General features: G+C 44.8%; 4 protein-coding genes across 4 annotated transcripts; all 4 read left to right on the forward strand.

The window, feature by feature from the left end:
• The first annotated feature begins 32,004 nt into the window (after nucleotides 1-32,004).
• On the forward strand, nucleotides 32,005-33,745 carry LOC147099782 (ferritin heavy chain A-like). The gene is made up of 2 exons (XM_085969238.1): nucleotides 32,005-32,203; nucleotides 33,551-33,745. The coding sequence occupies exons 1-2, from the start codon at nucleotides 32,102-32,104 to the stop codon at nucleotides 33,743-33,745; spliced, it is 297 nt and encodes a 98-aa protein (XP_085825364.1). The 5' UTR covers nucleotides 32,005-32,101.
• Nucleotides 33,746-43,447: 9,702 nt separating this feature from the next.
• On the forward strand, nucleotides 43,448-46,661 carry LOC147099783 (ferritin heavy chain-like). Its single transcript, XM_085969239.1, has 4 exons — nucleotides 43,448-43,566; nucleotides 45,406-45,574; nucleotides 45,819-45,944; nucleotides 46,327-46,661. Exons 1-4 carry the CDS (start codon nucleotides 43,448-43,450, stop codon nucleotides 46,480-46,482), a joined length of 570 nt encoding a protein of 189 aa, XP_085825365.1. The 3' UTR covers nucleotides 46,483-46,661.
• A 5,469-nt stretch (nucleotides 46,662-52,130) lies between these two features.
• LOC147099784 (ferritin heavy chain-like) lies at nucleotides 52,131-55,694 on the forward strand. The gene is made up of 4 exons (XM_085969240.1): nucleotides 52,131-52,313; nucleotides 53,464-53,610; nucleotides 54,885-55,010; nucleotides 55,407-55,694. Exons 1-4 carry the CDS (start codon nucleotides 52,131-52,133, stop codon nucleotides 55,551-55,553), a joined length of 603 nt encoding a protein of 200 aa, XP_085825366.1. The 3' UTR covers nucleotides 55,554-55,694.
• Nucleotides 55,695-60,190: 4,496 nt separating this feature from the next.
• LOC147099785 (ferritin, heavy subunit-like) lies at nucleotides 60,191-61,422 on the forward strand. Its single transcript, XM_085969374.1, has 2 exons — nucleotides 60,191-60,320; nucleotides 61,134-61,422. The coding sequence occupies exons 1-2, from the start codon at nucleotides 60,234-60,236 to the stop codon at nucleotides 61,278-61,280; spliced, it is 234 nt and encodes a 77-aa protein (XP_085825500.1). The 5' UTR covers nucleotides 60,191-60,233; the 3' UTR covers nucleotides 61,281-61,422.
• Nucleotides 61,423-71,267: the final 9,845 nt, after the last annotated feature.

The following is a 71,267-nucleotide window of genomic DNA, read 5'->3' on the forward strand; positions in this document are numbered from 1 at the left end:
GTAGACATTCTACTATGGATGAGTGGAACATCTCTACCGGGTCCATTGTAGCCGCCTCTTCTACTACCGGCAACGGTAGGCGCGATAACCCATCAGCATTTCCATGCTGTTTGGAGCTTTTGTATTCAATGTCATATTGGTGTGCCCCAAGTAACACGGACCACCTCTGTAACCTTTGCGCTGTCATAGTGGAAACGGCCTTGTTAGGGTTGAATATGGACACCAACGGCTGGTGGTCTGTCAGTAATGTGAACTTCTTGCCCTGCAGGTAATGATTGAATTTCTTTACTCCCCACACAAGGCTGAGGGCCTCCCTGTCTATCTGAGCGTAATTTCGCTCCGCGGAGGTCAACGATCGGGACGCAAATGCGACTGGCCTTTCCGAGCCATTTGGTAACTTGTGTGAAAGTACTGCTCCAATTCCATAAGGAGAAGCATCACAAGCTAGACGAAGAGGTAACGTTGGGTTGAAATGAGCCAACACTTCCTCAGAGGTAATCAACGCCTTGCGAAAGGCCTTTTTACAGTCCTCGCTCCACTTCCATGGCACTTCTTTCCGTAACAGAGCATTCAGCGGATGTAGCACAGTGGATAAATTTGGCAGAAACTTGTGATAATAATTAATCAACCCCAGAAACGATCTCAACTGTGAAACGTTTTCCGGAGCGGGGGCCTTCACGACAGCTTCTATCTTGTCAGGCGACTTGTGCAGCCCCTCTTGGTCAATGACATGACCGCAGTACGAGATCCGTTTCTGGAAGAACTCACATTTCTGGCGATTAACTCGAAGGCCATATTCCTTCAACCTGGTGAGCACCAGTTTCAAATTTGTGAGGTGTTCCTCCTCGTCTTCTCCCGTAATCAGGATATCGTCCAAGTAACACTGTGTGCTTGGAACACCTTGTAAGACCTGCTCCATTGCCCTCTGCCAAATTGCTGGAGCCGAAGCTACTCCAAAAACCAGTCTATTATAACGATTAAAGCCTCTGTGCGTGTTGATTGTGAGATACTGGCGCGACTCTTCCTCGACTTCCATTTGTAAGTATGCCTGTGCCAGGTCTATCTTGGTGAAGTGTTGCCCGCCAGACAATGAAGCAAAGATATCCTCAATCCGCGGAAGCGGGTATTGTACCGTGTGAAGCACCGGATTAACTGTGATCTTGAAATTCCGCAGATGCGGACCTTCCCCAGTCCCCCTGGCTTGTTACTTGATGAAGACTTCATGACGGGAACAATGGGCGTGGCCCACTCACTCCAGTCCACCTTAGACAGTACCCCTGAATGTTCAAGCTCTTCCAGTTCTGCCTCCACAGCAGGTCGTATCGCGTAAGGTACCGATCTGGCTTTGAAAAATTTTGGGCTTGCATGTTCTGCAATCTTGATTTTTGCTTTAATTCCTCTCAGTGTTCCCAGTCCTTGCTGGAATACCTCTTTAGCTTCGTCCAATATTCTGGACAACCGTTCAGGTTTGACCTCTTCCTTCCCAGAATCTACCGTCATTGTGTTTAGTGAATGCCAGTCTATCTTTATTTTCCTGATCCACTCCCGTCCCAGAAGTGGTGGACTTCCCTCGGGCAGCACATACAAGTCCATCCTTCGGTGATCTTTGTCTTTGTATCTCACCTTGACTTCTATCTTCCCGATGGGGTATACTTTGTGCCCCGTGTATGTCTGCAATACTATCTCCGTATCCCGTAGGGGAATATGTTTGAATAACTTTTTGTAATCATGCTTATTCATGACCGTCAATGCCGATCCGGTGTCCACTTCCATCTTCACTTGGACTTTTGCAATCTGTAGTGTGATCCAGATAGTTTGTCGGTCAGCTTCTTTACTCACATTATGAATCCTCAGACTACCCAGTGCCTTGCTGTTGGAGTCTGAGTCCGAATTCTGTTCCTCTGGACTCTTCCCAGTCACCTCATGTACCTTTCTGTACTTCTTGTGCGGTGACTTATTATTGTTGTTCCTCTTTCCTGACCGGCATACCTTAGCGATGTGGCCAAGCTTGCCACATTTCCTACAGTCCTGGTTTTTAACCCAGCATTGGTTCTGGTCGTGTGTTGTCTTCCCACAAAGAGAACATTTCGTTGTACCCGAAGTCATTTGATCCACACTGAGTACCGCTGTCTTCCGCTGCATTTCCGCCGTGCCTCTCGCTGCGGCTTCGTGCGATGCTGCAATACGGACAGCCTTATCAAGTGTAAGATCGTTCTCTTCGAGTAGTCGGTTTTGTGTTCCTTCCTTCGACAATCCACACACGAACTTGTCTCGCAATGCCTCTGTCAGATTTCCTCTAAACTGGCAGTATTTCGCTAGTCTACGCAGCTCGACCAAGTACTCCGCGTTGCTTTCCTCTTTTCGTTGTGTTCTCCCGTAAAATTTAGATCGTTCCGCTAACATCAGCGGTGCGGGGTTAAAATGATCCTTCAGGACAGCAACAATATTCTCGAAAGACTGATCCGCCGGTTTAGCTGGTGATAGAAGATGCTTCAGTAACCCGTATGTCCTCGCACCCATTGAATTTAATAAGGTTAGAGCTTTTTCATAATTTGCTATCTTATTAGCCGTACAATATATCTCGATGCGTTCTACATACGTGGGCCAGTCGTCCACCTCGGCATTGAAACCATTGCTGTTACTATGTTTAGGCATCTTCACACTCTTCCTGAGAAACAACAACAATATTCTTTAACTTTTTTTTTTCAGATGGCGGTTTCCCGCGCTTATCTTCTTTCCCCGCCCACTTTAAAATGGCGGTTCCCACTTCTGCCTTCTTCCCCGCCTACTGGCGGCTTCCCGCGTTTCTTCCCCTGGCCGGAGGGGTAAGCTTCCCTCGGGCGACGGCCGCTGGCTTTCGGGTTTGCAGCCTGCGCGTCGGCTTCAGCGCGTTCCCTTCTCTCGGCAGGGCAGCCGGTGCTGGGTACAACCCATTGGCGGCGAACAGTTTCAGCCGCTGGGCTGGCTCTCGCTCAGCCTTCCTCGCTCGGGCTCTGTCTCTCCCGCTCGCTCGGCTCCCAGTCGCGCCTCCAGCCCTCTCGCAGTCCGGTGCTTCCCTCCCCGGCTGCGGCTACGTTCTCCGCAGGTTATTTATTTTATATCATCCCGCGCCTTACGATCCGGTCGCAGCGCTTCGTGTCCTCAATCACTATCTGGCCTTTTTCACCCCAATCGCGCCTCCCAGCTTCTCGCAGTCCGGTGCTTTCCTCCCCGGCTGCGGCTGAGTTCTCCGTGGCTTATTTATTTTTATATCTTCCCGCGCCTTACGATCCCGGTCGCAGCGCCTCGTGGTCGCGGTAGTTGTCCGGCCTTTTTCGCCGTCGCGGTCTAGCCGTCTCACGACGCGCCCTCGCCCGCTTGTACCGCGGCTTCTGCTCCACGCTGCCCCAGTCTCAGCGCCTCTGGGCCCGACTTCTGTCCGGCTCCTTTCCCCCTCGACCGTGGTCAAGTGCACTGCCCTTATCCTCCGTTTATTTGTTTCTATTTTCCCTTTACTCACAGTCACCGTGGCCGACTTGCTTCTCGTGTTGATCGGCTCACTCACCACCGTGGCAGAAGGGACAATCCGTGCCTGTTGCTGATGGAAGACTTCGTGTTTGAAATCTTCCTCCTTTCTTGGTCTGCAGACTCGAGTTTTCTCTCAGCAAAACGACGAGGGCGGGTGCCTCTTCTCGACACTCGTTTATTTCTTCAGAAGTATTGACGCCGCAGGGTAAGATCGAACTCGTCGCCACTGTAAAGTCTGTGGGTTGTATAGCGAAGTAATACACAGACTACAAGAGTAACTTAAACAGGACTTTACTATTCGAAGGTCAGGGCGAATCTGCCCAATAAGTTCTGCCACAGCACTTATATACCGGTGTGGTCACTGTCGGTATTACAGTATACAGCAGCCAAGATAAAGTAGTGCCACACCTAAAATAGTTCTCTTAAAGGTAAACGGTTACATACAATAGTTCTCTTAAAGGTAGAACAGTTACATACACTACAACAGACATGTAATTTCTCTGAGCTGAAAGCATCCATGATTCGTGACCAGATTGTGTTTGGTATTCATGATAAAAAAAAGTCAGGGAACGTCTGTTGAGAGAAACCGAACTGACATTGGAAATTGCTGTGAAAATATGCCAAGCTAGCGAGCTAGCTCAAAAGCATGCCAAGACTTTCAGTGAAATCAATGATGATGCGATTGCAGTAAGTGCTGCTGTCGGTGCTGTGTCCTACAAGGGGAAGAAACATGGGCAGAACAGAAGTGAAAAGCAATCGGAGGAAGGAATTTTTAATTGTAAACGCTGTGGTTACAAACACCAGTTAAAACAATGTGCAGCGTTTGGGAAAATGTGCACAAAATGTCATGGAAAGAATCACTTTGCCAAACAATGCTTTTCAAAAGTAAAAACAAAGAAAGGGCAACAAGTCCGAGTTAATGTGATTGAGGACACTGATTTAAGTGAGACATTTTTTGTAGGAATGGTGTCATGTGACAATATAGAAAAGGATACAGAAAATGTGCAGCCCTCAGGAATAAACAATGCTGAACATAACGTCAATGCAGTAAAAGAGGACAAATGGATGATCCCACTGCAGGTAAATGGAGCATTAGTTACATTGAAACTAGACACTGGGGCAAAAGCAAACTTAATCAGTATGAGTGACATTAACAATATGAAAGAAAAGCCCAAAATACAGAAAAAGTCAGTACTACTGAAGGACTATAATGGACAGAAAATAGATAGCTTAGGTGTATGCAGACTTAAAGTGACAGTCAAAGACAAAGTGCATCATCTCATGTTTTCTGTTGTGGCTGAAGGACTTGATTCACTACTGGGTGACAAAGCTTGTGAGGACTTAGAACTGGTCAAGAGAGTCTACCGTATAAACTGTGCCATAAGCAGACCAGATGACTCGGTGGATTCTGTAGTGAATAATTTCCAGGATGTGTTTAAAGGATTCGGAGTTCTACCATTCACTTACAAGATCCAGCTAAAGGAGGATGCTCAGCCAGTGGTACATGCTCCATGAAGAGTTCCAGCACCCCTGCATGACAGGCTCAAGAATGAACTGGACAGGATGACCACACTAGGAGTCATCAGGAAAGTCGAAGAGCCAACAGATTGGGTTAACTCCATGGTATGTGTCAAGAAAAAGAACAATGATCTAAGAATATGCATGGATCCAAAGGACTTAAATGCAAACATAAAACGTGAACACTACCAGATTCCCAAGCGAGAAGAAATCACCAGTGAAATGTCAGGTGCCAGATACTTTACAAAGCTCGATGCCTCACAAGGATTTTGGCAACTAAAACTGGATGAAGAGAGCACCAAATACTGTACCTTCAACGCACCATTTGGCAGGTATTGTTTCCTCAGAATGCCTTTCGGGATAATATCTGCATCTGAAATCTTTCATAGAGCGATGGAACACATAATTGAAGGTCTGGAAGGATTTCGGGTCTATGTTGATGACATCATCATCTGGGGCTCCACACTGAAAGAACACAATGAGAGACTGACTAAAGTGCTACAGAGCATATGCCGGAATGGACTGAAGCTCAACAAAGCCAAGTGTCAGTTTGGCGCCCAGGAAGTCACTTTCCTAGGAGATAATCTATCTGGTAAAGGAATAGAGCCAGATATGGAAAAATTAAACGCCGTACTCAAAATGCACTGACCCACTGACAAAAAAGGAGTGCTACGCATCATGGGGATGATTAACTTCATTGGAAAGTTCATTCCTAACTTGTCAGCCAAGACAGCCTGTCTGCCAGACCTGCTACGTAAAACAAATGAGTTCGCATGGACAGAAAGACATGAACAAGAGTGGATCAACCTCAGAACAGTGCTGACAACCACACCTGTACTCACCTTCTTTGACCCAACAAAAAGAATCAAAGTGTCAACAGATGCATCAAAAGATGGCCTAGGTGCGGTCTTGCTACAAGCAGAGGGTGAAGATTGGAAGCCTGTTGCCTATGCCTCCAGGTCTATGACTGATACTGAGTGTCGATACGCCCAGATTGAAAAGGAATGTCTAGGCTTGGTAGTTGGACTAGAAAAGTTTCATGGCTACATATATGGACTTCCCACCTTCACAGTTGAGACAGACCACAGCCCACTGGTTGCCGTCATGAAAAAGAACCTGAATGAGATGTCTCCAAGGATTCAATGGCTCATGATGAAGCTGCAAAGATATGACTTTGAACTGATCTGCACACCAGGCAAATACATAGTGTTAGCAGATGCACTATCCCGAGCACCCACAATGAGTCATGTGAGCTCTACTGAAGAAGACGTGGATGTTCATGTGAGTATGGTCACTGCTGCGCTGCCCGTGTCAGACACAAAATCAAAGCAAATAGCAGAAGAAACAGTAAAAGGTACAATATTACAAACAGTAATAGGGAACATTCATCATGGTTGGCCAAAAGGTTCCTGTCCAAAATATTTTCACATAAGGTCAGAATTGAGTGTCGCAAGTTGAAATAAGGAATAGATTGGCCTTCCGAAGCTAGGCTTTATTAACTTTAAAATCAGCAGCATATCTTTCCACATCCAGTCCCAACTAAAGCTAGAAAAGGACTGAATTTAAGGTAGCCACAACACATCATGTGATCATCAACTACCAATGAGATTACAACACATATCCCAAGGCAGTTAACAAACAACGAATCACAATACTTTTACTAATCAAGGAATAATCACCACATTCACCCCTCCTTTTAAAATATACTCCAACCTAATAACTTTTACAATTTACAATTAATTATTTACAACTAAACTATGCACGAGAATAAAACTATTTACATAACACAATACTAAATGAACAACAACAAATAATAACATTACGCATAAGTATTAAGTATCTCTCAACTAAAACAATATACTATAATATTTCAACAATTTTTAAAACATTACTATCAATTTAAAAGTCCATTTTCAATCGGTCGACCGGATATCTTGTTCGTGTCGACCTTCTTAACCTTGGTGAAATTCCTTGCCCTCCCACGCCAGAAGGCACAGAAGTATCTTCAACAGGAAGGCTATCCATATCCCGATTCTCAACGGTTTCCGGATTAGAAATCCCATCAGAAGATGAACTGGGACGGTCATAAACATCTATCAAAGGCTGACTAATAGAAGTATGATTATCTGCAATCGGATTGGAAATATTCGTAGTATCTGTAACAGCATCCACATTATCTGAATCATGACCATTACTAATATCCTCAGAGGAGGGCTGGCCCCCACAAGGAGCCAAGTCTTTAATTGAAACAGTACTTTCTTTCCCATCTTGGAATCGAATATGAGCATATTGGGAATTTGCCTCCAACAGCTCCACCTCCTCCACCAAGGGGTCATATTTTGTCAATCTAACATGGCGTCGAAGCAACACAGGTCCCTGCATAGTAAGCCATGAAGGTACCGAATATCCCGCAGTAGATCTCCGCGGATAGTTAAAGAGCCTTTCATGGGGGGGTCACATTAGTAGCCGTTGAAAGCAATGATCTAATGGAATGCAGGGCATCAGGCAGCACCATTTCCCACTGTGTATTCTTAAGGTTCCGGGATGTCAACGCCAACATAACTGCCTTCCAGATCACCCCATTGTATCGTTCACACTGTCCATTACCCTGGGGATTATATGGGGTAGTTCTACTAATAGAAATTCCCCGACTCTGAAGGTATTCCTTCAACTGGGAAGACATAAAAGAACTTCCCTGATCTGAATGGATATACGCAGGCATCCCAAAGATGACAAAAAGTTGAGTCAGACATTTAATAACTGTAGCAGCTGATACATCTGCACAAGGAAAAGCAAAAGGGAACCTTGAAAACTCGTCCACAACAGTAAATATATATCGGTTTTGAGTAGTTGAAGGAAGAGGTCCCTTAAAATCGACACTCAAACGTTCAAAAGGAGAAGTAGCCTTTATAAGATGAGCTCGTTGAGGCTTAAAGAAATTCGGTTTACACCGAGCACAGATAGAACATGATGAAGTCATCCGCTTGACGTCTTCAACTGAAAAAGGCAAGTTCTTACTGCGTACAAAGTGTATCATCCTCGTAACCCCAGGATGACATAAGGCATTGTGAAGATTAATAAGCGTATCTCCGTGAATCACAGAACAATAAGCCCTCGACAGTGCATCAGCAGCAACATTATCCTTCCCCGGACGATAAACTATGTCAAAATGGTAACATGCTAACTCAATCCTCCATCTCATTATTTTATCATTTTTAATCTTTCCAAAATGTTTAACATCAAACATAAAGGACACAGATTTTTGATCAGTTACCAACGTGAAATGTCGCCCCGATAAATAATGTCTCCATTTACGCAATGCTTCTACTATTGCGTATGCCTCTTTTTCTATTGAGGAATGTCTTTTTTCACTATTATTCAAAGTACGTGAGAAAAAGGCCACAGGTCTTCCATTTTGGTTCAAAGTAGCCCCAATTGCAAAATCCGAAGCATCCGTCTCAATCACAAAGGGAACCTGCTCATCAATGGAATGCACAACTGCTCCTAAAATATCCTTTTTAAAATTCTCAAAACATGTCCTGGCCTCCCATGATAGAGGATATGTCGTAACCCGAATAAGAGGCTGGATCTTCCGTGAAAAATTTGCAATCCAATTAGAATAATAAGAAAACAGTCCAACAACTCGTTGCAAAGCCTTAGAATTAGTAGGACAAGGTAAATCGATCAATGGTCGCAAACGTTCTGGATCTGGTTTAATCTTATTTCCCGAAATAATATACCCCAATAGATTTACCTCAGTAGTCGAAAAGATACATTTCTCTTTGTTAAAAGTTAAACCAACCTTTTCCGCAGCTTGAAGGAATCTTTTTAAATTAGAATCATGCTCCACCCTTGATTTGCCACACACTGTGATGTCATCTAAGTATGAAAAGGTGTCAGAGAGGGAGTTATCACTTATAAAAGCATCCATTGCCCGTTGAAAACAAGCAACACCATTAGTAACACCAAATGGTATTCGGCAAAACTGATACAGCTTTCCACCAGCCTCAAAGGCCGTATATGGTTGATCCTTCTTAACAATAGGAATCTGATGATAAGCACTCTTTAAATCAATAGTGCTAAAAACTTTATACTGAGATACTTTATTGATAAGCTCATCAATCTTAGGCAAAGAGTACGCGTCTAATTGAGTATACCTATTAATAGTTTGGGAATAGTCTATCACCATTCGTTTCTTGTGTCTCTCATTAGTCGTAACAACTACCTGTGCTCGCCAAGGCGAACAACTAGGTTCAATGATTCCTTCCAATAAGAGACGTTGAAATTCAGAATTAATAAATTCTCTATCCTGACTGCTATATCTTCTTGACTTGGTAGCAATTGGCTTACAATCCGACATCAAATTGGAAAAAAGTGATAATGGAGGAATAGATAAAGAGGTTAATCCACAAATAGATAAAGGTGGCTTAGTCCCTCCAAATGAAAGACTAAGAGACTCGTGTAACTGAAGCACATCATGTCCAATCAAAATATCCGCACAGAGATTAGGCAAAACAGATAGGCGTATATCAGTATACGTATTACCTAGAAGAACCATTTTCACAAAGCAACAACCAGCTATTTGTGAAGTAAGGGTCGTCTGAGCCATACACACCTCATACGTAACAGGCAAAATTTTCAAATACTTCTCCTTTGCAAACTGAAGACTTATAAAACTCTCAGTACTGCCCGTATCTATAAGGGCCTTCACTTCCAACCCATCAACTTGAGCCGTAACTATAGCTTTGTTTAGGCCATGAGCAAATGCAGCAGAAATTGATGCAATAAACGCCCTATCTAAAGGCTGAATAGTCACAGAAGAGGTAGTGGAGGAAGACCCTCCCACACCAGGAGAAGGGAAGGTAATTGAACCTGATGATTTGCACACACGTGCATAATGACCTCTCTTGCCGCATTTACTACACACAGCCTCCCGAGCAGGACACTTCAGACGAGGGTGCCGGATATTCCCACAAAAATAACACTTCTGAATCCTAGAGGCAACGGCCGCCGAAGTAGAAACTGTTTCAAAATCTAGTAAACCACTCCCATTAAGTCCACATAATTCCTTTTCATCCGAAACTGCCGAAACCATTGTCGCAGGCCGATTAAAAAGAGCATAAGAATCCGAACTTCTCTGAGCCACATCCAATGTAGAAGCTTGCTCAAAAGCACTTTTAAGATCCAGAGTCTTATTTTCTAACAACCGCTGACGAATTCATCTAGACAGTAATCCATTAATAAAAGCATCCCGTACCGATTCGTCCTTATATTCTTCAGCCGTCACAGCCTTATAATTACAGTCAACACTAAGGCACCGAAGTGCTTGTAAATAAGTATCCAAAGGTTCTCCCACCTGCTGCCTACGGGCAGATAGAAGATGACGTGCAAATACCTCATTCTTTGGTTTAACAAAAATCTTTTCCAATGTAGAAATAGCCTCTTCATAAGTTTTACAGTGCAAAATATATTTATATACATCCGGGTCAATGTAGTTGATCAGCATATTCAGCTTATTTAGAGCCTCTTGATCCAACACGCCCAAAAAGTTTTTAAATGTACAATACCAATGTTTCCATTTATCATCCACTCCAGCAGAATTGGGGTCAGCCTTGAATCGTTCTGGTTGAAGATATCGCTCCATTCTAACATAAAGTTAATAAATTGAAATAAAGAATAGAATTGAAATAAAGAATAGATTGGCCTTCCGAAGCTAGGCTTTATTAACTTTAAAATCAGCAGCATATTTTTCCACATCCAGTCCCAACTAAAGCTAGAAAAGGACTGAATTTAAGGCAGCCACAACACATCATGTGATCATCAACTACCAATGAGATTACAACACATATCCCAAGGCAGTTAACAAACAGCGAATCACAATACTTTTACTAATCAAGGAATAATCACCACACAAGTGGGCTATTACTAAAACAGAACAGAATAGTCAATCCACAGGCTCTACGTCAAGACGTGCTCAAAAGGATTCATGAGGGACACCTCGGAATTGAAAAATGCAAAAGGAGAGCAAGAGACACTGTTTATTGGCCTGGTATAAATAAGGACATTGAGAACATGATAGGCAAATGTGAGACATGTCAGAAACACCAAAACAAACAAGCAAAGGAACCAATGATAGTAGCTGACATACCAACAGCACCATGGCAAAAGGTTGGTATGGACCTTTTTCATTTAAATGGTAAAGACTATCTAATAGTGATTGACTGCTATTCTAACTATCCTGAGATGGCGCTGCTCTCAAGCACCACAGCAAGCAGTGTCATAATGCATGTGAAATCCATCTTCGCCAGACATGGAATTCCCAGGATTGCCGTTAGCGACAATGGTCCGTGCTTCAACTGTAAGGAGTGGCAACAGTTTGCAGCACATTATGACTTTCAACACATCACATCCAGTCCTTTGTACGCTCAGTCGAATGGTAAGGCAGAGAAAGGTGTTCAAGTTCTCGAGCAGCTACTGAAGAAAGCGACAGAAAGCAAGTCTGATCCTTATCTCGCCCTGCTGAGCTACCGAGCCTCGCCTTTCGACTCTGGTTCTTCGCCTGCTGAACTCCTAATGGGTCGCAAGTTGCGTACCACGCTACCCTGCTGTGCAAAAGAAAAGCAGAGTAAGGAACTGAGACAGAGACTTCAACTGTTAAAGCTGAAACAGAAATCATACTATGACAAGTCATCCAAAACTCTGAAACCATTGACAAGGGATGATGTTGTCAGGATTGAGGATCCAGATGCATGGAACAGGAAAGCTACAGTTCTTGAGGAAGTAGGACCAAGGTCATACACTGTTAGAACTGAGGAAGGACATATTCTCAGGAGGAACCGCCGTTCCCTCCTAAAAACACAAGAGACTATCGAAGAGCAAATCGATGACAATGCCGCAACTGAATCTTGTCACTCACCACCAGAACAATCTAACACAAATACACATACAGGCTCTCATGAAAAAACATCAGGCTTACCTGTGCTGAGAAGATCCACACGTGAAGTGAAAAAGCCTGATAGACTTAATTTTTGAGTACAAAGAAAACTACATTGAAAATGTATTGACTGTTGAAGATGTTTATGTTGTTATTGATTGATATTGATTGATACTGATTTTGTTTAACCTCAAAGAAAGGGGGATGTAATGATCAGTAACCTGTCATTCTGGAATGATACACTAGGTGGTGCTGTATGTATATAACAGTGGGCTACCCACAATGCACTAGGCCACCCACAAGGCAGCAGTCAAGATGGAGGCCTCTACAGATACTGTACCTAGTCCACATGTGCTCAATAAAGTGTCTAGCAAAAGCTAGCTGTTCTTAATACAAACGACTAGTTATTAATGAACATAACAGTGTTGTGGTCCTATTAAATGCCTGGAAGTTGGACCAGAGTTACAACAGGATAGGAACACAAACCAAAATACTGCAGATACTGAGGCATACCAAAGCAACAGCAGAGGAGAGAGGTAAAAAGTAATCAGAGTGTGACATCACCAGGGAGCAGGTAAGTGATTGGTTGGTGAGTATTTCTTTTCAATACAAGCTTGACTTCTGTGGTGTTAAATTTCTAGGGTCTCTGGTGTAGTGGGGACAGTTGGTAAATAAAGCGCCCTAGAGAATACCTGTAACTGGGGTATTGAATAATTTTTTAGATTAATTAAAGGAGTAAGCCATGGCAGGAGAGTTCAGACCCGTGTTCTGCTCCTCTTGCTCCATGTGGGAAATCAGGGACGCTGCCAGTGTCCCTGACGACCATGTGTGCGGGAAATGCATCCAGCTGCAGCTACTTGTAGACCGCATTGCGGCGCTCGAGCTGCGGGTGGATGAATTTTGGAGCATGCGCGATGCTGAGAGGGTCGTGGATAGCACATTTAGTGAGTTGTTCACGCCTCAGGGTAGGGCTGCACAGCGGGTGACCATCAGGCGGAGCAACAGAGGCAGGCAGGAAGTGCAGGGAACCCCTGCGGACATCCCCCTTTCAAACAAGTATACCAAGTTGGATACTGTTGAGGGGGATGACTCACCAGGGGAAGGCAGCAGCAGCCAGCTTCCTGGCACCAGGGACGCTTCTGCTGCTCAGAAAGGGAGGAAAAAGAGTGGGAGAGCAATAGTGGTAGGGGATTCTATCGTAAGGGGAACAGATAGGCATTTCTGTGGCCGCAAACGTGACTCCAGGATGGTTTGTTGCCTCCCTGGGGCCAGGGTCTGGGATGTCACTGAGCGGCTACAGGGCATTCTTAAGGGGGAGGGTGAGCAGGCAGAGGTCGTGGTCCACATTGGGACCAACGACATAGGAAGGAAGGGGGAGGAGGTCCTGCATCAAGAATTTAGGGAGCTAGGTAACAGATTAAAGAGCAGGACCTCGAAGGTTGTAATCTCTGGATTACTCCCAGTGCCACGTGCTAGTAAGTATAGGAATGGGAGGATAGAGCAGATGAATGCGTGGCTAAAGAGTTGGTGTAGGGGGGAGGGTTTTACTTTCCTGGATCACTGGGCCTGCTTCTGGGAAAGGTGGGACATGTACAAGTCGGACGGGTTGCACCTGAACCAGAGCGGGACAAATATCCTTGCGGGGAGGTTTGCTAGCACTGTTGGGGGGGGTTTAAACTAACTTGGCAGGGGGATGGGATACAGAGGGGAGCTGAAATAGGGGGTGATGTGCTGCCAATTATAGAGAAAAAAACAAGTCAGCTTGGTAGACAGGGCAAATATATGAGGGCAAGGCTGGATGGCATCTATTTTAATGCAAGGAGTCTTGCAAATAAGGTGGATGAACTGAAGGTGTTGATAAACACATGGGAGTATGATATCATTGCTATCACGGAGACATGGTTGAGGGAGGGGCAAGACTGGCAGCTCAATATTCCGGGGTACAGAATCTTCAGGCGAGACAGAGGGGGAGGTACAAGAGGAGGGGGTGTCGCAATATTAATTAAGGAGTCAATTACTGCAGTAAGGAGGGATGATATATTAGCAGGTTCCTCTAATGAGGCCATATGGGTGGAGCTTAAAAACAAAAAGGGGGCAAGCACTTTGCTGGGAGTGTACTATAGGCCTCCAAACCGTCAGGGGGAGATAGAGGAACAGATATGCAGGCAAATCTCAGAGAAATGTGCAAATAATAGGGTAATAATAATGGGGGATTTCAACTTCCCCAATATTAACTGGGATAGTCAGAGTGTGAAAGGCTCAGAGGGTGTAGAATTCTTAAAGTGCATCCAGGAGAGCTTTTTGAGCCAGCATGTAGAAAGTCCTACAAGAGAGGGGGCGGTACTGGACCTAATTCTAGGGAATGTGGCCGGCCAAGTGGGAAAAGTGCTAGTAGGTGAGCACTTTGGTGATAGTGACCATAATATGGTAAGATTTAAGGTGGTCATGGAAAAGGACAGGGATGGGCCGGAAATAAAGGTTCTAAATTGGGGGAAGGCCGATTTTAATAGGATAAGGCAGGATCTGGCCAAAATGGACTGGGATCAGCTACTTGTAGGAAAATCCGCATCGGAGCAATGGGAGGCTTTCAGAAGGGAGATTGAGATCATACAATGGCAACATGTTCCCGTAAAGGTCAAGAGTGGTTCCAAAAACCACAGGGAACCTTGGATGTCAGGGGATATACGAGAATGGATTAGGAAAAAAAGGAGGGCTTTTGGTAGATACAAAAGGCTAAAGACGGAGGAAGCCCTAGAGGAGTGCAAAAAGTGCAGGGGGATACTTAAAAAAGAAATTAGGAGATCAAGGAGGGGCCATGAAATAACACTGGCGAGCAAAATAAAGGAAAATCCTAAGATGTTTTATAAGTATATTAAGGGTAAGAGGATAACTAGGGAAAAAATAGGGCCCATTAGGGACAAAAGTGGCAATCTGTGTGTGGAGCCGGAAGATGTAGGAGGGGTTCTAAATGAATTTTTTGCATCTGTTTTCACGATGGAGAAGGACGATGTAGACATAGAAATAGGGCGGGGGGACTGTGATATGCTCGAACATATTAACATCGAGAGGGAGGAGGTATTGGCGGTTTTAGCTGGCCTAAAAATGGATAAATCCCCAGGCCCGAATGAAATGTATCCCAGGCTGCTGGGTGAGGCAAAGGAAGAGATTGCGGGGGCTCTAACACATATATTCAGGACCTCTCTGGCCACAGGGGATGTGCCAGAGGACTGGAGAACTGCTAATGTAGTACCATTATTCAAGAAGGGTAGTAGGGAAAAACCGGGGAACTACAGGCCAGTGAGCCTAACATCAGTGGTAGGAAAATTATTGGAAAAAATTCTGAGGGACAAAATTTGTCTCCACTTGGAGAGGCAAGGATTAATCAGGGATAGTCAACATGGCTTTGTCAAGGGAAGATCATGTCTGACTAATTTGATTGAATTTTTTGAGGGGGTGACTAGGTGTGTGGATGAGGGTAACGCAGTGGATGTGGTATAGATGGATTTCAGTAAGGCCTTCGATAAAGTCCTGCACAGGAGACTGGTCAAGAAGGTAAGAGCCCATGGAATCCAGGGTGCCTTGGCACATTGGATACAAAACTGGCTTAGTGGCAGAAGGCAGAGGGTGATGGTCGAAGGTTGTTTTTGTGACTGGAAGCCTGTGGCCAGTGGGGTACCACAGGGATCGGTGCTGGGTCCCTTGCTGTTTGTGGTCTACATTAATGACTTGGATATGAATGTAAAGGGTATGATCAGTAAGTTCGCGGGTGATACAAAAATTGGTAGGGTGGTAAATAGCGAGGAGGGTAGCCTCAGTCTGCAGGACGATATAGATGGGTTGGTCAGATGGGCGGAACAGTGGCAAATGGAATTTAATCCGGAAAAGTGCGAGGTGATGCACTTTGGGGGGACTAACAAGGCAAGGGAATACACAATGAATGGAAAGACCCTAGGCAAGACGGAGGGTCAGAGGGATCTGGGTGTGCAAGTACACAGATCCCTGAAGGCGGCGGAACAGGTGGATAAGGTGGTAAAAAAGGCATATGGGATACTTGCCTTCATTAGCCGAGGCATTGAATATAAGAGCAAGGAGGTTATGATGGAGCTGTATAAAACACTGGTTAGGCCACAGCTGGAATAGTGTGTGCAGTTCTGGTCGCCACACTACAGGAAGGATGTGATCGCGTTAGAGAGGGTGCAGAGGAGGTTCACCAGGATGTTACCAGGGCTGGAGCGCTTCAGCTATGAAGAGAGACTGGGCAGATTGGGTTTGTTTTCCTTGGAGCAGAGGAGGCTGAGGGGGGACATGATTGAGGTGTACAAAATGATGAGGGGCATAGATAGGATGGATGCTGAGGAGCTTTTTCCCTTAGTAGAGGGGTCAATAACTAGGGGGCATAGATTCAAGGTAAAGGGCGGGAGGTTTAGAGGGGATTTGAGAAAGAACTTTTTCACCCAGAGGGTGGTTGGAGTCTGGAACTCACTGCCTGAAAGGGTTGTGGAGGCAGAAACCCTCACAACATTTAAGAAGCATTTGGATGAGCACTTGAAATGCCATAGCATACAAGGCTACGGAACAAATGCTGGAATATGGGATTAGATTAGACAGGGCTTGATGGCCGGCGCGGACACGATGGGCCGAGGGCCTCTATCCGTGCTGTATTACTCTATGACTCTATGATACTGGAAATCTCAAAGAAAAACAGAAAACGCTGGAGACACTCAGCAGGTCAGGCAGCATCGGTCGAGAAAACACGAGACACTTGACCTTTCTGGTATAAAACCATTCCTCAAAACAGACCCGGGGTTTGCAGGAGATGAGGAAACAGTGCAAACTAACCACAGGACTTTACAGCTCTTAAATTTCATGGGGATAAAAGTCCACATCGCACTTTACAGTGACGGAGCAACAGATTCTGTCTGAAGCTCCCCACTGATCCACTTTCCATTTCCCCAACTCGTTGTGGGCTGCTTTGCAGATCCACTGCAGACTGACTGGTGTAGGTCAGTCTCTTTCAATCTATTGTGGTCAACATTGTGAACCTTGGTATCACGGACTCATTCTGGAGCCACCGAGATGCCCATCAATTCTCCGAGAGACGGGTTAACTTAGAGCCGGCTGTGCTCGACACCATCTGTAGGGTGGAATTTCATCGAGCTCTTTGAGATATGTTGTGAAACTCTGATTCTGAGAACAGAGACGCTTTCAAATTCAGTTTGAGGAAAGTCAAAGAAACCAACAGCAATGACATCACAGAATAATCATCCAAACCTCTGTATTCCAAAGCTCTGATTGGCTCTGGGTATCACACACCGCCCCCTCTCCTTTGTTAATTGGTGCCTGGATTGATGGAAGATCCTGACTGGCTCACAGGGATTGTCAATCATCATTGATCATGCCAGACCCTGTTGAAATGCAGGAGCTTGTGAGGGTAGAGGTTAGGTTGTTACTACAGTGGAGTTTGAGCTCAGTGCTTTGCAACAGGAAGAGTTAAGATGGCCTCCCAAGTGCGTCAGAACTATCACAAGGACTGTGAGGATGCTGTCAACAAGCAGATCAACATGGAGCTCTATTCCTCCTATGTTTATCTCTCCATGGTGAGTTTTGTATTTTTTGGGGTCCTATTTCAAAATTAAGGCTGTTATTTTATTCTAAGCAGGTAGAATTTCTCTAGGTCAATGAATGGGCTTTAGAGGGTCTCTCTATAGCCCTCCAGTCTTAATCCAGTGAATGCTCTTAAGACAGTGATCTTGCAGAAGGACTCTTTCCTGCTCTGTAATAGCTCTTTCCTATTCTGATGTGTTTATATTTGAAACTAACTCCAGGGTTTCATCAAGTTTGTAATGGAGGGTTCATCTTGAAGATTCACTAAAACTAGTCAACTTCCAACTTGGATGGCAACAATTAGATTGAATTGGGTGACTAGTTAGTGAAACATTGGCTGGTTCTGGCCAGTTTTTATCCCCCTCTAATTGAGTGAATCCTGTTAGTCTTTCTCACCTGAGGATGGTGTTAAACTATTTAATTTTAAAGATTTGGCTCTTTTCCTTCTCTGCTTTTAGACTTTCATCTGGGAACAAAAGAAGATACCACAGATATTTTGACCAAGTGTAGTTGAGAGCTTTATTCCAAAAAGCATTAAAGCTCGCTAATATTTTCTAGTAACATAACCTCCTATTCTGTTGAGCTACTTCAATGAGGAGCTTCCAACATATTCAAAAAGGATTTGGAAAGTATTGGTGTTGCTACCATTTGAGTTGGCCATGGATCAGATCTAGATTTCAATTGTCTCTTTTCCATTTTTCTCTCTACCTGCAGTCGTATTACTTTGACCGGGATGATGTTGCCCTGCGTCACTTTGCCGAGTTCTTCAAGGAGCAGTCACATGAGGAACGTGAGCATGCTGAGAAACTGCTGAAATTCCAGAATATGCGTGGGGGGCGTGTTGTCCTGGAGGATGTCAAGGTTAGATTCAGCAAACTTTGAAGAATTGCCATGGTTTTGTGAAAAGTAGGCTAGTTACCTCATACTAGATTATCTGAGTCATGGAAGTTGTTCCAAGAGGAGGCTCAATGATTGTTGTATGCATGGATTTTCAGAAGGCAGGAGATTGCTGGCAGAAATTGGAAGTGCATTAGAAGCAACCTTGTGACCCCAATAAAACTGGGTGGAGTAGGAGGCAGTTGGTATAAAATAGACCACTGGATGGTGACTAGTGCATATGATCTAAATGTGCAAATAGTGATCTGCTGAGCTAGGGTCTATAGTGAGCTCCAGGGCAAAATTGGAGACTGGCTAGGGGGTTGACTGGAAGGAAGTGGTTGATGTTCACATCAGATGTAAGAGTGTAGGGATTTGGGGTGTGTCCCAGTACAGATGTCATTTAGAAGCTAGCTTGCAGAGACAAAAGGCTGATTGAAAGGTGGGCTTCATGTTCTGGCATAGAATAGAAAGCAAGGAAGTGTTACTGCAATTACTGCTAGATAGACCTCATTTGGAATATTGTGCTCCATTTTAGGTGATCTCACTTTAGAGCCTATAGTGCTGTGATTTCAAGTCAAATAACTCATTCCAAAGAGAATTCTTGATGAACTGTCTGGTTAAAATCCTGGCTTAGAATATCAAGAATGACATTGAGTTGTGATCTGACTAACTCCTGAAATGTTCAAGTCTGTTAACTAATTTCTTCCAATGTTACTCTATACCCCACCCCTACAAACTCTCAGAAACCAGAGCAGGATGAGTGGAGCAATGGCCTAGTGGTGATGCAGAGAGCTCTGCAGCTGGAGAAGGATGTCAACCAGAGTCTGTTGGATCTACACCAACTCTCCACTGGGAACACTGACCCTCATGTAAGTTCCTAATGTCTCATTTAAAGAAAGATTTGCATATCTACAGTGCCTTCCTTGTCGTCGGTGTCCAAAAACACTACAGCCAATTCAGTACTTCTTGAAGTGTCATTATTGTAATGTTTGCAACATGGCAGTCAATCTGCACACCAAGATCCTGCTGCAGAAATGAGAGAAATCACCAGATAGTCTGTTTTATTAAGTTGGTTAGTGATAAATATTGGCCAGGACACTGACATTCCAGTTTGTTTTCTTTGAAATAGTACCATGTGGGCAGACAAGACCTTGTGTACTGTTTTATCCAAAAGACAATACCTCTGACATTGCAGCTCTCCCTCAGTACTGCAGTGAAGTGTTGCTTTTCACTCAATTCTCTGAAATGGGACAACCCAGGGCCTTCTGACTGGCAGTGGTACCAGTAAGCCATGGCTGACACTTGCCATGTTTTGGGTGAGTTGAAGGCTATCTGGGGAGCTTAATCTGATCACTGATCTTTAGCAATATCTCCATGCCCAATAGGTTTCTGATGATCTTTCACAAAAGACTTCAACATCAGGATCTCACTGAGATGAGGCCAGTGCATAAAGCAGATTGAAATTGGGACACCAAAGGAGAAGTTGTAACTGAAGGGGGTTCTGCTTTCCAATTTTAAATTGGTAAATGCATTACTCCTGGAGTAAATCTAATCTGACGTCCAATCCACCTATTTCTCTGCAGCACTTGTACCAGTTACCCCATCCAGTAGAAGATAAAGGACCATCTCCATGGGCGGTGAAGCTCAGAAGGCCTTTGATGATGTCTCCTCTGAGCTAATTGTGCTTTGTTTTTCACTTTCAGTTGTGTGACTTCCTGGAGACCCACTACTTGGATGAGCAAGTGAAGATGATCAAGAAGCTTGGAGATCACATCACCAACTTGAAGAGACTGGGAGCCCCTGAGAATGGCATGGGAGAGTACCTGTTTGACAAGCACAGCCTGAGTTGAATGGGATTCTTGAACCATTAGTTCTATACAGGTTGGAAATGAAGTGTGACCAACTTCTGGTGGTGAATACTTTTGGTTGTCATTATTTCCCAGTTTTCTCATCTAACTGTCACAGTACATGGAAATAAAGGTTATTCATCATTGAACTGGTTTGTCTTTGTTTAATTAAATAGCTGATCTGGTTAAGATCCCACTGCACAATACACAGCTGTGTAATATGATCCAAGTTAAAAATACAGAAGTCACTCCCAGGATGGCTGTGCCCACATCTTCAAATCATCACTGGAGAGGATTCTAATGGTTTTCTGAGCTCTCGGTAACAGTTCCTGCTGAAAAGGGTTTTTTATAACATCTGCCAGCAAACAGTCATTAAGCTGTGGTGGTTTAAAACAAAGAAATGGGCAAGGGTGAAGGGGGTTGAATTAGTGCTGACAGTAGTGACTCTTCAGTCAGGAGAAGGGAGAGTACATGCCTGGTGTCTTGCTTCAGACTTTTACCTGTAAAGGTGGGGGAATGATCTGCTATTGAGCTGTCTTTACATTTGACTGATGGCACAAGTCACGCACTAGATTGCCAAAGCTGTGTGACGTGTACACAGTACAGCGTTGGCCATCTTAGAAACTTCCATTTGGGCAGGATCATTTCTGTTTATCATTCTCTTTCTTTCCCAGGTTACTTTCTTTTTCTAGCCCCACCGACGGCAATACTTGATGTCTGGGATTAAGTAAAGCACTAGTCTGAATCGAGCAGTAGTGTGTCCGCCGGGGAGTTTGTTGGTGTTGGGTAAAGTGAAGCTAAATCAGTAATCATGTAGGAGTCACTGGAAATAGAGTGCGAGACTTTCATAGCAGCAAAGAAAAACACGTGTTAGCTTTATTAACTCTCCGCATGGACTGAGGGATTCGGCCTCGTCGCAGGGCTATGACATCGACACACAATCGACGACTCTTAAAGGGACCCTGCTCCGATAACCCAACCAAGTTCCGTACATAACGTGGAGCGATAACATTGCCTATACATAGTGAATTGTGTTACTGTCCCTATGTGGTCTCTGCCACAATCATATCAATCCTATTCAAGCCAATGATTTTTCTACCAAAAACTAACTTACTTTCTATTGCAGCAGCATTGTTGTAGGTGTAACATTTGCATACTGAATTATCATTGGCCCGCAGGCATCGAAGCAATACCTATTGTATTCACGTGATCACATGTTGCATTGTCATTGGCCTGCAGGCATCTGTAAGGACTGCTATTGTTCAGAAGACCCAGGGGTCCGAACTCCATCTTGTCCACACGGTGCTGTATTGATTGAGAAAGCTTACAGACTTGATGCTTCATTAAAAGAGTTTAGATTGTAATAATCCGTTGTCCTGCAATTTATTGTTTTTGTACAAAGTGTGCAAAACAAGACAGTAGGGATCCACTAGCTAATTCTGATCAAATAGTAGCTAGATTATTTTCGATAATTCATTCGGTATATTGCTAATGGCCACAACTGTTCCAAAAGACTGCCCTTAACCCACAAAGTGTGCGGTGGTTTCTGAGTGTTCCTGAAGAACCCACAAATTAAACATCCATTAAAGCTGTTCAAAAATAGTTCCTCTAAAGGGAATGAATGAACTCCATTTGAAAATACCAAGCCACAAGGGCCCTTTAAATATTCTCTCCAGCACTGAGCGAGTATACATGGATGGACTGATTCATAATGGGCCAGAAATTCGTGAAAATCTGGCCGTTGGAAATGTCGGCATTCAGCGAGGAACGCCTGCATTTCCAGACCTCGGAACGAAGGGGTTCATAGGCACAGCGCGTGCGACTGCACAGGCAGCGCTTGCGCAGTGAACTTCATAGATTTCATTCATGGATTCAGTGAGGCTAAGTCCTTACAAGTTACACTTGAAAAAAGCATGTGTAAAGTTGTTCCAAGGCTGCGGAGGAAGATATATTTTATCGTGGAGCTTCTGAAAGGCAATATTTTTGTTTGGGAAAGGGAGGGAAGTTATTTTAAGAAATTTTAAGTAAGTTTTAAAGTTTACATTTTTTTTTTTAAACGGGTTTTCAGAAAGGTAGGTAGAAGGAGCAATTGTGGCTGTGTGAATGGAATGTGAAAATGAGTGTTCTAAAATGAGTAATGTAACATTTCCAGCACTTTTAAGAAAGAAGCTTTTCATCAGTAATAAGTAATTGTGTATGTATGTCCGCATATATTCCTTTACGTATATGTATGTATGTTTTATATTCCTTTACTAATGTGTATGAATGTATGTTTTTAATTATGATTTTCCAATAAGTTACTTTCTCTGAAAGTCATAATTAAATGATACATTCATACACATAACTAAAGGAATATATACATAACACGCAAAGGAATATATACAGACATACATACTTTCAGAAGCTGCACGATAAGAAATATCTTCCTCCACAGCCTCTGGAGCAACTGTACCCATGCTTTTTTCATGTGTAAGTTGTAAGTTGTAAGGACTTGACCTCACTGAAATCATGAATGAAAGCGGCGAATTTTACTGCGCACGCGTTTTGCCTCTGAACCCCTTCGTTCAGAGGACAGGAAATGCCGGTTTTCCCCGCATGCGCTGTGCATGCTGAAAACCGGCATTTCCTCCGGCCAGACGCGTAAGTACCCCGACCGTACTCGCGCATTTGGAAGGGAATTACTGGGCCAACATTTTTCATGTAAAAAAAAATGAAAAATTTAACAATTGCACGATTTGCCCCCTCGCATCTGCGACTGAGGGTCCAAGGAGGTGCATTGCGCAAGAGGTCATCGTCGTACATATCCTCACACTGTTCCCTTTCGGGAACTGTATGAAGTGGTGGAAGGATTTATGGCCGTGATTAACGCTCATTCCGTGACCGTAACCATCTTTGAACCAGACATTAGGGTGGTTAGTCCTATGGCGTGAGGGTTTTACGGGCTCCCACAACCCATCTGAGGGGGGGGGGCCACCCACACCCACGGACGCAAGTATCCCGCTGGATGTCCACCCAGAATTTATAGTTGGAGCTCCGACTCCACTTGCCGGGACTGTCTGGAGTGGGGTTCGAAACCCTACTCCTTCTGGCCCAGCGGCGGGGATGCTTACTGCTACGCAAAAGGCCCACTCCGCACAAAAGGTGACACCCATACATTTCCTGTGCCTTTTCCCTCCCCGTGACTGGAGCCCTATGCTGCCACTTGAAAGACCAAGCTATCATCTGCCCTTTTTGCGGCGCCTTTGACTTCTCATTACCAATGATGAGCAGGCGCTGCGCCTCCACCTCCTTGAGGAGATTGCTGAGGTCATCATCAGTTCAATTGTGAGTTCTTTTAATGCCGTGAATTGTGCTCATTCCAGCCATTTCACGCTGCTAATCGGACTGGGCCTTTGGCATAGCGGTAGGATCCCCGCCGCTGGGCCAGATCAGGGTAGGGTTTCGAACCCCGCTCCAGACAGTCCCGGCAAGTGGAGTCGGAGCTCCGGCTCTAAATTCTGGGTTGACATCCAGTGGGATATTTGTGTCCGTGGGTGTGGGTGGCCCCCCCTCCTTGTATAGCTTGTGGGAGCCCGTAAAACCCTCCCGCCATAGGACTAACCGCCCTAATGGCTGGTTCAAAGATGGTTACGGTCACGGAATGAGATTTAATCATGGCCATAAATCCTTCCACCACTTCATACAGTTCCCCAAAGGGAACAGTGTGAAGACACGTATGACGACGACATTGCTAAATAAATACATGGAATTCAAAAAATTCATTTAGGGCTTTTAAAAGTCTTTAAATTGCTTTAATTCTGTTTAAAACTACTTCAGATTCTTCAAAATAATGTAAACGTTTAAAAATTTTATAAAAGTTCACAAAACATTCATAAAATAGCAGATAACTTACTTTCCCTGCAGCTGTGTAACTATAAAGTCCTCTGCAGCTGCTTGGAGAGATTGGGGGCGTGTCTTACTGCAATGAGACCTTAAGGGGCTTGTCTCACTTGCACTGCACGCTCCAGGCTTCGCGCTGGCTGCACTCCTGGGGGGCGTGACGTCATACGCTGCCCGGGATTCTTCTTTTTGAAACACCAATTCCAGGCGTCCCTGGAGGTGATCGGCAGGAGCGTCGGGTAAGTGCATATACAGGGCTTGCACGCGCGGCAAGCCCCGTTCACGAATTTCTGGCCCATTAAAATGTTGGCTGGACTGTTTCTAGGAGTTAAACTGGAAAATACATTGGTTTTCCACACCACAAGGGAAATGAAAGCTCTTTGGACATTTGTAATGGCTCAGCCGATTGATGCGTCACGTGTCTTGCACACCCATGATTGTTCTGACACTCTGGGGAGACCACCTTCACTTTTACTGCTGGTGGGAGCCAAGTTCAAACACCACTGTAGTTACAACTGAACCTCTCTCCAATGATGTACCTAAACGAGATTAGATGCCATGGTATAGGAACAGGGCAGCCACATGGGATTAGGCCACTGCTTGTGTAGAGAATAAACAACATGAACTGGATAGGAACAGGAGGCGGCCATTGAGCCCCTCGAACATGTTCCTCCATTCATTGAGATCATGGCTGATCTGTGACCTCACTCCATATACCCGCCTTTGCCCCATATCCCTTAATACCTTTGGTTAACAAAAATCTATTAATCTCAGATTTAAAATTAACACTTGACCGAGCATCAACTGCTGTTTGCGGAAGAGAGTTGGGCCAAACATCCTATTTCTGTGTTGTATGGTTTATGTAATTCACTCTTCTCTGTTCTGGAGGTTTTTGTAATGATCAGTAACCTGTCATTCTGGAATGGTACTCTAGGTGGTGCTGTCTGTATATAAGAGTGGGCAACCCACGATGCACTAGGCTACCCACAAGGCAGCAGTCAAGATGGAGGCCTCTACAGATACTGTACCTAGTCCACATGTGCTCAATAAAGTGTCTAGCAAAAGCTAGCTGTTCTTAATAAAAACGACTAGTTATTAATGAACATAACATGGTACCAGGATTGGTAAGATCTGCTGAATATTGTGCAACGCGACATGGAGAATTTGAAGCCACCAGAGCGTTTGAAACTCACAGGAAATGTCGACTACAATTGGCAGACTTTTAAACAACAATTCGAACTCTACATTGCTGCCATCGGGTACGGTACGAAGCCAGGCACAAGGAAAATAGCGTTGCTGCTCACGGTTGCAGGCCCACAGGCGATAGAGGTATTTAATACATTTGTATTTAATCCAGAGGAGAACAGAGAAAAATTAGACGATGCGCTAAAGAAGTTTGATACACATTGTTCTCCCAAAAAGAATGAAACCTACGAGAGGTACATCTTCCGTTCTCGGACACAGCAGCAAAATGAGACTTTTGATAGCTTTTTGACTGATCTGAAACTGAAAGCACAGACATGTAATTTCTCTGAGCTGAAAGCATCCATGATTCGTGACCAGATTGTGTTTGGTATTCATGATAAAAAAAAGTCAGGGAACGTCTGTTGAGAGAAACCGAACTGACATTGGAAATTGCTGTGAAAATATGCCAAGCTAGCGAGCTAGCTCAAAAGCATGCCAAGACTTTCAGTGAAATCAATGATGATGCGATTGCAGTAAGTGCTGCTGTCGGTGCTGTGTCCTACAAGGGGAAGAAACATGGGCAGAACAGAAGTGAAAAGCAATCGGAGGAAGGAATTTTTAATTGTAAACGCTGTGGTTACAAACACCAGTTAAAACAATGTGCAGCGTTTGGGAAAATGTGCACAAAATGTCATGGAAAGAATCACTTTGCCAAACAATGCTTTTCAAAAGTAAAAACAAAGAAAGGGCAACAAGTCCGAGTTAATGTGATTGAGGACACTGATTTAAGTGAGACATTTTTTGTAGGAATGGTGTCATGTGACAATATAGAAAAGGATACAGAAAATGTGCAGCCCTCAGGAATAAACAATGCTGAACATAACATCAATGCAGTAAAAGAGGACAAATGGATGATCCCACTGCAGGTAAATGGAGCATTAGTTACATTGAAACTAGACACTGGGGCAAAAGCAAACGTAACCAGTATGAGTGACATTAACAATATGAAAGAAAAGCCCAAAATACAGAAAAAGTCAGTACTACTGAAGGACTATAATGGACAGAAAATAGATAGCTTAGGTGTATGCAGACTTAAAGTGACAGTCAAAGACAAAGTGCATCATCTCATGTTTTCTGTTGTGGCTGAAGGACTTGATTCACTACTGGGTGACAAAGCTTGTGAGGACTTAGAACTGGTCAAGAGAGTCTACCGTATAAACTGTGCCATAAGCAGACCAGATGACTCGGTGGATTCTGTAGTGAATAATTTCCAGGATGTGTTTAAAGGATTTGGAGTTCTACCATTCACTTACAAGATCCAGCGAAAGGAGGATGCTCAGCCAGTGGTACATGCTCCACGAAGAGTTCCAGCACCTCTGCTTGACCGGCTCAAAAATGAACTGGACAGAATGACCACACTAGGAGTCATCAGGAAAGTCGAAGAGCCAACAGACTGGGTTAACTCCATGGTATGTGTCAAGAAAAAGAACAATGATCTAAGAATATGCATGGATCCAAAGGACTTAAATGCAAACATAAAACGTGAACACTACCAGATTCCCAAGCGAGAAGAAATCACCAGTGAAATGTCAGGTGCCAGATACTTTACAAAGCTCGATGCCTCACAAGGATTTTGGCAACTAAAACTGGGTGAAGAGAGCACCAAATACTGTACCTTCAACGCACCATTTGGCAGGTATTGTTTCCTCAGAATGCCTTTCGGGATAATATCTGCATCTGAAATCTTTCATAGAGCGATGGAACACATAATTGAAGGTCTGGAAGGAGTTCGTGTCTATGTTGATGACATCATCATCTGGGGCTCCACACTGAAAGAACACAATGAGAGACTGACTAAAGTGCTACAGAGCATATGCCGGAATGGACTGAAGCTCAACAAAGCCAAGTGTCAGTTTGGCATCCAGGAAGTCACTTTCCTAGGAGATAATCTATCTGGTAAAGGAATAGAGCCAGATATGGAAAAAGTAAACGCCGTACTCAAAATGCACTGACCCACTGACAAAAAAGGAGTGCTACGCATCATGGGGATGATAAACTTCATTGGAAAGTTCATTCCTAACTTGTCAGCCAAGACAGCCTGTCTGCCAGACCTGCTACGTAAAACAAATGAGTTCGCATGGACAGAAAGACATGAACAAGAGTGGATCAACCTCAGAACAGTGCTGACAACCACACCTGTACTCACCTTCTTTGACCCAACAAAAAGAATCAAAGTGTCAACAGATGCATCAAAAGATGGCCTAGGTGCGGTCTTGCTACAAGCAGAGGGTGAAGATTGGAAGCCTGTTGCCTATGCCTCCAGGTCTGTGACTGATACTGAGTGTCGATACGCCCAGATTGAAAAGGAATGTCTAGGCTTGGTATTTGGACTAGAAAAGTTTCATGGCTACATATATGGACTTCCCACCTTCACAGTTGAGACAGACCACAGCCCACTGGTTGCCGTCATGAAAAAGAACCTGAATGAGATGTCTCCAAGGATTCAACGACTCATGATGAAGCTGCAAAGATATGACTTTGAACTGATCTGCACACCAGGCAAATACATAGTGTTAGCAGATGCACTATCCCGAGCACCCACAATGAGTCATGTGAGCTCTACTGAAGAAGACGTGGATGTTCATGTGAGTATGGTCACTGCTGCGCTGCCCGTGTCTGACACAAAATCAAAGCAAATAGCAGAAGAAACAGTAAAAGATATGGGCCTAGAAATTCAGTATCGCCACTTTTGGGGCTGTAAAGTCGGGCGGTCGCTAAAGTTAGCGCCCGCCGGAAACTGCAGGTCACTTCGCCGAAATTCAGTAGATCTGGCCAAGAGTTTGGGCGAGCGCTGAAACTGGCGTTGCACTCCTATCTTCAGGCGCTAAGCCAGCGGTGCGGACTGATAACGCCGAGGCCGGGCGCAGCGCAGGTGCGGTCATGTTTTGATTGACAACAGACACCCTGACGCCGGCCAGCTCTTAAAGGGGGAAGGGTCGACTTTGTCTGCAGCCACGCCCTGGATAGTGGAGCCCTGCAGCTAGGCCTGAACACTGCTGGTGGACCCAAATAGCGCCTGAAGCCATGGAGAAGGCCCGTGAACGAGTGCAGCGCTTCTCCCAGCATGCTTTGAGGGTGCTGGTTAGGGGGTTGGAAAGGTACAAAGAGATCTTGTGACCGGACAGTGGCAAGAAGGCTCCCAGGAGGCAGTACAGGAGAGCCTGGAGGAAAATCGCCCACAGGGTGTCAGTCAACAGCGATGTCCCCAGGACTGGTGACCAATGCCGCAAGAAGTACAACGACCTCACTCGGATGATCAAGGTGAGTACCCTTTCCAGTGTCCTCCTCATCCTTGCATGTGCACCTCACATTATGGGCAAAGGGACCTCAAAGGCCTAATGGCCAGCTCTCCTCCCGCAGCTATGGCACTGGCATGATCCTCAATAGCACTTTCTGCACTTAACACACTGGCCAAGCTATTCGACCATGGGAGGCAGTGCACACAACAACAGGGCACCACACTGGCCAAGCTATTCGACCATGGGAGGCAGTGCACACAACAACAGGCCACCACAATGTACTTAGAGGCCGTCCTTTCTCTTGCAGGCCAAGATGGCCCGGAATTTGAAGAGCCAGAATGTCACCGGGGGAGGCCGTGCCCAGTTCCAGGAGCTCAGTGAGCTGGAGGAGAGCGTGGCTCGACTCATGCGTGGCCGGGTGGTTGGAGATGCCGACCCTGTGCTGCGACCCAATGGTAAGGACATGACCGTTTGGACCTCTCTCGTTCCCCTAGCGCATCAGATCTACATCCTTTGCCACTGTCCGACCAATGCGCTGAATGCCACCACTCATGCCTCCCTCGCTGACGCCCTGTCATCACTGTAAAGCTACTCTTGTGCCTTCCTGCTTTCAGCTGGTGAGGAGGAGGTCCCTGAAGCAGAGAGTGCCTGACCCTCGGAAGAGGAGCACGACGAGGACCAGCAGGAAGGCGGCACATCGGGGGAAGCATCATCTGAGCCAGGGGATGGCAATGGAGGGGACACGTCTTGCCTGGAGGAGAGCCAGGGGGAAGTGTTGCAGGGGGGTGTAGCTCCTGGGCCCAGTGCCGTCCAGGCACGCGGGAAGGTTCGGGCAGAACGGCGGCCTTCTCCCCAGAGGGGGGAAGTGTTGCAGGGGAGGGCAGTTGCTGGGCCCAGTGGCGTCCAGGCACGTGGGAAGGGTCGGCCAGCTCGGCGGCCTTCTCCCCAGAGGGAGAGTCCGGCCTCCAGTCCGGAGACGGACCTCGCCCAGGAGGTGCGCCTCCTTGATCAAATGTCGGCGGATTCGGAGCGGCGCCACAAGGAGTTCATGGGGGTTGTGGGACAGTTGCCTCAGGCCATTGAGTCCCTGGCTCATAGTGTGGCCGCTTTTGGGGAATCACAGGCCAGGGTGTAAAGTCTGTGGGTTGTATAGCGAAGTAATACACAGACTACAAGAGTAACTTAAACAGGACTTTACTATTCGAAGGTCAGGGCGAATCTGCCCAATAAGTTCTGCCACAGCACTTATATACCGGTGTGGTCACCGTCGGTATTACAGTATACAGCAGCCAGGATAAAGTAGTGCCACACCTAAAATAGTTCTCTTAAAGGTGGACGGTTGCATACAATAGTTCTCTTAAAGGTAGAACAGTTACATACACTACAGCTTCCAATAATTTTCCCAACACCGAGGTTAGGCTGACTGACCTGTAATTATTCAGTCTATCCCATTCTCCATTTTTAAACTTCTTCTTCTTCTTCGGCAGGCCCTCCGAACCGAGGATGACTTGCTTCCACATTAAAAACGAGTTCTCAGGTGACTGATGAGTCCAATGCGGGACCTACAGTCTCTGTCACAGGTGGGGCAGACGGTGGTCGAAGGGGCGGGTGGGTGGGGTGCTTGGGTTGACGTGCGCTCCTTGCGCTGCCTGCGCTTGGCTTCCACTTGCTCCCGGCGAAGAGACTCGATGTGTTCGGCGCCTTCCCGGATTCTTCGACTCCACTTTGTGCGGTCTTGGGCCAGGGATTCCCAGGTGTCGGTGGGGATGTGACACTTTTTCGAGGAGGCTTTGAGGGTGTCCTTGAAGCCTTTCCTCTGCCCACCTGGGGCTCTCTTGCCGTGCCGGAGCTTCGAGTAGAGCGCTTGTTTTGGGAGTCTCGTATCGGGCATGCGGACAATGTGACCAGTCCATCGGAGCTCATCGAGCGTGGTCAAAGCTTCGATGCTGGGGATGTTGGCCTGAGCGAGATCATTGACGTTGGTGCGCCTCTCCTGCCAATGGATTTGCAGGATCTTGCAGAGGCAGCGTTGGTGGTACCTCTCCCGTGCTTTGAGGTGACTGCTGTACATGGTCCCTTTTCAAACATCGGTACCACGTTAGCAGTCCTCCAGTCCTCTGCCAGAGAAAATTGGAAAATGATGGTCAGAGCCTCTGCTATTTCCTCTCTTACTTCTGAGCGCTTGTGTTTGTCACATTCATCACACGCTCTTTCAATTCTCCTGACCCGCTTTGCAGACTCACTGATCTGGTTGGATGTTGCCTCAAACCCGCAGATACCTGAAAATGACCAACCCACTGAACCACGCAGAACTATTAAAAAGACACTGACTCGCAAACAACGGAGGATTCAATTAACCCGGGCAAGGTGGCCCTCAACTGGTCCAGGCAGAGTGCGGTCGATGGGGGGGGTGTTCGCTCCAGCTGCCCGCCTCCCTTCCGCGGCTACAACCAATGCCTGGGTGTCCCTGAAGAGGGAGCATGCGGTGTCTGACGGTTCCCTTTGAGGCTTTCCATAACCGGTGGGCACCAGAGGGACTGGAGTGCAGAGTGGATCCAGGGAACTCAGTTATAATTTTAAAGGTTTTTATGTTGGTTTTGTCATAATTTGGAACTTATTGTTTGTGCCCCTTTAAAAAGGGGCCACTTATGGTTTAAGTGTTTCTGATTGATGATTTAATCGTGCCAATCGATTAGCCTAAAGATAAGCCTGTGATTCCAGATATTCAAACTGTGTTTGAGAAAAGTCAGGGCGATTGGGATGCTTCTTTTTTTTCTATAAATTTAAATTCCCCAGCTGCTGTGGGAATTTAAACCCAGGTCTTTCAGATCATTAGTTCAAGGCCTCTGGATGACTAGTTCAGTAACTTAACCACTAGGCTACCATCCCCTGCCCTTGGGGTCCTTATTGCCTTGTCAGCCAATGACACTCATTTTTCAAAGTTCTGATCCTCTTTTTTTTTGAACCCTTAAATTTAGACAATAAAAACTGTAAATAAACTATAAAACTGTAAATAAACCAATAAAAACTCCAAATAAACCTTAATAATCAAATTAAAATTTGGTTCTCCAGCCCAATTATGCACTCCAGTCGCCGCGGCGCCCACCGGTCACGAAAGTGATCGAGCGCGCCGGCGGACACCGCGTGCTCCAGCTCCAGGGCCACCCGGGCGCGAACATGGCCACGGAAGAGAGGGAGGCAATCCGGCCGGACGACCCCCTTTCAAAGTTCTGATTGGCTGTGGGAGTCATCTCCCCTCCTCCCTTTACTTGATTGGTGCTCTGAGAGAGGCTGCCACTTCTGATTGGGTATTGAGGAATGTCACTCATCATCTAGGCGGCCACGCCCTGGATTATCCAGCGGTATAAATAGTAGGAGTTTGGGGGGTTGGTTAAATTCCAGCTTCTTACTTCAACAAAGTTTAGATTTAGCAAAAAATAATAATTAGGATGGCTTCTCAAGTGTGTCAGAACTACCACAAGGACTGTGAGGATGCTGTCAACAAGCAGATCAACATGGAGTTCTATTCCTCCTATGTTTATCTCTCCATGGTGAGTCTTGTATTTCTGATCACTTCACAATGGAGACTATGTAATGTTACTTTACTAAATTCTGTGCTGTGTCTAGCCCACCCCTCAATCTATGCACAGTAAATTCATTTTTTAAAGCTAAAATATAATGCAATATATCATTTTGTGTGTCCATTAACAAACTGCCTCTCTGGTCCTTGCAGTAACTGAACCATATTCTGAGTATCTTAATGACTCTCTTTCCTGGGCTCTTGAGTGTGTTGTTGAAGTTTATATTTGGATGCAGAGTGTATTCCAATGTGTGGAAATCAGAATTGTTATCCTCACTTCTAAATCACTCCATGGCCTTTCCCTACTTTGCTTTTGCAATAAGGGGATGTAATCTTAAAATTAGAAATAGCCCTTTTTAGGAGGGAAGTCAGGAGGCACTTTTTCACAAGGGTGGTGGAGATCTGGAACACTTCTTCTTCTTCTTCTTCTTTTTTTTTTTTTCTTTACCTGCTTTTCCCCCCAGCTGTGGATGCTGGGACAATTGGAGCTTTCAAGACAGATGCTTTTCTTGGGTAAGTGCCTCAAGGGGGATGGAGTAAAGCTACAGGTCAGCCATGATCAAATTGAATGGTGGAGCAGGCTCGAGTGGCTGAATGGCCAACTCCTGTTCCTAATATTAACCTTAGTTTTAACTCTCAGTTTGTGCCCTTCTGTCTTTTCGCTAACTCCCTTTGCCGTACTGGTGGTAAATCCGTTAGCCACTTTGACCCTACTCGGGAACTCTCCCTTAACTCTGCTTTCCTACTTCTTGACCTTGACCAAGCACTTCAAATTCTGAAGGTTTATGAACCTTTATTCCTTGGTATGTGGTTCTCCTCTGAAATGCCTTGATTAGTGTTGAAGGTGCCAAATTAATGCTGCTTGTGGTAATTTTAGTTCCATGGGATGAATGTAGCCAGTAAGATTCAGACCAGTTTCTCCTCTTTGATGTACTACATGAACTGTGCACTGTGACTAGACTCTACTTTAATGGGTTTGTTTCTAGTGCCCCTTGGCAATAGATCTGGGCCAATATTTGCAAGTTACTATTTAATCTGCTCCCACCATCCTTTCAGGCAGTGCATGCACTTGAGTTTCCTCCTGTAGCCTCTGGTTCTTTTGCCATTTCCATTGGCCAGTTTCCCTATTGCTAGGGGTCAGATTGTCCACTTGCTACCAGGTTAGTGAAGTAAGTAGGCCTGTGCTAGTTTCGATGTACCACAAGTTCAGTGAGAATTGAACCCTTTGAATTAAAGCAAAATCCAGGTTGGCTTTATGTACAATACCCATGATAGATCTGCCATGGGATACCCAACAACTTTTCTGATCTCTCCATAGTCCTTCTACTTTGACCGGGATGATGTTGCCCTGCGTCACTTTGCCGAGTTCTTCAAGGAGCAGTCGCACGAGGAACGGGAGCACGCTGAGAAACTGATGAAATTCCAGAATCGGCGTGGAGGCCGAATCATCTTGGAGGACATCAAGGTTTGGCTCGATGAACAAGTGACCTTCTGTCTGGGACCCGTAGACTGATTGTTTCAAATACTTTCTAAAGCCATTGGTTCCAATTTATAACAAACAGGCCATTTGGCCAAGTGGGTCTATGACCGAGTTTATACTGCACGAGCCACCCCCCACTGTGCTTCATCTAGCCCTATCTGCATATCCTTCTATACACCTCTCCCTAGTACTTATCTAGCTTCCCCTTAACTACATCTGTTATTTGACTCCAGTAGTTGTGTTGGCTTAATGCTGTAGTTCTATTTTCTTCTAACACATTGGTTCATGGTAACATTAGATATTTGCACCCCTAATTTCCTTCAATACTTGTTTGTTTGTTTATTCCATTGTACAGTGAATTGTCTGAATTTCCCTTTCCAGAAACCAGAGCAGGATGAGTGGAGCAATGGTCTGGAGGCGATGCAGAGAGCTCTGCAGCTGGAGAAGAATGTCAACCAGAGTCTGCTGGATCTGCACAAACTCGCCACTGTTAGGACTGACCCTCATGTAAGTTCTTGAAGCTGTAATGTGGGCATTTGTTAAGTTGGAGGTGGTGGTACTGTGAGCCTATTCAAAAGATCTTCACGCCCAATAGCTTTGTGTTGCTGCCTTTTAGGTTTTTGAGTGGTGGGAGGTTGGCCTACTGTGGACATTGACTAGTGAATGTGCCCCAGTGATTTTAGGATCTATGCCCCTATTCTGCAGGAAGTTTAATCTAATGATGCAGTAATTCCATTAATCTCAATTGCACCACAACACTATCCTGCAGTCCAAGTGGATTGAACTCTTTCGGGAAGCTAGGATGTTCCTTGAAATCTGCTGCTGGACATAACTAGTTTCCCTCTTTTTCCAGTTGTGTGACTTCCTGGAGACCCACTACTTGGATGAGCAAGTGAAGATGATCAAGAAGCTTGGAGATCACATCACCAACTTGAAGAGACTGGGAGCCCCTGAGAATGGCATGGGGGAGTACCTGTTTGACAAGCACACCCTGGGGGAAGAGTGACTAAACTGACTGCAGGGATGAAGCCTATTGTGTTTAGTACTTGTATTTGTAATTGTGTGCCAGACGCCTGTCCTGTAGGGAATGATGGTTTGTGACTTTGTGCAAGAGCTGAGAGACCTGGGCTCTTAATGTGAAATGTCACTAACTGTAAATAAACTGTTCTATATTTGACTGGATTTTGTCTCCTTGTAAATTTTAGTGGTTTTTGTTCCAGTTAACATAACTTGGTTACATTTCCAGTATTACACTGGGCTGTGCAGCAGTGTTGTCATGGGATTTGGTCATAGAATGGTTACAGCACAAGAGGCCATTTGGCCTGTCGAGCCCATGCTGGCTCTCTGCAGGAGCACTTTGGCTAGTACTATACCCTGCCCTTTCTGTGGAGCCCTGCCATTTTATCCTTCAGGTACTTGTCTAGTTCCCTTTTTGCCACCATCACCCTCTCAGGCAGTGCATTCCACATCCTAACCACTCGCTGCGTTCAGTTTTTCCTCATGTTGTCTTTGGGCCCCCTGCCAATCACCTTAAATCTGTGTCCTCTGGTTCTCGACCCTTCCACCAACGGGAACAGTTATATTTTTTGCCGGGGTAATTTTAATCTATTTAACTTTGATATTCTATGTATTTCTTGGAAATTTGTCAATCTTGTGTTGCAAACAAACTGCAATGCTGTAATACAACAGCTTAATGTACAAAGGTGTGTTCAGCCAAATGAGCTAATGGGACCAGGGACCCCTGAAGCTAGGTAAGAAGTAGGTTTTAGAGTCTTAAAGGAGGCAGAGAGGTTTAGGGAGGGCATTCCAAAGCTTGGGCTCTAGGCAGTTAAATAGAAGTACTTGTTGGCATGGTGATGAATATTCCCCCTGCCCTTGAGAGCTTGGAGAGTTATAATTTAGCCACTATAATGAAATACAAGTTATAATAAACACAAGGATGATTTGCTGTGACTGTGTTCTGTCATTTCAGTCCAATGAAGAGAAAGCTCTGGTTTAGCATTCTCTAAGAATTATATTTTCCCTGGGGAAGAGCAGTTTGTATTCAGTAAACTGCTACAGATCCCCATCAGTCATTAGTGGGGGTAACTCCATTAACAAACTTGCCACTACTGCTATAGCCTTTCTGGGTAGAGAAACAAATAACTGCTGCACAGACCAGCAATGTTGGAGCTCACTGAACTCATAAGGGGATTACAATTGATGAGGTGGTGGTGGTGGAGGAGAATCAACAATTGCCATATCAGCTTTGTAAAGTCTGTGGGTTGTACTGTTAATAACGACACAGACTTCAGGAGTAACAAACAAACAGGTCTTTACTATTCGAAGGTCAGGGCAAATCTGCCCCAGCAATCCTGCCACAACACTTATATACTGGTGTGGTCACTGTCGGTATTACAGTATACGGAAGCCAAACAAGTAGTGCCACACCTAAAGTAGTTCTCTTAAAGGAGAATGGTTACATACAATAGTTTCCTTAAAGGTAGACGGGTACATACACTACAATCCTCCCTTTTTAGCTTATTACTTAGAGTCCCATTAACATACATATCTTCAACTTCATATAAAACACTACAGATATAATCTCGGTGGGAAACAGTTCACAAAGTCAGTCTCTGCGGGAACAGTTCACAGATTCAGTCTCCGATCTTGACTTGGTCCGAACAACATCTCTTTGGTGTAGCCGGTTCACATGGATAGTGTGACTCCTCCATAGCCTTTTCCTTGACGTAACAGCTTGAACTTTTGTCCTGTTGAACCGGCAGTGCCGACTTTTATAACCAACTGGCTGTCTTGATAATTTCCCACTTTTCAACTAATTTAGCTCCTTTCGTAGGTCCCCTCCTGAGCTGGTAGAAGTGATAATGTTTTAGATAGTTATTGTCTTCTGCCTCTTCTTTTTCTTTTCTGCCTTTTTGAGACTCTCGGGGCTCCTTTCTCGGCTGCCAGCTGTAGCGCCACCAACTCTCTATGTTCCTTAGACCTTAAGTGTTTCATCCTGATTTCAGCACTTTGGGAGTTTTCCTCACAAACTGGGCAGACCAGATCCTCGTAATATTCAGTGTCACTCAACAGGTCATGGTAATATTCGGGGTCGTCCTGAGTTAGGCCAGCGAGAGGGCCTTCTACTTCCTCCTTACCCATCTGGACGTTAGCCGACTGTGGTTCCTTCCCTAGACATCTTTCTTGAAAAGACTTCCTCATACATTCATATTCATCACGCTCTTCCTGGGTTGTCTGCCATTCCTTCACTACTGTCCTCATTTGTGAGTTCAATACCTTCCCTTCCATCGGGGATTGCGTTATCTGGCTATTTACCCCTTCTACTGGAGTAGCTGTTTCCCCATTCTTCTGTTCAATTTGACGTAATTCAGTGTCCTTTTGGCATCCTTGTAAAAGCTGTGTTGCCACCTCAGCTATCTCCATCCCTTTTGGAAGCTCCGAATTCCTTCCCTTTGAAGCCTGAAGCTCGTGTTCCCCTTGTGGAGTCTTGTCACTCCGCCTGTGAAGGAGTTGGCTGGTCGTTAACTCTTCCCCGGGGACACTGTGGATCAGCTTCTTCTCTATTTCATCCACCTTTCCCTCTGGTGCTTGGGTTTTAAGCGCTCAAAGAAGTTGCGCCTTGATGCTCTCTAGCTCCAGTTCAGGGGCCATTCTTCCAGTCTCTGTTTCTCTTCCAGTTGCCTTTCCTTCCACTGCCCGGATTCCCAGTTGACTATGTTCTTCAAGTTGTTGAACCCTGGTCATTTCCGCCTCATATTTGTCTTGGGTTTCCTTCAGTACTTTTATGAGTTCTTGAACCTCTTGGATTCCATGTTCTGCCATGTCTTCCACCTCCAATTTTTCATCGATGGATGGAATCTCTACCGATGAGTCTGTCTTGGCCTGGAGCTCCTCAAACATTTCCTGCATCCTTTGGACTTCTTGCTCATGTTCAACCTTTAGTTGCTCATATGCTTTCACTAAAACTAGCTTTTCGGAGGTTGCCGAGTTAACCCCCTCCAGAATTGTAGCCTGGGCCTGTTCATACTGTTCTTTCAACTTCTTACACTCTGCTTGTAAGGAGTCGTAGAGAGGAACTGGGATAAAATCCTGGCTGCCTGAAGATTCCTCTTCATTTGTTTCGTTCTGCAAATATTCTAACTCTTGAACAGCATCAGGGAGATGTGATCGATACTTAGCCATGATGGCCCTATGGTCGCTCTCAGCTTGAGCTAGCTGCCTCTGTTGTCTTTCCAGGTTCTCCCATTCGGTGTCCCAGAATTGTTCCATTGTTTTCATCTCTTGTACGAGACGGTAACTCAACTGTTCTAATTGTTGTTGTATTTTGCGATACGTTTGAGTCCGGGCTCTGTGTTCTTCCGTCGTGGATAAGTCCTTAACTTGGACAGGCTCAGAATTCTCTGTCAACCTGGAGTTCTGCTCTGAAGCTTTATCCTTCTCGGTAGCATAAGCCTTTATGCCTGTCTTCGTTTTCTCCACCATAGTCGGCAAGTCCATTTCAGCCTTGTCTTCCATATTTGAGTTAGTCTTATCGTCATCCGTTCCAGAATCTGAGCTGATTGCTCGTACCGAGTCCTCACTCGTGATGGCTTTTAGATAGTGCCATTCCATGTCTATTTTCTTAATCCACTCCCGTCCTAGAAGTGGTGGTCCTCCCTCAGGTAATACGTACAAGTTCATTCTTGGGTGTTCTTTACCCCTCTCTCTCACCTTGACTCTTATCTTCCCCATGTGGTATACTTTATGCCCCGTGTATGTCTGTAATACGAACTTGGTATTCCTTAAGGGTATGTGAGAGAATAGCCGGTGGTAGTCCCTTCGATTGATGACTGATAGAGCTGATCCAGTGTCCAACTCCATTCTTACTTGGACTCCAGCTATTCTTAGCATGACCCAGATAGTTTGTAGATCAGCTTCCCTCCCCACATTGTGAATTCTCAGACTACCCAGCTCCTGGTTGTTTGGGTCTGAGTCTGAATTCTGTTCGTCTGAACTCTTCTCAGCCACCTTGTGTACCTTGCTGTACTTTTCTTGTGGTGGCTTCCTTTGGTTGTTGGTCTTCTTCCCTGACTGGCATACCTTTGCGATGTGACCCAGTTTGCCACATTTCCTACATTCTTGGTTCTTAAACCAGCATTGATTCTGGTCGTGCGTTGTCTTCCCACAACGATAGCATTTTGTTGTATTCGAGGTAATTTGGTCCACCCCGAGTGCCGCCGCCTTCAGCTGCATTTCTGCCGTTCCTTTCGCTGCGGCTTCGTGCGATGCAGCTATAAGAACAGCCCTGTCTAGTGTGAGGTCGTTCTCTTCCAGTAGTCGCTTTTGCGTCCCTTCTTTGGACAATCCACATACGAACTTGTCTCGCAGTGCCTCTGTCAGATTCCCTCCGAACTGGCAGTATTTCGCCAGCCTACGCAGTTCGACCAAGTATTCCGCGTTACTTTCGTCTTTCCTCTGCGTTCTTGCATAGAATTTGAAACGTTCAGCCAGCATCAACGGTGTGGGGTTCAAGTGGTCCTTCAGCACAGCCACAATCTCTTCGAAAGTCTGATCCGCCGGTTTATCTGGTGCTATTAGATGCTTCAAGAGCCCGTATGTTTTTGCCCCCATCGAGTTTAGCAATGTTATCGCCTTGTCGTCTTCCTCTATTTTGTTGGCTTCACAATAAATCTCTATGCGTTCCACGTACGTGGCCCAGTCTTCTATCTCAGAATTAAAATCGTTAATATTCCCTCGCTTAGGCATCTTTCTTTCCTTGGGAGCAGCACAAGTATTTCTTTAAGTATTCTTATTTATTTGTTTATTTCTAAGATGGCGGTTTTTCCCGCGAAAATGGCGGTTTCCCGCTCTTTCCTTCTCTCTCCGCCCACTTCAATGGCAGTTAAGATGGCGGTTTTCCCGTGAAAATGGCGGTTTCCCGCTCTTTCCTTCTCTCCCCGCCCACTTCAATGGCGGTTTCCCGCTTCTGTCGTCTTCTCCGCCTAATGGCGGCTTCCCGTGTTTCTTCCCTGGCGGAAGGGGTACGCTTTCCCCACAGTGGACAGGTTCAGCCGCTGGCTGGCTTCCGCACAGCTCCCCTTACTTGGCTCTGTCTTTCTCTCCCGCTCGCACGGCTCTACCGGCGCTGGGTACACCCCGTTCACGGATAACAGTTCAGCCGCTGGACTGGCTCTCGCGCAGTCTCTCTCCCCTTGCTCGGCTCTGTCTCTCTCTCCCGCTCGCACCGCTCTACCGGCGCTGGGTACACCCCGTTCATGGATAACAGTTCAGCTGCTGGACTGGCTCTCGCGCAGTCTCTCTCCCCTTGCTCGGCTCTGTCTCTCTCTCCCACACGTTCGGCTCTACCGGCGCTGGGTACCCCGTTGGCGGAGAACAGTTCAGCCGCTGGACTGGCTCTCACGCAGTCCCTCTCCCCTTGCTCGGCTCCGTCTCTCTCCCACACGTTCGGCTCTACCGGCGCTGGGTACCCCGTTGGTGGAGAACAGTTCAGCCGCTGGACTGGCTCTCGCGCAGCCTCCTTTGGTCGGCTCTGCCTCTCCCACACGCTCGGCTCCCGTTCGCCTCCCAGCCCTCACGCAGTCCGGTGCTTCCCTCCCCGGCTGCGGCTGAGTTTCTCTCTTCTCGCGCCTGCTCCCGGTCTCAGCGCTTCGTGGCTTCGGTCGCTGCCCGGCTTTTCCCGCCGATCGCGGTCCGGCTATCTCACGACGCCGTTGGACCCGACTTCCTGACCAGCTCTGCTCCCCCTCGACCGTGGTCGAGTGCGCAGCCCTTATCCTCCGGATATTCTCTACACCTTCCCCTACTCACAGTCTCCGCGGCCGCCTTGTTTCTTGCTGATCGGCTCACTCCGCACCGTGGTAGAAGGGTAGTCAGTGCCTGTTGCTGATGGAAGCTTTTGTTGCTAAAGTCTTCCTCCTTTCTATTGCTGCAGCCTCGTGTTTTCTCCCAGCAGAACGACGAGGGCGGTTGCCTCTCTTCGACGCTCTTTAGTTGCTTTGGTAGTCTTGCCGCAGGGTACGATCGGACTCGTCGCCATTGTAAAGTCTGTGGGTTGTACTGTTAATAACGACACAGACTTCGGGAGTAACAAACAAACAGGTCTTTACTATTCGAAGGTCAGGGCGAATCTGCCCCAGCAATCCTGCCACAACACTTATATACTGGTGTGGTCACTGTCGGTATTACAGTATACAGAAGCCAAACAAGTAGTGCCACACCTAAAGTAGTTCTCTTAAAGGTGAACGGTTACATACAATAGTTTCCTTAAAGGTAGACGGGTACATACACTACAAGCTTGCTATCCACATAACCTAATTAGAAGCAGGAGTAGGCCATGCGGCCCTTGAGCCTGCTCCACCATTCAATAAAATCATGGCTGATCTTCAATCTCACCTCTACTTTCCAGCCCGATCTCCATATCCCTTGATCACACTACAATCTAAAAATCTATCTGAGCCTTGAATATTGTTAATGGTTCAGCATCCACAGCCCTTTGGGGTAGAGAATTTGAAAATATCTCACTGGGAAACTGTGAGTACCCTACTGGGCTTTGTTCTGGGACCCCTCTCCTTCCCCCTCCCCCACCATGTTTGACTAACCTGCCAACACTCATGGTCTTGGGTAAGGTATTGAAGGATGAGGAATACGTGCGGAACTGTATTCCCACAAAATATAATCCTTCTGGAAGGAGTAAATGTAGTTCATTAAATGCACAAAGTAAAACCCCCAAGTTAAATAGATACTTCTCCTGAAACTCTTTCCCTCTCCCTGCCTGTTCCATCAATGTATAAACCCAATACCGGCAGCTCCTCCATAAATGTATTGACTGGTATTCAGGCCCATTGTGCAGTTCATACCAAATAGCAATCATCCTTTCCAAATCCGACTGCATCTCCATTTGTGTCCTCCACCCCCAGGAATGGATTCATCCGTTGATGATGCTGCAGCTGCAACACGCCAGTGTTGACAAGCTAATTTAGGAACTTAGCTGAGAACTGCAGCGGGTGCAATGAAATTGCCGTCTTCAGCCATTCCACGTTGATGTCTTTGCATCTCTGGGAGGCATTTCTGGGGTATCTGAGTCCCCACATTTCACACGATGATGAGCCGCAATTCTACGAGTCGGGATGGGTTTGCGTGCTGACGGGTTTGATGGCTTCATGTTTCAGACAAAACAAAGTCTTCAGCTCACTCGATATGAAAAACTTTACAGGCGCCCGTGTTTTAAGAATTACATCGAATTTACAGCACAGAAACAGGCCATTCGGCCCGACTGCTCCGTGCCAGTGTTTATCGTCCACACGAGCCTCCTCCCGCCCTTCTTCATCTAATCCGATCAGCATATCCTTCTATTCCCTTCTTACCAAACTTCCCCTTAAATGCATCTCTGCTCTTCGCCTCAACTACTCCTATGTGGTAGCGAGTTCCACATTCTCACCACTGAAGAAGTTGCTCCTGAATCCCTTGTTAGATTTATTAGTGACTATCTTAGATTTATGGCCCTGAGTTCTGGACTCCCCCACAAGTGAAAGCATTATCTTTCCATCTACCTTATCAAAACACCTTCATAATTTTAAAGACCTCTATTAGGTCACCCTTCAGCCTTCTTATTTCTAGAGAAAAGCGCCCCAGCCTGTTCAGTCATTCCTGATCGATATAACCTCTCAGTTCTGCTATCATCCTTGTAAATCAACTGTGCACCTTCTCCAGTGCCTCTATATCCTTTTTGTAATATTCTCCTTAGAGCAGAGAAGGCTAAGAGGAGATTTGATAGAGGTGTTTAAAATCATGAAGGGTTTCGATAGAGTAAATAAAGTGAAACTGTTTCCAATGGCTGAAGAGTCGATAACCAGAGGACACAGATTTAAGATGATTAGCAAAAGAACCAGAGGCGACAGGAGGAAAAACTTTGTTACACAAGGAGTGGTTAGGATTGGGAATGCGCTGCCTGATGGGGCGGTGGATACAGATTCAATAGTGGCCTTCAAAAGGGAATTGGATAAATACTTGAAGTAGAAAAAGTTCCAGGTTCCTGGGGAAAGAGCGGGGGAGTGGGACTAACTGGATTGCTCTTTGAACGAGCCGGGACAGACTCGATGGGCCGAATGGCCTCCTTCTGTGCTGCACTATTCTATGATTCTATGGAGACCAGAACCGTGCACCGTACTCCAAGTGTAGTCTAACCGAGGTTCTATACCAATTTAACACGTTGAACTCGGGTGCGGTTCAGCTGCAAGCACTCCCCGCACTGAGGTCAGAACGGCACTAATGGTAACTGTTTGCATCTCACAAAATCTATGAGGTCGACGTTCACCCCGCTCTGTGCCGATACATTTCCTACAGTCTGACTACAAAGAAGCACAGCCCTGGGAGCAGCTCCCCGAGTGACGGGCTAGAAAATACACAGAGAAACATAGAAGATTGGAGCATCAGTCGGCCATTCGGCAACTCGAGCCTGTTCAGCCATTTAATGAGATCGTGGCTGATCATCCAAATTCAGTACCCTGTCCCTGCTTTCTCCCCATATCCCTTGATCCCTTTAGCCTCAAGAAATATATCCAACTCCTTCTTGAATATATTTAATGAATTTTCCTCAACTGCCCTGTGTGGCAGAGAATTTCACAGCTTCACCACTCTCTGGGTGAAGAAATTCCTCCTCATCTCAGTCCTAAATGGCTTCCCACTTATCCTTAGACTGTGACCCCTGGTTCTGGACTCCCCGCCATCGGGAACATGCCTGTTTTTCTGGAAGAGAAATTTCTGTCTTTACATTCGAAGGGATTGTCTGATGGGGAGAAATATTTAATGGAAAGTCAAGCCTCATGGGTCCCGGTTCTACAGAATCTGAAAATGTGAAATGAATAATACTCTGGTGTATGTTCCATAACACACAAAGATGTTTCCAATCAATTTATTCCATTTTTAGAATATTAATTAATGGGATGTGGGCGTCGCTGTCAACGGCCAGAATGTATTGCTCGGCGCGAGTCGCACTGGAGAAGGTGGGGGTGAGCCGCCTTCTTGAACTCCGTGCGGTGAAGGTACTCCCACAATGCTGTTAGGCAGGGAGTTCCAGGATTTTGACCCAGCGACGATGAAGGAACGATTGTAGGAAAATTCATCGATAGCGAAGGATGATTCTCAGCACCTTGAGCTTTTCGAAAGCAGCAAACTGTCATTTAATTCAAATGAGAGCATCAAACAACGAGAGACTTTCCGATTTGAAGAAGGTCAAGGACCCCAAAAGCAGTGACATCACCGAGACTGATCGCCCAAACCTGCCGGTTTTCCATAGCTCTGATTGGCTCTGGGTCTCACCACCTCCTCCCCCACATCCCTCTCCTTTGTTAATTGGTGCCTGGATTCAGGAAAGATTCCTGATTGGCTCTCAGGGATTGTCAATCATCGTTGGTGATCTCATTCCTTGTTTGAATGCGGGCTGTCCCAGTAGTATAAATACAAGAGCTTGGGTTAAAAAGCATCAGTTTTTGAACTTTCTCGGTGATAGTGAGCAGTAATAGTATAACAGAAAATAGTGAAGATGGCCTCCCAAGTGTGTCAGAACTACCACAAGGACTGTGAGGATGCTGTCAACAAGCAGATCAACATGGAGCTCTATTCCTCCTATGTTTATCTCTCCATGGTGAGTCTTGTATTCCTTGTTGCTGTATTCTGAAAAGTTGGAAATTCTGCAGTTCCATGAACTGGTTTTAAACTATATTTCTCTTGACTTCTTACCTGGGGAAGCAATCTTTGGGCAGTGAGTACTTCAGGGTGAGCTTGTTGAGTTAATGGCCTGCTCCTTGTAGCAGCTGCACTCTGTTGAGCAGGTTTAATATATGGAACTAGCTCAGCTGCTGCCTGAGTTTGTAACAGAAGAGCACAAACCTGGTCCAGTGACTGTTGGTGCTTGTTGACATGAGACAAAGTTCAGTTTCAGTGGGGTGACTGTAGTGAGTGAAATGATGGCAGGTCCTCACTAGCTTTCTCTATAACTGGAAGTGAAGTCCTGGGAATCCTGGTGTTGAAGCCTTGTTCACTGAGCCTAGATCTCTTGCACTACATTGTAGTGTAAAACTACTGGAATTGAGGAATTTTCTCATTCCATGCCCAACTTTAGTTTAGAATGGAAAGGATAAGCATTTATGTAGTGCCTTTGGCTACAAAGCACTTTGGGAGGTAGTTCATGAAGTCACCTGTTATGTGGGAAATGCAGCAGGCAATTTGTGCACAGTAAGCTCCCACAAACAATGAGAATGATCAGATCATCTGTTTTAGTGGTGTTGGTTGAGGGATAAATATTGGCCTGGGAAACTGGAGAGAACTCCCTTGTTCTCCTGAAGTAGTGTCTTGAGATCTTTCACATCCACCTGAGGACAGACAGGGCCTCTGTTTAACATCTCATCTGAATGACGGGAGGCTGAGGAGGTGCTACTTACCCAGCAGTAGAGTTTAGTTTGACTGGACATGAAATATAATCCTGAACAATAGTTTATAGTTTTTTTTTTTTGCTAGTTGAATCTTTCATCCTGGTTTTTATTGGGTGGAGAAGCTGTCCAACATGTTCAGATTAGTGAAGTGAATTGCATTTTGCTAGTTAACCAATGGTATCTATTTTTGCAAGATTAAGAACTCTCCTAATTAGGAGTCACAATAAACTCATTGTATATGAAGATCTAGGTCTGATGAAGCTGTTTAAATTTCTCTCCACAGTCCTATTACTTTGACCGGGATGATGTTGCCCTGCGCCACTTTGCCGAGTTCCTCAAGGAGCAGTCACATGAGAAACACGAGGATGCTGAGAAACTGATGAAATTCCAGAATCGGCGTGGAGGCCGGATCATCTTGGAGGACATCAAGGTTGGATTCAATAAATGAGTGGCTCTCTGTTGGGATCCCATTGTTTCCAATACTTTCTAAAGCAGTTAATTACAATTTGATTCCATGGTTCTGGTGGTTTAATGCAGTAATTCTATATTTCTGTGACACATTCCTTTCATGGTAACATGGACTTCTGGCTGCTTTTCACCCTTGTTTTCCTTGTCCTGTCTCGTGTATTTTTTTGTTTAATTCATTATAAGTGAACTGTGACTTTCCCCTTCAGAAACCACAGCAGGATGAGTGGAGCAATGGTCTGGAGGTGATGCAGAGAGCTCTGCAGATGGAGAAGAATGTCAACCAGAGTCTGCTGGATCTGCACAAACTCTCCACTGGGAACACTGACCCTCATGTAAGTTCTTTATGTTGGGTGTTTGGGTATGTTTGAGGTGGTAGAACCTTGCTGTCCTTGAGCCTATTCAATATTCTTCAAGCCCAATTGACTTGTGTTGGGGTGTCTCTCCTGGGTCCTTAAGGGGGTTGGGGGGAGGACTGGACGTTTGGCCTAATGTGGACATTGAGAATAAATGTGTCGCAGTGTTTCCAGGATCTAAGCATCTATTGTACAGGAATTACTGAATCATTTGAGCAAATTTACATCATCTCAATTACACCCCTTGACTATCCTCCAGTCCAAGAGGGTTAAAATCCCAACTCGAGGGGGTGGGGAAAGCTCAGCTGTTCCTTGATATCATCTGCTACTGGCCATAACTAGTTTTGCTTTTTTCTTTCAGTTGTGTGACTTCTTGGAGACCCAGTACTTGGATGAACAAGTGAAGATGATCAAGAAGCTGGGAGATCACATCACCAACTTGAAGAGACTCGGAGCCCCTGAGAATGGCATGGGAGAGTACCTGTTTGACAAACACAGCCTGGGGGAGAGTGATTGAAGCTTATTGTGTTCAGTGCTCGTGTTCATATAATTGTGGGGGAGACCCTGTCCTTCAGGGAATGATGGGTTGTGTGACTTTGTACAAAGAGCTGTGAGACCTGGGCTCTATGTAATATCAACTCTCACTAACTGTCAATAAACTGTTCAGCATTGGACTGGATTTTGTCTCCTTGTAAATTTGAGTGGTTGCTTATTTTCTGATTAACATTTGTCTTACTTCAGACAAGAGCTACACTGGGCTGTGTAACTGGGTTATTTTCCTCTTCTAGTTTACTCTTGGGTATGAACAAATAAACTGTAAATTAATAAATACACTAACTTATTAAATTGCAAGTTTGGTTGTTCGCGGTGATTAAGCACTCCAGTCCCTGTGGTGCCCACTGTTTGCGGAAGGTCTCGAGCGTGTCGGCGGACCCCTCGTGCTCCCTCTCCAGGGCCGCCCGGCTATGAACGTAGCCACGGAAGAGAGGCATTTTCTTCTAGTGTAATTCTGATGTATTGAGCTGGATATTCAGGCTCTAACTTCAATTCTGTGTAAACCTGGAGAGCAAATTGTATTCATGCATTTCCATGATTGTGTTGCACCTGATGTAAAGAGAAATGCTGTAGTATGACTTGCCTTTTATATAGCTCCTTTTTAATGTAGTAAATTGTCCCAAGGCATTTTCTAGTGAGTGTTACCATACACAACTTGACACCAAGCCACCTGAGACAGGACAGGTGCCCAGAAGCTTAGTGAGGGGTAAGTTTTAAGGAACGTCTTGGTGGAGAGGGAAGCTTGGGGAGGGAACTCTAGAGCTTGGGGCCAAGGTAGCGGGAATACAAGTAACTGCTCCCACTGGTGATGAATATTCTCTCTGCCCTTTGTGTCAATGGCAGCTCTCTCTAACTCTTCAATACAACCAAATATCAGCTGCTGTAATGTTAAAGTGCAAGGAATGTTTTGCAGTCAATCAGTCTTGCAACATTTCAGTCCAAGGCTCAGTCCTATTTAACAATGGTCTCTGTAATGATATCAGCAAATAGTGATGTTATTTGCCTGTTTGATTATCATCCCTTACCAGCATAATTGCAGGTATTGATTGCTTGTGCCTGACCAGCAGAGGTCATGTGACCGAGACAAGCAAGGCAGCAGTTTGAGTTTCACTTTCATTCTAGATGCATCACTAGCTTGATGTCTCCTGTAAAAGCTGTATAAAAGAGTTGAACAGACTTTAGATTAAAACTCATTCTCTTTCATGAATGTCTCGTCATTGAACCCACAAAGAAATCAATACATGGTGTCAGAAGTGATTGAAAGAGATGAAGAGAAAAAGTCTGAAGTTAAATCAGCTCTCCACATATTAGCAAGCCAAGAGAGAACATCGTTGCTTACCATTGGAGACTAGCTAACGAAGTGAAAAAGTGGAAGGTTTAATTCCTCCGGCGATGCTTCAGTTGACAGGTAATGTGGCTGAAAATTGGAGGAGATTCAAACAACGTGTGGGGTTGTATTTAGCGGCAATCAGAGCTGACGAGAAAAGTAATAAAAATAAATCGTCGCTGTTCTTACATGTCTTGGGTGATGAAGCGCTGGAGGTGTATAATAACTTCACATTCGCTGTTGATGGAGACAAAATGAAGCTAGATAAAATAATGGAACAGTGTGAGGCCTACTGCATACCTAAACGTAACGTGACATTTGAGAGGCACAGATTTTTCACGTGTACAGAAAACGGGAGAGTCTATTGATCAGTATGTGACTGAACTGAGAAACAGAAGCAAATCGTGTGAATTTGGGGGACTGACAGACTCGCTGATAAGACAGACTGGTGTGTGGTATTCCGAATAATGGTCTAAGGGAAAGACTGCTAAGAGAGCAAGATCTAGACCTGGGAAAAGCCATAGCACTGTGTAGGGCTACAGAGACTGTGAAGTTGCAGGCAAAGGAGCTGTTCAGTGACAATAGCTGCAACGTGGATGCAGTGAGAAAGAACGGATACAAACCGTTTAACAAAAAGAGCGCCAATGTGAAAAAAGAGGCGTGGCCAGCGAACGAAAATGAAAGGGACAATCGAAAGTCATGTAGTCGATGCGGTACACAGCATCCACCAAAAAAGTGTCCAGCATATGGTAAAACATGCAATAGTTGCAACAAGAACAACCATTATGCCCGTTGCTGTAAGAACCAAATGCAACAAAGCAAGGTCCATGCAGTAGATGAAAGCGAGATAGAGGAGTTCAATGTAGATGTTGTGTCTGAAAACAAAGAAGAAGAAAGAGACTGGATGTTGACACTAAAAGTGAATGACATACACATTCCATTTAAATTGGATACTGGAGCACAAGTTAATGTGATATCAGAGACTGATTTTAAGAAAATTAGACCCAGACCAAAGATACATGGAATCAAAGTGAAAGTGACAGGATACTCAGGTACTGAAATACCAGTGAAAGGAAGATGCATTGTCAAAGTAACACACAAGGACAGAGAGCACACACTAGCATTAATCGTGGTGCCAAAGGATGTGCAAGCCATACTAGGTTTAAAAGCCTGTGAGAGACTGAACCTGGTAAAGAGAGTCCTCATTGTGGAAAGCGAAGGAGAGACAGTCTATGATGAACTGAATGTTGTGTACACACCGGGTAAGCTGATGTATACAGCAGACACGTTGTCCAGAGCTGTTGACCCAGGAGAGCCCGCAGACACAGTGAAAAGACTGATGTACAAGGCAAAAGACAGTGGAACTGACTTCTACCAGAGCATGCTTGTATACCGCACAATGCCGCTCGAGTGTGGTAAGTCACCAGCCCAACTCCTTATGGGACGTCGGCTAAGGTCAAACCTACCCATCCCGGAGAACCTCCTGAAAACAAAAGAGGGGGAGAAAGTGAGGAAGTTCAAAGAACAACAGAAAGAAAAGCAAAAGTACTACTATGACAGAGGAACACAAAACCTACCTGAACTCCACACTGGTGACCAAGTAAGGTTCAAAGACAAAACAAACACATGGACTCAGAAGGGAACTGTCCTGAGTGAAGTTCAACCAAGATCATACACCATTCAGACAGATGAGGGTGCTGTTCTGAGAAGAAATCATCGAGATCTTCTCATGGGACCAGCCACAGCAGGTCAAGAGACTGATACTGTTGAACAGCCTGATCACACAGCTGAGAACCAATCACCTGAGGCAACAACTCAGATTCAAGGACAATCAATCAGAAAATCCTCAAGACACGTGAAGCCTCCTGAGAGACTCATTGAGCAAATTTAAGGACTATTGTTATAGAAGGAAGTAATGTTATCTTATTCTTTCTTCAAGTTCTAGTGTATTTACATATTTCATGTGAACACACAAAGCAAGGTTAAAAAACCTTGATCATGATAATGATAATGTAAGTTCATTAAGTGTTACAGTTAAAATGCAGATTAATACAAAGAAAACATGTTAGTTAAAAGTAAAATACTTTTGTTTTAAGAAAGGGAGATGTAATGATATCAGCAAATAGTGATGTTATTTGCCTGTTTGATTATCATCCCTTACCAGCATAATTGCAGGTATTGATTGCTTGTGCCTGACCCACAGAGGTCATGTGACCGAGACAAGCAAGGCAGGAGTTTGAGTTTCAGTTTCATTCTAGATGCATCACTAGCTTGATGTCTCCTGTAAAAGCTGTATAAAAGAGTTGAACAGACTTTAGATTAAAACTCATTCTCTTTCATGAATGTCTCGTCATTGAACCCACAAAGAAATCAATACAGTCTCTGCCCTGCAAAGAGAGGTTTGGGTGTGGATTTGTTAGTCAGCTTGTGCCCGTACCAATCCCATTCTGAGTTATCACTGCGGGTCGCTCACTAAACCAAATTAATCACTGATGCTATAGACTTTCTGATAAGCTATGTGGCCAAAGTAGCACAAAGGCTGTGGACACCAGCACTGCCTGAGCTCCCTGAACCCATGGTACTAAAGGGGACTACAATTGGGAAATCTACCCGAAATGTCATATTTACTCACTAGCCACTGGCCTCTTGGTGAAAAAGGTGTGGATTCTGTTTCAGGAGAGAATTGAACTTGGTTTTGTAACAGAGCTCTCTCTCTCTCTTTCTCTCCATTGATTAACATTTCTATCTAGGCTCCCACTTGAATAAGGAATTGGGTAAGGCATTAAAGGAAAGAGTTACACCTCTGGAGCTGCACTCCAACAAAATGTAATCTTTTGGGAAGGAGGAAATACATTTAATTAAATGCACAAAGCAAATAACTTAAAACACCAAACAAGTTAAATAGATATTTCTCCTGCCCTACACCCCTCAACACTTTCTGTTCCATCAAGTAATAAACCCAATACCAGCAGCTCCTCCATAAATCTATCCATTTGTGTTTAGACCCACTGTGCATTTCAAATAGCAATCATCCTTTCCAAACCCAATTGGATCGCCATTTGTCTCCGTAACCCCTAGGAATGGATTCAAATGTTGAGGTGCTGCAGCACACCAGTGTTTACAAGTTAATTTAGGAACTTAGTTGAGAACTGCAGTCAGTGCAGTGAAATTGCAGTCTTCAGTCATTCCACGTTAATGTCTTTGCTTCGATGAAAGGCAGTTCCAGTCACATTCCATCTTTGCTGTTGTGTGAAAATTCATAAATGGCAAAGGATGCTTCTCACCACCCTGGGATTTTTGTACCTATCGACATTCCTACTCCCTCGAGGTAGTGATACTGAGCTTAAAGCGGTCCTGTGGAACGGATCAATCAAAAGCCCCCTCAGAACCAGTAACCACAGGCCTCAATTGAAGTGTCTGGTGCCCACCTGGGTGGCCATTGAGTGTTACCGTGTGATGTCCATCAGTCTGGTCAAAGCAATTCGCCACTGCAGGACATTCACCGCATCTCGGATCCCCTTTGGCCAGTACCGGTGTAAATACCCAGATACAATTTAGGTTCAAGTGGGTCAACTGTGCTCATTGGTGGCATCTCTCCCATCAGTGTAGTGCCTGTGGCGTGATGGGTGGTTCCAGATCTGAATCACTACCACCCTGTCCGGCCCATCTAAAACTGAGTTTTAATCCAAGAGAACGGCTCTCGTCACCTAATGCAGGACTGAACCACTTCTGCAATGAAACCAGATGTCAAGGCTTTGGATCACAGAGAAACGCCAACATGAATCGCAAAAGAAGCAGAGGGGAGAGATGAGAATTATGTTTACGCCGCAAGTTGTGATCTGGAATGCACTGCCTGAAAGGCTGGTGGAAGCAGAGTCAATAGTAACTTTGAAGAGGGAATTGGATATATACTGGAAAAGGAAAAGATTTGCAGGGCTCTGGGGAAAGAGCAGGGGAGTGGGACTAATTGGGTGGCTCTTTCAAAGAGCCGGCACAGGCACGATGGGCCGAATGGCCTCCTTCTGTGCCGTATGTATCTATAATGAGCCACAGTTAGAGCACATCTGAGTCTCATCATTTCAATCAGATATTCTTTCGCCTCATTCAACGCTGGCTGTAAAAGGACTCGTCTAACGTACCAAATTGACAGGCTGGAAAAGACCAGCTGGCCCATCAAGCCTGTCCCAAAACACGCTGGAGCAAATGGAGACGTGTCTGTGGGTGACACTGTGTTCAGTAACGTTCACTCCCTCTCATTCTCTCATTCCCATTTCTCTCTCCAAATGTTGGTTTGCAAATTCACTCAAGACGACTTGATTGCTTTGAGTATTGTCTCGGCACCACAGTTCCTCGCAAGCAACAAACTTGGCCAGATTGTGAAAAGCCCCTTCGGCAAAAGCAGCAAATTGTCATTTAATTCAAACGAGAGACTTTCAGATTTGAAGAAGGTCGAAGAACCCAAAACAGTGACATCACCGAGACTGATCTCCCAAACCTGCCGGTTTTGCAAAGCTCTGATTGGCTCTGGGTCTCACCCACCTCCCCACACCCCCTCTCCTTTGTTAATTGGTGCCTGGATTCAGGAAAGAATCCCGACTGGTTATCGGGGATTGTCAATCATTATTGGTGATGTCATTCCTGGTTTGAACACAGTCTGTCCCAGTAGTATAAATACAAGAGCTTGTGTTTGAAAGAGTCAGTTCTAGAACTTTGTAGGTGATAGTGAGCAGTAATAATAAAACAGAAAATAGTGAAGATGGCCTCCCAAGTGCGTCAGAACTACCACAAGGACTGTGAGGATGCTGTCAACAAGCAGATCAACATGGAGCTCTATTCCTCCTATGTTTATCTCTCCATGGTGAGTCTTGTATTCCTTGTTGCTGTATTCTGAAAAGTTGGAAATTCTCCAGTTCAATGAACTGGCTTTAAACTATATTTCTCTTGTCTTCCTTATCTGGGGAAAAATCTTTGGGCGGTGAGTACTTCAGGTGTGTAGTACAGGGTGATCTTGTTGAGTTAATTGCCTGCTCCTTGTAGTACTGTCGCTGCACTCTATTGACAGGTTTAATATATGAATCTTGCTCGGCTGTTGCCCGAGTTTAACAGAAGAGCACAAACCTGGTCAAGTGCTTGTTGACATGAAACAAAGTTCAGTTTCAGTGGGGTGACTGTAGTGAGTGAAATGTTGGCAGGTGCTCACTAGCTTTCTCTCTCTTTAATTGGACTTGAAGTACTTTGAGAATTATTGAATCCTTCCACACTGTATTTCGATCTCTCTCGTACTAAATTGCAGATTGTAAAACTACTAGAATGAAGAATTTTTCTTTCTCCACCAATTTTAGATTTGAATAGAAAGTAAGATGTTACTTGCCCAGGTGTTTAATTTGAGTTGTAATTTTGCTTTCTGTTTCTAGTTTAATTTTTTTTTATATACGGAGGGGATGCTATACATTTTCAAAGATTAGTGAAGTGAATTAATTTTGCTAGTTAACAATGGTATTGTTCCCAAAGAAATTGTGAACTCACTAACTGGAGGGGAGGAAGGAAGTGGTGTGTGTGAATTTTATGTAGGTGAGATCTGGGTCAGGCATAATGCGTTAAAAATGTTCTTTACAGTCTGATTTCTTTGCCCGGGATGATGTTGCCCTGCGTCACTTTGCCGAGTTCTTCAAGGAGCAGTCACACGAGGAACGCGAGCACGCTGAGAAACTGCTGAAATTCCAGAATCGGCGTGGAGGTCGTGTCATCCTGGAGGACATCAAGGTTGGATTTTAACTAAAGTCTTCTGTGATGCAACTTTGATTGCTTAAAAGAAGTTTTCTCTATTTTAAATAGTTTAGTTTCTTGTCATTACACCCTTAAGTTCTTAAAAGCCAGTGAGATTTAATGAGTAAAATTGCTACTGTTGAGGGAGTTTAGGATGTGTGGGTATGGCTTTGATGATCTTTGGGTCACCTGAGCTAGTGGATATAGGAGGATCAATATATATGGCTGTCAAGAAGGAATTTGTGTTCCTACCCAGTAAACTACTAGTTAAAACTTTGAGGTGCCTGAAACTGGAAGAAAACTGGTAACTTGGATAGGAAACTGGCGTGGTAAGAGGAAGAACTTGGGTTGAAGGACAATAGTAAGTATTTTTGTTAACCACACTCTTTCCCTTTTGTTGAGGCCTCTGGGATAAATTACCTGGATTTGGGAGATGGGGAGAACAAGTCAAAGCTCCTAAAATGGGATGTTGTCTTCTATTCTCCATGCACTGCTAAAGGGTGCCACATTGGCAGATGTTTGTGCTTCCCAGTACAATGGAAGAACCTTCTAAAGGCAGAATCTTGTGGTGATGGGTAGATTTTAAAGTGCCATGAGGATCTAGGTACATCACATTGATGGTGCAAAATGCAGTTGCTGGTAAATTGGATGCTGGCTGGCCTGTCATGAGTGGAGATAATACCAGAAGTTTTACTGCAATTGGTGCTGCTCATTGCACTTGGTGTGTTGCATTCCAGTTTATTTTTTCTGCCCCACCTTTTTGACCAATTGGTCCAATCTCATTGTAGCATCACCAAAATGTCATTCTCCTTGATGGTGTTTAGAGTAATCCAAGTAAACAGGCTGGAGAATTTATGGGGTAAATAGGGACATGAGGATAATCTTAGAATGTGGGAGAGAAGCTTCAAGTTGAGGAGAATGTGGGCCACAGCTGTAGACCTCATGGATGAAAAGTCAATTGAGGTTTTAAAAAGGAGAGCTAGCTACTTGGAGTGTATTTGGGATTAGATCAAAAAGGCAGGTACTTGTGATTGGACCTTCTTTGGCTAACACACTGGCAGAGCAGAATCCATGAACTGATCTAGTGTCCAGTAATGGTCTCCAACGCCATCCAGTGATTTATGACTTCACAATCCTCCCTCGTATTTTTAGTCTTGAGCTGCACCGATTAACTTCTGTTGCTTCTAACCCTGTTGTCCTTGAACATAACATCCCTTGGACTTTCACTTCCAGTAGCTGAACCTGCTGACCAGATTGTTCTTCCCTTTCAGAAACCAGAGCAGGCTGAGTGGAGCAATGGTCTGGAGGCGATGCAGAGAGCTCTGCAGATGGAGAAGAATGTCAACCAGAGTCTGCTGGATCTGCAAAAACTCTCCACTGGGAACACCAACCCTCATGTAAGGTTCTAATGTTTCAAATGTGTTGAGGGTGATCTTGGAATCTGCCACTTAAGTCTACATTGGTAGAAAGCATTTCCATATAGGTTTGTGTTTCTCACTTGTACAGTTTATTTTGGGCACCAGACCATCTGCACTGTAGACTTTGATCACCAAACTGCCCCCAGGGCACTTGGCATCTGAGGCATCAAAAGAATTCTTGCCGTTCACTCTTGGTTTAATGGCGTTGATGACTTTCCACTTGTGGGTAATTTTGGTCTTGTCTGGCTAAATGCACAAATTCCCTGTGTGCACAACTTTTACCATTATCCCAGTCCAAAAAAATCAACAATCTCTTGATCCTGAGGAGCATCTGTTTGAGTTAACTATACCCATTAGTTTCTTTTCATGTTCCAGTTGTGTGACTTCCTGAAGACCCACTACTTGGCTGAACAAGTGAAGATGATCAAGAAGCTTGGAGATCACATCACCAACTTGAAGAGACTGGGAGCCCCTGAGAATGGCATGGGAGAGTACCTGTTTGATAAGCACAGCCTGAGTTGATGGGGATTCTTAAACCATTAGTTCTATACATGGTGGAAATGAAGTGTGACCAACTTCTGGTGGTGAATGCTTTGGCTGTGGTTCATTCCCAGTTTCCTCATCAATTACTGTACATGGAAATAAAAGTTATTTATCATTGAACTGGTTTATTTGTATAATTAAGTAGCTGATTTGATTATTTCAGATCCCCCAAGATGCCTTGCTGGATAATGCCTGATCCCATTGAAACTTTTTAAACATGCCTTTAAAACTATATATTCTATAAATGTCCCTCCCAGTCCAGCTTCCTAAACTTAATCCAGTGCCAACCAGGATCATTGTGCTCATATCTCTGCATTATCACAGGGAAGCTTATAGGGGATTTCCTGCGACTCTAATCTGCCCATCACTGCTGCAATGTCATGAAGCTTCAGAAACTGGGGAAGTGGACAGGAGCTCTTCTGTCTGGAAATTGGAAATTATCTGCTTTGCTCCTGCTTCAGACTTGTATCTGTCAGGTCCAGGGAGGGGAAGACAACTGCAATTGAGGTGTCTGCATTAGGCTGATGCCACAAGTCACCCACCCCCCCACCCACTGGATTGCTAAAGCTTTTTGGCCTGTATACATAATACAGCATTGGCCACCTTAAACTTCCTGTGGGTAGGCTGCTCTTGTGTTTCTCCAAGGGCAATACTGACCAATGTCTGGGATGAGTAAATGCTGGAGATACACTGGTCAGGCAGCATTAGTCAAGAAAAGGCAAGACAATTGACATTTCAAGTATAAAACCACTACTTGAATAGGGATCCACCAGTTCATTCTACTCAAATAGTTCCTTTGTTATCTTCCATACTTCACTTGGTGTATTTCTAATTGTTGCAACTTGTTCAGAAAGACTGCCCTTAACCCACAAACAGTGTGGTAATGTTTCAGTTTCCCTGAAGATGCCAGAAATTAAACATCCATTAATGTTGTCCAAAGATAGTTCACCTAAAGGGAATGAACACCATTTTAAATTGAGACAAAAGAGCCCATTACATATTCTCTCAAGGACTGAGCGAGCAGACATGGTTAGACTAGGTACAAAAAATATTGGCTTGATTGGCAGGGGATGGGGGAGACCTGCATGAAAAAGATTAGATACCATGGAATAGCAACAGGGCAGGCACATGGAATTAGGACTACTGTTGATGTGGAAGATAAACTCCAACACAAACGGGTTAACTTAGAGACGGTTGTGCTCGACACCATCTACAGGGTGGGATTTCCATTTGCAAACTCATTGAGCTCTTTGAGATATGTTGTGAAGCTCTGATTCTGAGAATAGAGACACTTACAGATTCAGTTTGAGGAAAGTCAAAGAAACCAACAGCAATGACATCATTGATATGGGTCCACACATATTAGGAAAAATGGAAGCACATGGCATTGGAGGCAACCTTTTGACATGGGAAGGGAATTGGTTAGGAGGTAGGAGACAGAGTAGGGATACTGGGTATGTCCTCCAATTGGCAGGATGTGACTAGTGGTGTACTGGGGCCTCAGCTTTTCACTCTATTTATAAATGACATAGATTAAGAAACGGAGAGCCGTATATCCAAGTTTGCTGCTGACACTAAGTTAGGTGGCTCAGTAAGTCATGTAGATGGGAGCAGAAAGTTGCAAAGGGACATTGATAGACTAAGTGAAGTGGGCAAAACTGGCAGATGGAATTCAATATGAGGAAGTGGGAGGTCAACCACTTTGAACCAAGAAAGAAAAATCAGAGTATTTTCTAAATGGTGAGGAGCTTGGAACTGTGGAGGAGCAGAGAGATTTAGGGGACCGTGTACAGAAATGAGTAAAAACTAGTGGATAGGTACGAAAATAATTGAGAAGTCTAATAGACTGTTAGTCTTCATCTCCAGGGGGCTGGAATACAAGGGGTGGAGGTTATGCTCCAGTTGTATACAGCTCTGGTTAGACCACATCTGGAGCACTGCGTTCAGCTCTGGGCTGCTCACCTCAGGGAGGAGATATTGGCCTTGGAGGAGGTGCAGGGCAGATTCACCAGAATGATACCGGGGCTGAAAGGATTAAATTATGAGGAGAATTTACATAGACTAGGCTTCTATTGACTGGAGTATAGAAGATTAAGGGGTGATTATAATTGAGGAGTTTAAGATGATTAATGGATTTGATAGGGTAGAGAGAGAGAAAGTATTTCCTCTGGTGGGGGGAGTCAAGAACAAGGGGGCATACCCTTAAAATTAGAGCCAGGCCGTTCAGGGGTGATGTCAGGAAGCACTTCTTCACACAAAGGGCAGTGGAAATCTGGAACTCTCTCCCCCAAAACGGTGACGGTCAATTGAACATTTCAAAACTAAGATTGTTAGATTTTTGTTCGGCAAGGATTTGAAGGGTTACGGAACCAAGGCGGGTGGATGGAGTTAAGATACAGACCAGCCGTGATCTAATTCAATGGTAGAACAGGTTCAAGGGGCTGAATGGCCTCTTCCTGTTCCTCTGGTCCGAGCGCAGAATAATCATCCAAACTGGCCTGTATTGCACAGCTCTGATTGGCTCTGGGTATCTCACACCCCACCCCCTCTCAATTAGTGCCTGGATTGATGGAAGACCCTGACTGGCTCTCAGGGATTGTCAATCATCATTGGTGATGTCATACCCTGTTGAAATGCAGGCTCTCCCACTAGTATAAATACAGGAGCTTGTGAGGGACAATGTTAGTGTTGTTAGAACTTATCAACAGGAGGAGTTAAGATGGCTTTGCAAGTGTGTCAGAACTACCACAAGGACGGTGAGGATGCTGTCAACAAGCAGATCAACATGGAGCTCTATTCCTCCTATGTTTATCTTTCCATGGTGAGTCTTGTATTTTTTGGTCTTATTTCAAAATTAAGGCTGTGACATGATTGTATTCTAAGCAGGTAGAATTTCTCCAGGTCAATGAATGGGTTTGAGTGTCTCTCTCTCTCTATAGTCCTTCCCCCCCCCCCCCCCAGTCTTAATCCAGTGAATACTGTTAACACATTAATGGACTGTTCCCTGCTCTATAATGGCTGTGTCCTATTCTGATGTATCTGAAACTATCTCCAAGGCCGCATGGTTTCTAATAGAGAATTCATCTTGAAGATGCATAAACCTGGTCAACTTTTGCAACTTGGATGGAAACAATTAAATTTAGTTAGTGACCGATTGGCTGGTTCGGGCCAGTTTTCTCCCTTTTTCTAATTGAGCAATGTCCTGAGAAACCTGTTGTGTTAAAATGTCTCATTGAGGTGGGATCTCTCTTCCACTAAACAGTGATTCCAAGTATTAAATTGCTGAGTGAGTTTTGATCTTCACTGATTTTAGGCTTTCCTCTGTGGGGGGGGGAATAAAAGGAAATACCACTGATAAATTGACCCAAGTGTAGTTTGAGTGCTTTAATCTGAAAAGCATCAATGCTCACTAATATTTTCTACAAACATGACCTCTTGTTCTGTTGAGCTACTTTTAGTGAGGGAATTGAAGTGTCTGACTTTGACTTGCAAGTGTTTTTTTTGTTGTCAATATAATCCCTTAATTGACAAGGTATTGAAGTAGAGAGTGGGTAATTTATTGACCATGCTGTTGCTACCACTTGAGTTGGCCATGGATGTAATCTAGGTCTGACCTGTGTCTTCCTTTCCATTTTGTCTCTACCCACAGTCCTATTACTTTGACCGGGATGATGTTGCCCTGCGTCACTTTGCCGAGTTCTTCAAGGAGCAGTCACCATGAGGAATGTAAGCATGCTGAGAAACTGATGAAATTCCAGAATTGGTGTGGGGGGTGTATTGTCCTGGAGGACATCAAGGTTAGATTCAGCAAACTTTAAAGAATTGCCTTGGTTTTGTTGAGAAAAAATAGGCTAGTTAGGCCTGACCTAATAGATTTACTGTAGTGATGGAAGTTGTGCCTAGAGGAGGATTGATGATGGTTGTATGTATGGATTTTCAGAAGGTAGGAGATTGCTGGCTAAAATTGGAATGCATGGAATTAGAAGCAACCTTGTGACTCCAATAAAACTGTGGACCAGGAGGCAGTTGGGATAAAATAGACCACTGGATGGTGACCACTAGTACATATGATCTAGAATTGCAAATAGTGGTATTGCTGACCTAGGGTTTATAGTGAGCTGGAGCAAAAATTGGGTACAGGGTAGAATGGAATGAAGTGGGTGAGTCTGATGGCAGATGTAGTTCAATGATAGTCCACATCAGAGGTAAGGATAGGAGGATGAGTGAAGGGATTTTGGGTGTGTCCCAGTACAGATGTCATTAGAAGCTGGCTTGCCAGTACAAAAGGCTAATTGGATGGTAGGCTTCATGCTAAGGCATAGAACATAAAAGCAAGAAACTGTTGCTGCAATTAATACTAGATAGACCTCATTTGGAATGGTTTTTTAGGATGGTCCACCTTAAAGCATATACCACTGTGACTAAAGTCCAATAACCTATTACCAAAATGTCTCTTGGGATGAGCAGACTGGTAAAATCCAGAGGGAGTCCCCTGGATTCCAGCATCAAGAAGTGACGTTGACTTGTGATCTTACTAGCTGCTGAAATGCTTGCGGCTAATGAATTGATCTTAACTAATTTCATCTACTGTTACTAATTTTGCTAATGTATGATATTTTCTCCCCCTCACAGGATGAGTGGAGCAATGGTCTGGAGGCGATGCAGAGAGCTCTGCAGCTGGAGAAGAATGTCAACCAGAGTCTGCTGGATCTGCACAAACACTCCTCAGGGAACACAGACCCTCATGTAAGTTTCTAATGACTCATATTTAAAGTAACTTTCTGGCCTGTGTCCTAAAGTGCTTTACAGCCAATAAATTACTCTTGTAGAGCAGTCACTATTGCAATGTAGCAGCCAATTTGTGCACAGCAAGCTCCCACACAAATTTGATAGATGACCAGATGTTAACTTATTGGTCAAGACACTGGTGGAAATACCCCAACTCTTTGAAATAGTACCATGGGTTCTTCAACTTCCACCTGAGTGGGCAGAAAAGACCTTGTGGAGCCTTCCATCAAAAAGACAACACCTCTGACAGTGCAGCACTCCCTCAGTGTGCCAGGAAGTGTTGGCCTGGATATATTTTTTCTCAATTCTCTGAAATGGGACAACCCAGAGCCTTCTGATTCAGAGGCAGTGCTACCAGTAAGCCATGGCTGACACTTGCCATGTTTTTGGGTGAGTTGAAGGCTATCTGGGGAGCTTAATCTGTTCACTGATCTTTAGCAGTATCTCCATGCCCAATAGGTTTCTGCTGATCTTTCACATGACTTAAACATCAGGATCTCGCAGAGTTGAGGCAGTGCAAAAGCAGATTGGAATTGGGGCACCAAAGGATTAAGATGTAGCTGAAGGGGGTTCTGCTTTCCAATTCTAAATTGGTAAATGCATTACTCCTGGAGTAAATCTAATCTGATGTCCAATCCACCTATTTATCTGCAGCACTTGTACCAGTTACCCTATCCAGTAGAGGATAAAGGCCAATCTCCATGGGCGGTGAAGCTCTGAAAGCCCTTGATGTCTCCTCTGAGCTAATTGTACTTTGTTTTCCTCTTCCAGATGTGTGACTTCCTGGAGACCCACTACTTGGATGAGCAAGTGAAGATGATCAAGAAGCTTGGAGATCACATCACCAACTTGAAGAGACTGGGAGCCCCTGAGAATGGCATGGGAGAGTACATGTTTGACAAGCACAGCCTGAGTTGATGGGGATTCTTGAACCATTAGTTCTATACATGGTGGACATGAAGTGTGACCAACTTCTGGTGGTGAATGCTTTGGTTGTGCTTAATTCCCAGTTTTCTCTAACTGTCACAATACATGGAAATAAAAGTTATTCATCATTGAACTGGTTTGTCTTTGTTTAATGAAATAGTTGATCTGGTTACTAAGATCCCACTGCACAATACACAGCTGGGTATTATGATCCAAGTTAAAAATACAGAAGTCCCTTGCAGGATGGCTGTGCCCACATCTTCAAATCATCACTGGAGAGGATTCTAATGGTTTTCTGAACTCTCGTTAACAATTCCTGCTGAAAATGGTTTTTTGTAACATGTGCCAGCAAAATGCCATTATGGTGTGGGGATTAAAACAAAGAAAAGGGGGAGGGGGTGAGTTAGTGCTGACAGTTCAGTCAGGAAAATGGAGAGTAGCTGCCTGGTGTCCTGCTTCAGACATTTACCTCCCAGGGTAAGGATGGGAGGTGACCTGCTACTGAGGTGGCTTTACATTTGACTGATGCCACAAGTCACTCACTGGTTTGCCAAAGCTTTGACATGTATACACAGTACAGCACTGGCCATCTTAAAGTTACATTTGGGTTGGATGTCTTCTGTTTAACATTTTCCCCTTCGCTCTCTTTTCCCCACCCACCCCCCACCCAACATGTTACTTCCTTTTCTACTTTCTACGCACCCCCCCCCCCCCCCCCCCCTCAACTGTAAAACTTCATGTCTGGGATTGAATAAACCATTGGTCTGTATAAAATGCTACATCAAGCTGCAGTATGACCTATTTAGAATATGTGGGGTAAAGTGATACTAAATTAATACTCATATAAATCCTAGTGAAGTAAATGATTCTTCTCCCAAAAAATAAACTCACTTGCTTTCTATTGCAGTATCACTGTTCTAGGGATGCACTGGTTAATTCTGATCAAATAGTAGCTGTATATTTCCAATAATTCACTTGGTATATTGCTAATGGCCACAATTTGTTCAAAGACTGCCCTTAACCCATAGTGAGTAGTGATTTTGGAGTGTTCCTGAAGTTGCCACAAATTAATGTTCAAAAACTAGTTCCTCTAAAGGGAATGAGTGAAGTCCATTTAAAAATACTGTGACACCAGAGTCCATTAAATATTCTCTCAAGGACTGAATTGGCAGACATGGTGAGCTGCTATAAATGGTTAGACTGACTACAAATAAAATATTGTTTGGACTGGTGGGAACTAAACTGGAAAACACATTGGTTCTCCACACCATAAGGAATTTGAAAGCTTGTTGATATTTTGTAATGGCTCAGTTTATTGATGCACTGTGTGTCTTGCACACTCGTGATAGTTCTGACACACTTGGGAGATCATCTTCAGTTTTACTGCTGGTGGGAGCTATGTTCAAACACCATCGTAGTTACAACCGAACCTCTCCAAGGATGTACCTAAATGCGATTAGATGCCATGGTACAGGAACAGAGCAGGCACATGGAATTAGGACTGTTGCTTGAGTAGAAAATAAACATGAGCTTGTTAGGAACAGAGGAACAGGAGGAGGCCATTTAGCCCCTCGAGCCTGTTCCTTCATTCAATGAGATCATGGCTGATCTGTGACCTCACTCCATATACCCACCTTTGTCCCATATCCCTTAATAGCTTTGGTTAAAAAAATCTACCACCCTCAGAATTAACAATTGACCGAGCATCAACTGCAGTTTGCGGAAGAGTGTTGGGCCAAACATTCTATTTCTGTGTTGTATGGTTTATGTAATTCACTGTACTCTGTTCTGGAGGTTTTATGGTCCTATTAAATGCCTGGTAGTTGGAGCAGAGCTATAACAGGATAGGAACAGATATTGGAATACTGCAGATACTGGAACTCTCAAACAAAAACAGAAAACGCTGGAGGCACTCAGCAGGTCAGGCAGCATTGGTCGAGAATACACGAGACACTTGACCTTTCGGGTATAAAACCGTTCCTCACAACAGATCCAGGGTTTGCAGGAGAAGAGGAAACATTGCAAACTAAACACAGGACTTTACAGTTCTTAAATGTTTGAGGGATAAATCTCCACATTGCATGTTACAGTGACGGAACAACAGATTCTGTCTGAAGCTCCCCACTGATACACTTTTCATTTCCCCAACTTCTTGTGGGCTGGTTTGCAGATTCACTGTGGACTGTCTAGTGCAGGTCAGTCTCTTTCAATCTATTGTGGTCAACATTGTGACCCTTGGTATCACGGACTCATTCTGGACCCACCGAGATGCCCATCAATTCTCCAAGAGACGGGTTAACTTAGAGCCAGTTGTGCTCGACACCATCTACAGGGTGGAATTTCCATTTGCAAACTCATCGAACTCTTTGAGCTATGTTGTGAAGCTCTGATTCTGAGAAGAGAGACACTTTCAGATTCAGTTTGAGGAAAGTCAAAGAAACCAACAGCAATGACATCACAGAATAATCATCCAAACCTCTGTATTCCAAAGCTCTGATTGGCTCTGGGTATCACACACCGCCCCCTCTCCTTTGTTAATTGGTGCCTGGATTGATGGAAGATCCTGACTGGCTCACAGGGATTGTCAATCATCATTGATCATGCCAGACCCTGTTGAAATGCAGGAGCTTGTGAGGGTAGAGGTTAGGTTGTTACTACAGTGGAGTTTGAGCTCAGTGCTTTGCAACAGGAAGAGTTAAGATGGCCTCCCAAGTGCGTCAGAACTATCACAAGGACTGTGAGGATGCTGTCAACAAGCAGATCAACATGGAGCTCTATTCCTCCTATGTTTATCTCTCCATGGTGAGTTTTGTATTTTTGGGGTCCTATTTCAAAATTAAGGCTGTTAATTTATTCTAAGCAGGTAGAATTTCTCTAGGTCAATGAATGGGCTTTAGAGGGTCTCTCTATAGCCCTCCCCAGTCTTAATCCAGTGAATGCTCTTAAGACAGTGATCTTGCAGAAGGACTCTTTCCTGCTCTGTAATAGCTCTGCCCTATTCTGATGTGTTTATATTTGAAACTAACTCCAGGATTTCATCAAGTTTGTAATGGAGGGTTCATCTTGAAGATTCACTAAAACTAGTCAACTTCCAACTTGGATGGCAACAATTAGATTGAATTGGGTGACTAGTTAGTGAAACATTGGCTGGTTCTGGCCAGTTTTTATCCCCCTCTAATTGAGTGAATCCTGTTAGTCTTTCTCACCTGAGGATGGTGTTAAACTATTTAATTTTAAAGATTTGGCTCTTTTCCTTCTCTGCTTTTAGACTTTCATCTGGGAACAAAAGAAGATACCACAGACATTTTGACCAAGTGTAGTTGAGAGCTTTATTCCAAAAAGCATTAAAGCTCGCTAATATTTTCTAGTAACATAACCTCCTATTCTGTTGAGCTACTTCAATGAGGAGCTTCCAACATATTCAAAAAGGATTTGGAAAGTATTGGTGTTGCTACCATTTGAGTTGGCCATGGATCAGATCTAGATTTCAATTGTCTCTTTTCCATTTTTCTCTCTACCTGCAGTCGTATTACTTTGACCGGGATGATGTTGCCCTGCGTCACTTTGCCGAGTTCTTCAAGGAGCAGTCACATGAGGAACGTGAGCATGCTGAGAAACTGCTGAAATTCCAGAATATGCGTGGGGGGCGTGTTGTCCTGGAGGATGTCAAGGTTAGATTCAGCAAACTTTGAAGAATTGCCATGGTTTTGTGAAAAGTAGGCTAGTTACCTCATACTAGATTATCTGAGTCATGGAAGTTGTTCCAAGAGGAGGCTCAATGATTGTTGTATGCATGGATTTTCAGAAGGCAGGAGATTGCTGGCAGAAATTGGAAGTGCATTAGAAGCAACCTTGTGACCCCAATAAAACTGGGTGGAGTAGGAGGCAGTTGGTATAAAATAGACCACTGGATGGTGACTAGTGCATATGATCGAAATGTGCAAATAGTGATCTGCTGAGCTAGGGTCTATAGTGAGCTCCAAGCAAAATTGGAGACTGGCTAGGGGGTTGACTGGAAGGAAGTGGTTGATGTTCACATCAGATGTAAGAGTGTAGGGATTTGGGGTGTGTCCCAGTACAGATGTCATTTAGAAGCTAGCTTGCAGAGACAAAAGGCTGATTGAAAGGTGGGCTTCATGTTCTGGCATAGAATAGAAAGCAAGGAAGTGTTACTGCAATTACTGCTAGATAGACCTCATTTGGAATATTGTGCTCCATTTTAGGTGATCTCACTTTAGAGCCTATAGTGCTGTGATTTCAAGTCAAATAACTCATTCCAAAGAGAATTCTTGATGAACTGTCTGGTTAAAATCCTGGCTTAGAATATCAAGAATGACATTGAGTTGTGATCTGACTAACTCCTGAAATGTTCAAGTCTGTTAACTAATTTCTTCCAATGTTACTCTATACCCCACCCCTACAAACTCTCAGAAACCAGAGCAGGATGAGTGGAGCAATGGCCTAGTGGTGATGCAGAGAGCTCTGCAGCTGGAGAAGGATGTCAACCAGAGTCTGTTGGATCTACACCAACTCTCCACTGGGAACACTGACCCTCATGTAAGTTCCTAATGTCTCATTTAAAGAAAGATTTGCATATCTACAGTGCCTTCCTTGTCGTCGGTGTCCAAAAACACTACAGCCAATTCAGTACTTCTTGAAGTGTCATTATTGTAATGTTTGCAACATGGCAGTCAATCTGCACACCAAGATCCTGCTGCAGAAATGAGAGAAATCACCAGATAGTCTGTTTTATTAAGTTGGTTAGTGATCAATATTGGCCAGGACACTGACATTCCAGTTTGTTTTCTTTGAAATAGTACCATGTGGGCAGACAAGACCTTGTGTACTGTTTTATCCAAAAGACAATACCTCTGACATTGCAGCTCTCCCTCAGTACTGCAGTGAAGTGTTGCTTTTCACTCAATTCTCTGAAATGGGACAACCCAGGGCCTTCTGACTGGCAGTGGTACCAGTAAGCCATGGCTGACACTTGCCATGTTTTGGGTGAGTTGAAGGCTATCTGGGGAGCTTAATCTGATCACTGATCTTTAGCAATATCTCCATGCCCAATAGGTTTCTGATGATCTTTCACAAAAGACTTCAACATCAGGATCTCACTGAGATGAGGCCAGTGCATAAAGCAGATTGAAATTGGGACACCAAAGGAGAAGTTGTAACTGAAGGGGGTTCTGCTTTCCAATTTTAAATTGGTAAATGCATTACTCCTGGAGTAAATCTAATCTGACGTCCAATCCACCTATTTCTCTGCAGCACTTGTACCAGTTACCCCATCCAGTAGAAGATAAAGGACCATCTCCATGGGCGGTGAAGCTCAGAAGGCCTTTGATGATGTCTCCTCTGAGCTAATTGTGCTTTGTTTTTCACTTTCAGTTGTGTGACTTCCTGGAGACCCACTACTTGGATGAGCAAGTGAAGATGATCAAGAAGCTTGGAGATCACATCACCAACTTGAAGAGACTGGGAGCCCCTGAGAATGGCATGGGAGAGTACCTGTTTGACAAGCACAGCCTGAGTTGAATGGGATTCTTGAACCATTAGTTCTATACAGGTTGGAAATGAAGTGTGACCAACTTCTGGTGGTGAATACTTTGGTTGTCATTATTTCCCAGTTTTCTCATCTAACTGTCACAGTACATGGAAATAAAGGTTATTCATCATTGAACTGGTTTGTCTTTGTTTAATTAAATAGCTGATCTGGTTAAGATCCCACTGCACAATACACAGCTGTGTAATATGATCCAAGTTCAAAATACAGAAGTCACTCCCAGGATGGCTGTGCCCACATCTTCAAATCATCACTGGAGAGGATTCTAATGGTTTTCTGAGCTCTCGGTAACAGTTCCTGCTGAAAAGGGTTTTTTATAACATCTGCCAGCAAACAGTCATTAAGCTGTGGTGGTTTAAAACAAAGAAATGGGCAAGGGTGAAGGGGGTTGAATTAGTGCTGACAGTAGTGACTCTTCAGTCAGGAGAAGGGAGAGTACATGCCTGGTGTCTTGCTTCAGACTTTTACCTGTAAAGGTGGGGGAATGATCTGCTATTGAGCTGTCTTTACATTTGACTGATGGCACAAGTCACGCACTAGATTGCCAAAGCTGTGTGACATGTGTACACAGTACAGCGTTGGCCATCTTAGAAACTTCCATTTGGGCAGGATCATTTCTGTTTATCATTCTCTTTCTTTCCCAGGTTACTTTCTTTTTCTAGCCCCACCGACGGCAATACTTGATGTCAGGGATTAAGTAAAGCACTAGTCTGAATCGAGCAGTAATGTGTCCTACGGGGAGTTTGTTGGTGTTGGGTAAAGTGAAGCTAAATCAGTAATCATGTAGGAGTCACTGGAAATAGAGTGCGAGACTTTCATAGCAGCAAAGAAAAACACGTGTTAGCTTTATTAACTCTCCGCATGGACTGAGGGACTCGGCCTCGTCGCAGGGCTATGACATCGACACACAATCGACGACTCTTAAAGGGACCCTGCTCCGATAACCCAACCAAGTTCCGTACATAACGTGGAGCGATAACATTGCCTATACATAGTGAATTGTGTTACTGTCCCTATGTGGTCTCTGCCACAATCATATAAATCCTATTCAAGCCAATGATTTTTCTACCAAAAACTAACTTACTTTCTACTGCAGCAGCATTGTTGTAGGTGTAACATTTGCATACTGGATTATCATTGGCCCGCAGGCATCGAAGCAATACCTATTGTATTCACGTGATCACATGTTGCGTTGTCATTGGCCTGCAGGCATCTGTAAGGACTGCTATTGTTTAGAAGACCCAGGAGTCCTAACTCCATCTTGTCCACACGGTGCTGTATTGATTGAGAAAGCTTACAGACTTGATGCTTCATTAAAAGAGTTTAAATTGTAATAATCCGTTGTCCTGCAATTTATTATTTTTGTACAAAGTGTGCAAAACAAGACAGTAGGGATCCACTAGCTAATTCTGATCAAATAGTAGCGAGATTATTTTCGCTAATTCATTCGGTATATCGCTAATGGCCACAACTGTTCCAAAAGACTGCCCTTAACCCACAAAGTGTGCGGTGATTTCTGAGTGTTCCTGAAGAATCCACAAATTAAACATCCATTAAAGCTGTTCAAAAATAGTTCATCTAAAGGGAATGAATGAACTCCATTTGAAAATACCAAGCCACAAGGGCCCTTTAAATATTCTCTCCAGCACTGAGCGAGTATACATGGATAGACTGATTCATAATAAAATGTTGGCTGGACTGTTTCTAGGAGTTAAACTGGAAAATACATTGGTTTTCCACACCACAAGGGAAATGAAAGCTCTTTGGACATTTGTAATGGCTCAGCCGATTGATGCGTCACGTGTCTTGCACACCTATGATTGTTCTGACACTCTGGGGAGACCACCTTCACTTTTACTGCTGGTGGGAGCCAAGTTCAAACACCACTGTAGTTACAACTGAACCTCTCTCCAATGATGTACCTAAACGAGATTAGATGCCATGGTATAGGAACAGGGCAGCCACATGGGATTAGGACCACTGCTTGTGTAGAGAATAAACAACATGAACTGGATAGGAACAGGAGGCGGCCATTGAGCCCCTCGAACATGTTCCTCCATTCATTGAGATCATGGCTGATCTGTGACCTCACTCCATATACCCGCCTTTGCCCCATATCCCTTAATACCTTTGGTTAACAAAAATCTATTAATCTCAGATTTAAAATTAACACTTGACCGAGCATCAACTGCTGTTTGCGGAAGAGAGTTGGGCCAAACATCCTATTTCTGTGTTGTATGGTTTATGTAATTCACTCTTCTCTGTTCTGGAGGTTTTTGTAATGATCAGTAACCTGTCATTCTGGAATGGTACTCTAGGTGGTGCTGTCTGTATATAAGAGTGGGCAACCCACGATGCACTAGGCTACCCACAAGGCAACAGTCAAGATGGAAACCTCTACAGATACTGTACCTAGTCCACATGTGCTCAATAAAGTGTCTAGCAAAAGCTAGCTGTTCTTAATAAAAACGACTAGTTATTAATGAACATAACATGGTACCAGGATTGGTAAGATCTGCTGAATATTGTGCAACGCGACATGGAGAATTTGGAGCCACCAGAGCGTTTGAAACTCACAGGAAATGTCGACTACAATTGGCAGACTTTTGAACAACAATTCGAACTCTACATTGCTGCCATCGGGTACGGTACGAAGCCAGGCACAAGGAAAATAGCGTTGCTGCTCACGGTTGCAGGCCCACAGGTGATAGAGGTATTTAATACATTTGTATTTAATCCAGAGGAGAACAGAGAAAAATTAGACGATGTGCTAAAGAAGTTTGATACACATTGTTCTCCCAAAAAGAATGAAACCTACGAGAGGTACATCTTCCGTTCTCGGACACAGCAGCAAAATGAAACTTTTGATAGCTTTTTGACTGATCTGAAACTGAAAGCACAGACATGTAATTTCTCTGAGCTGAAAGCATCCATGATTCGTGACCAGATTGTGTTTGGTATTTGTGGTAAACCACTTTTATCGTTCACTATCGTTACACTATGGTTATCACTGTTTATATCGTTACACTATGGTTATCACTGTTTACACTGTTGTGTCACTACACAAGGTCACCTCTTGTCACGCTGTTATACCTGGGCTGACCACAGCTGACTCCGCCCATGGCTCCGCCTGCTTGCCCAGGTATAAAGGTGGTCGACTGGCTGGTATTCCTCCTTGTTGGACCCGATCGCCCATGAGGGTGGGCTCTGTTATTTAGCCAATAAAATTGATATACCTATCAATTCATCCAATGAAAAGCGACGAGTTAAGATAGTAACTATAGGTTTTTATTGGCTAAGTTTTGAAATGAGTGGATCGGAGCAGCAAAACAACCAGCCAAACGGCCAGCTACAACAGCCACAGCAGCCGGCCTGGCTGCGAGCCCTCCGACCGCCGTACCTGGATCTAAACCCACAGGCAGCGAACTCAGCCCTCGACTTCAAACACTGGCTGAGCTGTTTCGAATCCTACCTGGGAGAATCCGGCGTGCCTCCGGGATCCAAACTAAGAGTTCTGACCGCCCAAGTGAGCCCTAAAGTATTTGCATTCATCCAGGACCTTACTACATACGAGGACGCCCTCAACCTGCTGAAAGAGCAGTACCAGAGCCCGGTAAACTCTATGTATGCCAGACATCTCCTAAGATCCCGCTCGCAACAGCCAGGAGAGTCTGTAGATGAATTTTTACGGGCGCTACAAACACTCGGCAGGGACTGTGTCTTTAAAGCTGTAACGGCTGCAGAAAATACTGAAGGGAATATCCGCGATGCCTTCGTGAAAGGCCTTCGGTCCGACTACTCACGGCAAAGACTGCTCGAATCAAAGGACCTCGACCTGAATACAACTGCAGCCCTCGCTCGCTCTCTGGAAGTGGCCCATCGGGACCTCGAGGCGTACTCCAGGTACTGTGCTGCGCGACCCTGGGACTCCGGCCCGACCCCGGCCGCAATACCCCTCGCACCGCCGCCTCTGGGACCTACCTCAGCGTCGGCGTCCCAGAACCGATCGGGACCGCCACCCCCGGTACCGGCTGCGACATCGGAGCCCCGCGATCGGGCCGCCGGCTGCTTCTTCTATGGCCAGGCGAAACACCCGAGGACGCGCTGCCCTGCAAGAAACGCGACTTGCTCTGATTGCCACAAGAAAGGCCACTTCGCGAAGGCCTGCAGGGGGAGAGCCACAGACGCCAGCAGTGCCTCATGCGAGTTGTGGGGGCGGCCATCTTTCATCAAGGCCACAGATGCCAGTATCCCCTCGTGTGAGTCGTGGGGGTGGCCATCTTTGATCAAGGCCACCGACGCCAGCAATGCCTCATGTGAATTGTGGGGGCGGCCATCTTCTCCGCCATTTTATTCAATGTCGTGGGCGCCGCCATTTTGCCCACCACACTCGACCGCCACCTTGTCTCCAG

The sequence above is a fragment of the Somniosus microcephalus genome, chromosome 28, assembly GCF_052327205.1.
Source record: "Somniosus microcephalus isolate GS21.2 chromosome 28, FLI_Smic_1.0, whole genome shotgun sequence".
NCBI lineage: Eukaryota > Metazoa > Chordata > Chondrichthyes > Squaliformes > Somniosidae > Somniosus > Somniosus microcephalus.

Excerpts from the sequence above, each read along its gene's own strand:
- LOC147099782 (XM_085969238.1), top strand. The coding sequence starts at position 32,102 with ATGGCTTCTCAAGTGTGTCAGAACTACCACAAGGACTGTGAGGATGCT. Across the intron at positions 32,204-33,550 it reads CCTATGTTTATCTCTCCATG|TCCTTCTACTTTGACCGGGA; the intron begins GTGAGTCTTGTA and ends ATCTCTCCATAG.
- LOC147099783 (XM_085969239.1), top strand. The coding sequence starts at position 43,448 with ATGCCTGTTTTTCTGGAAGAGAAATTTCTGTCTTTACATTCGAAGGGA. Across the intron at positions 45,575-45,818 it reads TCATCTTGGAGGACATCAAG|AAACCACAGCAGGATGAGTG; the intron begins GTTGGATTCAAT and ends TTTCCCCTTCAG. Across the intron at positions 45,945-46,326 it reads CTGGGAACACTGACCCTCAT|TTGTGTGACTTCTTGGAGAC; the intron begins GTAAGTTCTTTA and ends TTTTTCTTTCAG.
- LOC147099784 (XM_085969240.1), top strand. The coding sequence starts at position 52,131 with ATGTTGGTTTGCAAATTCACTCAAGACGACTTGATTGCTTTGAGTATT. Across the intron at positions 53,611-54,884 it reads TCATCCTGGAGGACATCAAG|AAACCAGAGCAGGCTGAGTG; the intron begins GTTGGATTTTAA and ends CTTCCCTTTCAG. Across the intron at positions 55,011-55,406 it reads CTGGGAACACCAACCCTCAT|TTGTGTGACTTCCTGAAGAC; the intron begins GTAAGGTTCTAA and ends TTCATGTTCCAG.
- LOC147099785 (XM_085969374.1), top strand. The coding sequence starts at position 60,234 with ATGCAGAGAGCTCTGCAGCTGGAGAAGAATGTCAACCAGAGTCTGCTG. Across the intron at positions 60,321-61,133 it reads CAGGGAACACAGACCCTCAT|ATGTGTGACTTCCTGGAGAC; the intron begins GTAAGTTTCTAA and ends TTCCTCTTCCAG.